Source organism: Sinohyriopsis cumingii, chromosome 2 (genome assembly GCF_028554795.1).
Source record: "Sinohyriopsis cumingii isolate HCF-2022 chromosome 2, ASM2855479v2, whole genome shotgun sequence".
Lineage (NCBI taxonomy): Eukaryota > Metazoa > Mollusca > Bivalvia > Unionida > Unionidae > Sinohyriopsis > Sinohyriopsis cumingii.
In genome coordinates, this window is record NC_142962.1 from 2,769,725 (window position 1) to 2,841,813 (window position 72,089).

The window sequence follows — 72,089 nt, forward strand, 5'->3', positions numbered from 1 at the left end:
ATGGACGAATACTCCTAATTTTCACTGTAACGAACCCCTTTTAGAATAAGGCACTTTACAGATAATACCCAATATACCTGGGAGGCCGTATACATTTATTTGTACCGATACCTATGTAAGCACAATCGGAGACTAGTAATCGGAATCTATATTGGGATGGAATACGGAAGAGATGGGAAGCTATCTCGTCTGCTTTTAACAAAGCGTGATGTTTATTCACCTACATGACGTTTGGATCACTGGCGAGATGGCCTTTAAAAAACATAGTATACGTATGATTCCGCCTTGCCATTTGTATGGTCAATACACTGATTCTAAATCCACACAATACTGCGTTGTCCGCAAACAGCAACTGACCGTTATAGAATTACTGGTGCAATAAGGGATACATTTTTGGGCATCGACGCAAAATAACCTCTAAATTACAAATGAGATTAATGACAGCAATATATATAAATAAAGTTTTAGTTGATTATGTAACATCAATAATGAAAGCCAAACGATTAGATATGTTTTAAGGTGCACAAGAGTACTTCATTTATATAGTTTTTATCATACCATGAAACAAATTGATCATCTTTGGACCGCGTGCTTTGTCTGACGAAACAGGGTTAATGGGAGCGTTAAATAAAAAAGAAAGACCTCTAATTCATACGATCATCGAAATTATATCAAGCGCATGTGAAATTGTTTGTTCTCATATACTTGTCTAAAAAGTTTTCATTTATCTTGAATAAATTTTTCTTTATTATTAAAATAAAAATCGTATGGCTATAAGCTAGATACATAGTATTATTCAGTGAAAGACAACTCCTGGACACTGCTGGAGTCCCGACAATACTTAAGTATGAAAGCCTTGAATTTGCAATGGTTGCAAGGAAGAAAAAAAGGACGTTATAAATATATGGAAGCCCGTGCATATCAATTATCTTGAACCATTTTTCAAGTTGTTTGCAGAAATGCATTTTAGATACCACATCGGTTACCATTAACGATGCCATTTGAAAATAACTATAGTCTACTTTCAATAATATTTATTGAAGGAAAATAAACATCTTCATATATAACTTAAAGACTGCGATGTTTTCGGATTTTGTACAACCAAAAAGCTTGTTAAAAGTTGTTTTGAATTTGACAAAGAGAAAGAAAGAAAGAGATTTTAGAAGTATTTTTGAAATTGAATATTAGACAGAAACATTATTTCATTGCATAGACTAGCCAGGCGATCATCTATGTTGAATCAATGATAGATGGTACATGTTACTAACAGAAATATAAGATTTAAAAGAATTTCTTTATGAAAATATTTTCTCATAAAATAAGAAAACATCGATCAATTATGTTTTTGGCAAATGACTATTCGTGATAGCACTGTAAAGAAATAAATATCAACTAAAAGCTTGTTAAACAAATTTCTTGTTTTCGTTTGTTCTAGTAATTGTTTCCACTTTATAACTGTGATATGTACTCTTCCATTCCAAGGTGTGAATCAATCATCACAGCGAGGCCAGAGGAACTTCCGTGAGTGCCTAATTAAGTGCTTACTCAGTGTCAGTAGGGGATTTATTTGAATACTGTTGAATTTTAGTCGTATCGACAGGATGACACGAGCCAATCAGGAAGCTAATTGTCATCAACCGATCACATATATAAAAGGTGCTGACATTACGGTACTTTAAACGGACTGAATATAGAGATGGATAACGATTTTAAGGACATGGAAAGCCATAATTTACGGGATGCAGAGAAAAACGCAAGTTTAAATCGTAATACACCAAGACTCCGAAAGAAGACAAAAAGGGCAGCTGATATTCCTGTTACAAAATTTCATGATTTGTACAGACCAACAGGAGAAATCTTAGGAAATGGTACTATTGATTCAGTGCAGACATTTATAAATATTTCCAACAGCAAAGAATATGCTGTAAAGATCATTAAAAACAACACGATCCGATCCAGCAGCAAAGTCTTCAAAGAAATAGAAATATACAACTTATGTCAAGGTCAGGAGAACATCTTACAGCTTTATGAATACTTTGAAGAAGAAGGTCGATTTTATTTGGTCTTTGACAAGATGTTGGGAGGAACCTTGTTTGACAATATTGAGAGAAGGGGTCATCTGACTGAGACAGAAGCCAGTTTAATAGTGAAATGCATCACACGAGCCTTGGATTTCCTCCACAATAAAGGAATAGTCCACAGGGATCTAAAGCTAGAAAACATATTGTGTGAAAAGAAAGAAATATTCCCGATACGAATATGTGATTTTGACTTGGCAAGTGGTGTGCCTGTTGAAAGTCAGAAGGATATGTGTTCCACGCCAGATCTCCTGACGCCAGTCGGCACAGCAGATTATATGGCTCCTGAAGTTGTTAAAGTTTGGCTTGGTGAATCCTTATCCTATGACAAGAAATGTGATCTCTGGAGCCTGGGAATAATCATGTACATCATGCTGTGCGGTTACCATCCATTTTATGGCGACTGTGGAGGTGGTTGTGGGTGGAACAGTGATGTGATGTGTCGGGACTGCCAGGACATGCTTTTCAGCAGCATCAAAAATGATGTTTATGAGTTTCCAGAAAACGATTGGAGTGTAATCTCAGACAGTGCCAAAGACCTCATTCGTCACTTGCTGGTGCGAGATCCACGCAAGCGTTATTCTACCGAGCAGGTCTTCAACCACCCCTGGGTATCTTGCCCACCGGCTGCTACTTCTCTTGCTACACCAACAATGCTTTCTAGGAATAGCAGTACCAAGGATTTGGAGCCATTTGCTGAGACTGCTATTTCAATCAACCGCATGCTGCAGCAGCATCTAATTATTCACAAGCCGCCAAGTTATCCTTATAATGACGAAAATGAGGGAAATGAAAACGATGAAATCAGTTCTGAAGAAATTGTAGTACCACCATTAAAATTGTCCCCATCTGCTTCCAGCTTGACAAAACATCAGTCAAGTTTGGTGCCCGGAACCAATGTTCGTTCAACAGAATTCGGTAGTGGCTGTACACTGCCGGGCATCAGTCATTCACAGGACGAATAGTTATTTAGTGATATTTTCATCTGAATAACTTTTATTTTGAAAATAATTACAAACACGTGACTAACTTTGCTACATCAAGTTTACGATAAGGACTGATTATTCAAAATATGCTGCCTTTGATGAAAAGTTTAGGATTTGTTCTGATTTTCATCAATCCAGATTGTCTTGTTTCGAAGAGTACATTTTAAGAGTGGGTGGGTGGGATTATACAACCTAAAGAGTTTTCATCTCTTATAATGTAGATGAAACAAATTGTCCGGAGTATATATGTGCATATATCACTTTCGTTGAATTGTTGCTAAAATGTAATTGACTTTTATTCTGTAAAATGCTGATTGTTGTAATAAAATACGACTGAATTTTATATGATCGTTAATACCAATTCATGGTTCTAAATGTCTTTGAAAGGAGAGATTATTCAGTATTTGTGTTAATAATCAACAAGTGCTTTGATTTTATAATTGTGCTGTTATTCATGAATGAGGTTGGTGGAATGTAAAATGTTCTCTGATGCTTAAATTGACGTGTCAAAATAGTGATATTTTATATCTAAAGTGCCAGTATATCACCAGGTGTTAATATGTAAATCTTACTCAGTTTGATTTCTAATATTTCTTCATTAACTAAATTCATACTAGCATCTTGATTTTTTTCTTCAGTGTATTTCGCAATTATATTTCATTCTCATTTATCGGACACTTGTAAGTTATAACAAATAGATATATTGGAGAATTGCATTTTTTAATAAAAAGTCCCATTTCTATGAAATATTGTTTTCCTTTGTGAAATTAAATTTTGTATTAGATGTGATTTGTAATTTTCAATAATCTCTCTCTCTGTCTATCTATCTATCAGAAAAATTATATTAGAAGAAACGAAACAACTCAGCTATGTACACATGTACAAATTTCTACCCCAAATTTCAATTTTTAGTTTTAACATACCCAATAAATCGAAACTCATTTGATACTTGGGAAATATATGTAGCTACTAAATTTCTGACTCACGCTTAAACAGATTTGTTCCGTTTAATTGGTAGTGTTGTGGTTTGAGCTGTGAAATAAGGATTCGGAAAATGTCCCCAAGGCATACGTGCTTAAAACAACACTTGACACAAGCGGCGACATGGATTAAGTCTGACAATAGGATAATCTGAAATGTTTGCACGATTCAAAGGAACTAACTGTTTTGGCTAATTACATTGAATAAATAATTACATGTTTATTGGTGAGCCATTTACTAAATACCGTGCTTATGTGCTGATTATCTACTTGTGATTGATGCTATTCTTTTGTAGACATGATGAACAGAATATTGTTTACTTGTTCTTTTAAAAACTAAACTATCAGAGCTTTATTAAACAGACATGATATCGCTTTTGATGCTTTGAGGATGCAGACCGACAAAGAAGTTTTCTAAAAATCAGATTCACTCAAATGATTTTCGGCAGATAATTATCATTGCATACACATATTTAAGTATAGTTTGTCTTTCCACACAACAATGTTTGCATGCAGTGCTACGGGTGAGATATAGAAACCACCTGTAATTGGTAATTCTCACAAGCTCCGCTGCTTTAAGGACATTACACTTTTCATAAAGGGGTCCCAAACTGAGAGTTAAGGCTCAAAGTAGAACAAAAGTTTGGAGTAAAAGTTTTGAAGGAAAGGATGACCACCGTCTGGGGCTTTCCTTCAGTATTTACACGAGTTAGGCTGCTGTACATGTCGGAGGACGCCAGGAGGGTGCCTCTTTTTACATACATTATGGGATTTGGTATCAAATCATGGTATAGATGATGCCATCAGTTTCGTAACTGTAGCAGGTGTGGTACCACGGGCCTTCCACCAACGGATTGTCCATAACCGGTACAACAACAAGAAAACATGCCTCAAAACTCAGTAATGATTGATGAAATGGCCTATGATCGTCAGAGGGTTCCAGATCCTGGGGGAGAGATGGAACAGATCTCAGGAAACCCACCCCACTGAAATGCCGCAACATCGAACCAGGTCATACTGGGTATGCAGTGCGAAATTGAGGTTGGAAGCTCAAACGGTCCTAAAACTTCTCAATCCACGTCCACATAATGGACTAGTTATACAAATACGAGTGCACGTGAGAAGAAGGGGGCAAAGGGTAAAAAAGGAAAACAACAAAGCAAACGAAACACAAAAACCTACCACCCCATATTTATTTATGGAAGAACCAAGTTTCTAGCATAAAACAAATCCGCTCATCGAGTCTAAAATAATAGTGAGCGAGAGTGAGGAGGTTGAGAGCCCTCAACACACAAATTTTCCACTGTCAATTTTATTATATGTTATTGCAATTGAAACATTATATAAGAATATTGAAAATAATAGCAATTAATTGGAAATTGGCGGGCAAATGACCCAGGAGCTCCCCCAAATTGAATCAAACAACAAGTGAAGGTTTTAGGAATATTTTATGGAAAGAATTTAGACGAACTTAATTACAACCAAATATTAAAGAAAGTTGAGGAACAGATAGAAATTTGGTCATAGGTTCTCTAAACCTAATGGAATTCTTACAAGCCTATAAGACCTACATTTATTGCCAAATTGATTATGTAACACAAAAATAGATTTGATAGAACCAATGATAAACATTCTTTTCTTTTCATGAAATCCTTATTTAATATGTACATGTTGAAATGTGAAAGTGACACAGATACCCCTATATGCATCCATATTAGACATATCCGCTCACCCGTACCCTCATATACACACACATACTTACACACACACACACACTTACTGCTCACACATACGTTGTAAAACGCTTATACTAATTTTACATAATACGTAAGTTTCTAGCTAACGTATAGGCGAGGAATTTATAATAATAAATTATTTTACGTCTACTTATCAATTAACATAATAACTTTACATAGAATTTAAAACAAATGAAATTACTATTCAAGTTTTAAATTTAGAGATATAGTATTGATTGAAATACAAAGTGTATACAAAGGTCATGTTAAAAGGATAGACAAGGTAAAGTACAGAAAAAGCTCGTGCGAAAAGAAGAGATAGTGTTAACACGTGCGGCTTGGGATATTCTTGAATTAACGTGTTGACCGGTAAACGTGGGTTGAAACATGCAGGCAAAAAGACGGTGTACTAAAGAATCAGGAGATTAGAAAAGGATACATAATTGGATATATTTAAAGAAAAAGGTAAGTAGTGAGTATTATTCTAGACTTATGCCACTTACTATTTAACAAATTTAAAGAGAACATAATAACCCAGCTAGACACCATTTGTCAATAAAGTGAAGAAGGTTAAGTCTGGAAATGTCAGCTCTGATTCTACATTTTAGGCGAGAGAGAAAGAAGAATAGCAAGGTGTTACTGGTTACCACTTCTTTATGATAATATGCATGGAAACATTTAATCCATATAGCATATTTGTATTCAGCGCATAATAAAAGCCACAAGTCCGCGATTTCAAGTTCCGGAAACAAGGCCCCATAGAAGAAACTTAGGATAAGACCACATTTAAGGAATGTAAAAAGTACCGAAGGAGTTTCGAGAGTTTTTTTCAGCCATTTAATTATGAGCTGTTGTAAAGCGAGTATTAAATTGCATTCGAAAATTAAATGATCAGTGATTTCAGTCCCACCGCAAAAAAAAGTGCATAACTTGAATTAGGGAATATTTTTAAAAAATATGTGTTTTACAGGTAAAATGTCGTGTATGATTTTAAAACACACATATCTAGTGATGGTGTATAGGAATTTATTTTGCAGGTGTTTCTTGTTGTTGAAATATTGGGGGAGTTTAAGTCATATAATTTGGTTATTTTGGGTTCAAGAAGGTGACTTTGTAGTTGTCGTTGATATAATATTTTTGTAGGGTCTTAACCAAAACTGAGACCAGGATTATTTTATGAATTGAGATTGAAATATAAATTATTCTGTTTATATGGATCCGTAGAATACGTTATATCCAACGGGATCTTCTTATATAAACCGCAAAATGAAGTGGGACTGGGACTATGCTATTTGCATCACAAACACACAATATATATTTTAAGTAGAATAAGGCACAGTTGTTCGTTACGAAGAAAACTTAGGAGTATCCGTCATTGAATCAGGGTATGAATGTTCAATCCTGTAACAATATAATACAAGAAAAAGACACGAGTTCGCACCCATCGGTAGTTCCAACCATGCTAGTTTATCTTAATTGCGTCTGCTAATTTCCACCTTCAGCCAGTGGTAATCAAGAATAGTTCAATTTTCAAAACTGCTCGACACACTACGGTCAGTATGAGACATCTTGGAGAAAATTCAATAATTGTTCGCCGATTTTGACGTTTGGACAACTAATGGCAGGCAGTGCCGTTTGCATTCGAATAGTCTTGGATTTCACCAGTGAACGAAAGGTAAGATCCGAACAACATCGAGTGCGCAGTTTTTCGGATCTTACCTTTCGGTCAATCGTGAAAAATGAACTCTTCTTGATTACGACTGGCTTACGTTGGAGATTAGCAGACGCTATTAGGATAAACTAACAGAGTCGGACCTACCGAGCGGTGGGGACTCGTGTCTTCCCTTGTGTTATATTGTTACAGGTTAGAAGCGTCATCCTTTGATTCATGGACGAATACTCCTAATTTTCACTGTAACGAACCCCTTTTAGAATAAGGCACTTTACAGATAATACCCAATATACCTGGGAGGCCGTATAAATTTATTTGTACCGATACCTATGTAAGCACAATCGGAGACTAGTAATCGGAATCTATATTGGGATGGAATACGGAAGAGATGGGAAGCTATCTCGTCTGCTTTTAACAAAGCGTGATGTTTATTCACCTACATGACGTTTGGATCACTGGCGAGATGGCCTTTAAAAAACAAAGTATACGTATGATTCCGCCTTGCCATTTGTATGGTCAATACACTGATTCTAAATCCACACAATACTGCGTTGTCCGCAAACAGCAACTGACCGTTATAGAATTACTGGTGCAATAAGGGATACATTTTTGGGCATTGACGCTAAATAACCTCTAAATTACAAATGAGATTAATGACAGCAATATATATAAATAAAGTTTTAGTTGATTATGTAACATCAATAATGAAAGCCAAACGATTAGATATGTTTTAAGGTGCACAAGAGTACTTCATTTATATAGTTTTTATCATACCATGAAACAAATTGATCATCTTTGGACCGCGTGCTTTGTCTGACGAAACAGGGTTAATGGGAGCGTTAAATAAAAAAGAAAGACCTCTAATTCATACGATCATCGAAATTATATCAAGCGCATGTGAAATTGTTTGTTCTCATATACTTGTATAAAAAGTTTCAATTTATCTTGAATAAGCTTTTGTTTATTATTAAAATAAAAATCGCATGGCTATAAGCTAGATACATAGGATTATTCAGTGAAAGACAACTCCTGGACGCTGCTGGAGTCCCGACAATACTTAAGTATGAAAGCCTTGAATTTGCAATGGTTACAAGGAAGAAAAAAAGGACGTTATAAATTTATGGAAGCCCGTGCATATCAATTATCTTGAACCATTTTTCAAGTTGTTTGCAGAAATGCATTTTAGATACCACATCGGTTACCATTAGCGATGCCATTTGAAAATAACTATAGTCTACTTTCAATAATATTTATTGAAGGAAAATAAACATCTTCATATATAACTTAAAAACTGCGATGTTTTCGGATTTTGTACAACCAAAAAGCTTGTTAAAAGTTGTTTTGAATTTGACAAAGAGAGAGAAAGAAAGAGATTTTAGAAGTATTTTTGAAATTGAATATTAGACAGAAACATTATTTCATTGCATAGACTAGCCAGGCGATCATCTATGTTGAATCAATGATAGATGGTACATGTTACTAACAGAAATATAAGATTTAAAAGAATTTCTTTATGAAAATATTTTCTCATAAAATAAGAAAACATCGATCAATTATGTTTTTGGCAAATGACTATTCGTGATAGCACTGTAAAGAAATAAATATCAACTAAAAGCTTGTTAAACAAATTTCTTGTTTTCGTTTGTTCTAGTAATTGTTTCCACTTTATAACTGTGATATGTACTCTTCCATTCCAAGGTGTGAATCAATCATCACAGCGAGGCCAGAGGAACTTCCGTGAGTGCCTAATTAAGTGCTTACTCAGTGTCAGTAGGGGATTTATCTGAATACTGTTGAATTTTAGTCGTATCGACAGGATGACACGAGCCAATCAGGAAGCTAATTGTCACCAACCGATCACATATATAAAAGGTGCTGACATTACGGTACTTTAAACAGACTGAATATGGAGATGGATAACTATTTTAGGGACATGGAAAGCCATAATTTACGGGATGCAGAAAAAAACGCAAGTTTAAATCGTAATACACCAAGACTCCGAAAGAAGACAAAAAGGGCAGCTGATATTCCTGTTACAAAATTTCATGATTTGTACAGACCAACAGGAGAAATCTTAGGAAATGGTGCTATTGATTCAGTGCAGACATTTATAAATATTTCCAACAGCAAAGAATATGCTGTAAAGATCATTAAAAACAACACGATCCGATCCAGCAGCAAAGTCTTCAAAGAAATAGAAATATACAACTTATGTCAAGGTCAGGAGAACATCTTACAGCTTTATGAATACTTTGAAGAAGAAGGTCGATTTTATTTGGTCTTTGACAAGATGTTGGGAGGAACCTTGTTTGACAATATTGAGAGAAGGGGTCATCTGACTGAGACAGAAGCCAGTTTAATAGTGAAATGCATCACACGAGCCTTGGATTTCCTCCACAATAAAGGAATAGTCCACAGGGATCTAAAGCTAGAAAACATATTGTGTGAAAAGAAAGAAATATTCCCGATACGAATATGTGATTTTGACTTGGCAAGTGGTGTGCCTGTTGAAAGTCAGAAGGATATGTGTTCCACGCCAGATCTCCTGACGCCAGTCGGCACAGCAGATTATATGGCTCCTGAAGTTGTTAAAGTTTGGCTTGGTGAATCCTTATCCTATGACAAGAAATGTGATCTCTGGAGCCTGGGAATAATCATGTACATCATGCTGTGCGGTTACCATCCATTTTATGGCGACTGTGGAGGTGGTTGTGGGTGGAACAGTGATGTGATGTGTCGGGACTGCCAGGACATGCTTTTCAGCAGCATCAAAAATGATGTTTATGAGTTTCCAGAAAACGATTGGAGTGTAATCTCAGACAGTGCCAAAGACCTCATTCGTCACTTGCTGGTGCGAGATCCACGCAAGCGTTATTCTACCGAGCAGGTCTTCAACCACCCCTGGGTATCTTGCCCACCGGCTGCTACTTCTCTTGCTACACCAACAATGCTTTCTAGGAATAGCAGTACCAAGGATTTGGAGCCATTTGCTGAGACTGCTATTTCAATCAACCGCATGCTGCAGCAGCATCTAATTATTCACAAGCCGCCAAGTTATCCTTATAATGACGAAAATGAGGGAAATGAAAACGATGAAATCAATTCTGAAGAAATTGTAGTACCACCACTGAAATTGTCCCCATCTGCATCCAGCTTGACAAAACATCGGTCAAGTTTGGTGGCCGGAACCAATGTTTGTTCAACAGAATTCGGTAGTGGCTGTACACTGCCGGGTATCAGTCATTCACAGGACGAATAGTTATTTAGTGATATTTTCATCTGAATAACTTTTACTTTGAAAATAATTACAAACACGTGACTAACTTTGCTACATCAAGTTTGCGATAAGGATTGATTGTTCAAAATATGCTGCCTTTGATGCAAAGTTTAGGATTTGTTCTGATTTTCATCAATCCAGATTGTCTTGTTTCGAAGAGTACATTTTAAGAGTGGGTGGGTGGGATTATACAACCTAAAGAGTTTTCATCTCTTATAATGTAGATAAAACAAATTGTCCGGAGTATATATGTGCATATATCACTTTCGTTGAATTGTTGCTAAAATGTAATTGACTTTTATTCTGTAAAATGCTGATTGTTGTAATAAAATACGACTGAATTTTATATGATCGTTAATACCAATTCATGGTTCTGAATGTCTTTGAAAGGAGAGATTATTCAGTATTTGTGTTAATATTCAACGAGTGCTTTGATTTTTTAATTGTGCTGTTATTCATGAATGAGGTTGGTGGAATGTAAAATGTTCTCTGATGCTTAAAATGACGTGTCAAAATAGTGATATTTTATATCTAAAGTGCCAGTATATCACCAGGTGTTAATATGTAAATCTTACTCAGTCTGATTTATAATATTTCTTCATTAACTAAATTCATACTAGCATCTTAATTTTTTTCTTCAGTGTATTTCGCAATTATATTTCATTCTCATTTATCGGACACTTGTAAGTTATATCAAATAGATATATAGGAGAATTGCATTTTTTAAATAAAAAGTCCCATTTCTATGAAATATTGTTTTCCTTTGTGAAATTAAATTTTGTATTAGATGTGATTTGTGATTTTCAATAATCTCTCTGTCTCTCTCTCTCTCTCTCTCTCTATCTATCAATCTATCTATCTATCTATCTATCTATCTATCTATCTATCTATCAGAAAAATTATATTAGAAGAAACGAAACAACTCAGCTATGTACACATGTACAAATTTCTACCCCAAATTTCAATTTTTAGTTTTAACATACCCAATAAATCGAAACTCATTTGATACTTGGGAAATATATGTAGCTACTAAATTTCTGACTCACGCTTAAACAGATTTGTTCCGTTTAATTGGTAGTGTTGTGGTTTGAGCTGTGAAATAAGGATTCGGAAAATGTCCCCAAGGCATACGTGCTTAAAACAACACTTGACACAAGCGGCGACATGGATTAAGTCTGACAATAGGATAATCTGAAATGTTTGCACGATTCAAAGGAACTAACTGTTATGGCTAATTACATTGAATAAATAATTACATGTTTATTGGTGAGCCATTTACTAAATACCGTGCTTATGTGCTGATTATCTACTTGTGATTGATGCTATTCTTTTGTAGACATGATGAACAGAATATTGTTTACTTGTTCTTTTAAAAACTAAACTATCAGAGCTTTATTAACCAGACATGATATCGCTTTTGATGCTTTGAGGATGCAGACCGACAAAGAAGTTTTCTAAAAATCAGATTCACTCAAATGATTTTCGGCAGATAATTATCATTGCATACATATATTTAAGTATAGTTTGTCTTTCCACACAACAATGTTTGCATGCAGTGCTACGAGTGAGATATAGAAACCACCTGTAATTGGTAATTCTCACAAGCTCCGCTGCTTTAAGGACATTACACTTTTCATCAAGGGGTGTTGGGGAAAACTAACTGAAATTCACTTTTCTGGTCTTCCCTTAGAGATCCCAAACTGAGAGTTAAGGATCAAAGTCGAACAAAAGTTTGGAGTAAAAGTTTTGAAGGAAAGGATGGCCACCGTCTGGGGCTTTCCTTCAGTATTTACATGAGTTAGGCTGCTGTACATGTCGGAGGACGCCAGGAGGGTGCCTCTTTTTACATACATTATGGGATTTGGTATCAAATCATGGTATAGATGATGCCATCAGTTTCGTAACTGTAGCAAGTGTGGTACCACGGGCCTCCCACCAACGGATTGTCCATAACCGGTACAACAACAAAAAAACATGCCTCAAAACTCAGTAAAATGATTGATGCAATGGCCTATGATCGTCAGAGGGTTCCAGATCCTGGGGGAGAGATGGAACAGATCTCAGGAAACCCACCCCACTGAAATGCCGCAACATCGAACCAGGTCATACTGGGTATGCAGTGCGAAATTGAGGTTGGAAGCTCAAGCGGTCTTAAAACTTCTCAATCCACGTCCACATAATGGACTAGTTATACTAATACGAGTGCACGTGAGAAGAAAGGGGCAAAGGGTAAAAAAGGAAAACAACAAAGCAAACGAAACACAAAAACCTACCACCCCATATTTATTTATGGTAGAACCAAGTTTCTAGCATAAAACAAATCCGCTCATCGAGTCTAAAATAATAGTGAGCGAGAGTGAGGAGGTTGAGAGCCCTCAACACACAAATTTTCCACTGTCTATTTTACTATATGTTATTGGAATTGAAACATTATATAAGAATATTGAAAATAATAGCAATTAATTGGAAATTGGCGGGCAAATGACCCAGGAGTTCCCCAAATTGAATCAAACAACAAGTGAAGGCTTTAGGAATATTTTATGGAAACAATTTGGACGAACTTAATTACAACAAAATATTAAAGAAAGTTGAGGAACTGATAGAAATTTGGTCATAGGTTCTCTAAACCTAATGGAATTCTTACAAGCCGATAAGACCTACATTTATTGCTAAATTGATTATGTATCACAAAAATAGATTTGATAGAACCAATGATAAACATTCTTTTCTTTTCATAAAATCCTTATTTAATATGTACATGTTGAAATGTGCAAGTGACACAGATACTCCTATATGCACCCATATTAGACATATCCGCTCACCCGTACCCGCATATACACACACATACTTACACACACACACTTACTGCTCACACATACGTTGTAAAACGCTTATACTAATTTTACATAATACGTAAGTTTCTAGCTAACGTATAGGCTAGGAATTTATAATAAATTATTTTAAGTCTAGTTATCAATTAACATAATAACTTTACATAGAATTTAAAACAAATGAAATTACTATTCAAGTTTTAAATTTAGAGATATAGTATTGCTTGAAATACAAAATGTATACAAAATTGTATAAGCGTGAAAGGTCATGTTAAAAGGATAGACAAGGTAAAGTACAGAAAAAGCTCGTGCGAAAGCTTGGGGTATTCTTGAATTAACGTGTTGACCGGTAAACGTGGGTTGAAACATGCAGGCAAAAAGACGGTGTACTAAAGGATCAAGAGATTAGAAAAGGATACATAATTGGATATATTTAAAGCAAAAGGTAAGTAGTGAGTATTATTCTAGACTTATACCACTTACTATTTAACAAATTTAAAGAGAACATAATAACCCAGCTAGACACCATTTGTCAATAAAGTGAAGAAGGTTAAGTCTGGAAATGTCAGCTCTGATTCTACATTTTAGGCGAGAGAGAAAGAAGAATAGCAAGGTGTTACTGGTTACCACTTCTTTATGATCATATGCATGGATACATTTAATCCATATAGCATATTTGTATCCAGCGCATAATAAAAGCCACAAGTCCTCGATTTCAGGTTCCGGAAACAAGGCCCCATACGAAGAAACTTAGGATAAGACCAAATTTAAGGAATGTAAAAAGTACCGATGGAGTTTCGAGAGTTTTTTCAGCCATTTAATTATGAGCTGTTGTAAAGCGAGTATTAATTTGCATTCGGAAATTAAATGGTCAGTGATTTCAGTGCCACCGCAAAAAAAGTGCATAACTTGAATTAGAGAATATTTATAAAAAATATGAGTTTAACAGGTAAAATGTCGTGTATGATTTTAAAACACACATATCTAGTGATGGTGTACAGGAATTTATTTTGCAGGTGTTTTTTGTTGTTGAAATATTGGGGGAGTTTAAGTCATATAATTTGGTTATTATGGGTTCAAGAAGGTGACTTTGTAGTTGTCGTTGATATAATATTTTTGTAGGGTCTTAACCAAAACTGAGACCGGGATTATTTTATGAATTAAGATTGAAATATAAATTATTCTGTTTATATGGATCCGTAGAATACGTTATATCCATCGGGATCTTCTTATATAAACCGCAAAAATGAAGTAGGATTCGGACTATGCTATTTGCATCACAAACACACAATATATATTTTAAGTAGAATAAGGCACAGTTGTTCGTTACGAAGAAAACTTAGGAGTATCCGTCATTGAATCAGGGTATGAATGTTCAATCCTGTAACAATATAATACAAGAAAAAGACACGAGTTCGCACCTATCGGTAGTTCCAACCATGCTAGTTTATCTTAATTGCGTCTGCTAATTTCCACCTTCAGCCAGTGGTAATCAAGAATAGTTCAATTTTCAAAACTGCTCGACACACTTCGTTCAGTATGAGATATCTTGGAGAAAATTCAATAATTGTTCGCCGATTTTGACGTTTGGACAACTAATGGCAGGCAGTGCCGTTTGCATTCGAATAGTCCTGGATTTCACCAGTGAACGAAAGGTAAGATCCGAACAACATCGAGTGCGCAGTTTTTCGGATCTTACCTTTCGGTCAATCGTGAAAAATGAACTCTTCTTGATTACGACTGGCTTACGTTGGAGATTAGCAGACACTATTAGGATAAACTAGCAGAGTCGGACCGACCGAGCGGTGGGGTGTCGTGTCTTCCCTTGTGTTATATTGTTACAGGTTAGAAGCGTCATCCTTTGATTCATGGACGAATACTCCTAATTTTCACTGTAACGAACCCCTTTAGAATAAGGCACCTTACAGATAATACCCAGTATACCTGGGAGGCCGTATACATTTATTTGTACCGATACCTATATTAGCACAATCGGAGACTAGTAATCGGAATCTATATTGGGATGGAATACAGAAGAGATGGGAAGCTATCTCGTCTGCGTTTATCAAAGCGTGATGTTTATTCACCTACATGAGGTTTGGATCACTGGCGAGATGGCCTTTAAAAAACATAGTATACGTATGATTCCGCCTTGCTATTTGTATGGTCAATACACTGATTCTAAATCCACACAATACTGCGTTGTCCGCAAACAGCAACTGACCGTTATAGAATTACTGGTGCAATAAGGGATACATTTTTGGGCATCGACGCAAAATAACCTGTTAATTACAAATGAGATTAATGACAGCAATATATATAAATAAAGTTTTAGTTGATTATGTAACATCAATAATGAAAGCCAAACGATTAGATATGTTTTAAGGTGCACAAGAGTACTTCATTTATATAGATTTATCATACCCTAAAACAAATTGATCATCTTTGGAAGCGTGCGTTGTCTTACGGAACAGGGTTAATGGGAGCGTTAAATAAAAAAGAAAGACCTCTGATTCATACGATCATCGAAATTATATCAAGCTCATGTGAAATTGTTTGTTCTCATATACTTGTATAAAAGGTTTTAATTTATCTTGAATAAGTTTTTGTTTATTATTAAAATAAAAATCGTATGGCTATAAGCTAGATACATAGTATTATTCAGTGAAAGACAACTCCTGGACACTGCTGGAGTACCGACAATACGTAAGTATGAAAGCCTTGAGTTTGCAATGGTTACAAGGAAGAAAAAAGGACGTTATAAATTTATGGAAGCCCGTGCATATCAATTATCTTGAACCATTTTTCAAGTTGTTTGCAGAAATGCATTTTAGATACCACATCGGTTACTATTAGCGATGCCATTTGAAAATAACTATAGTCTACTTTCAATAATATTTATTGAAGGAAAATAAACATCTTCATATATAACTTAAAGACTGCGATGTTTTCGGATTTTGTACGACCAAAAAGCTTGTTAAAAGTTGTTTTGAATTTGACAAAGAGAAAGAAAGAAAGAGATTTTAGAAGTATTTTTGAAATTGAATATTAGACAGAAACATTATTTCATTGCATAGACTAGCCAGGCGATCATCTATGTTGAATCAATGATAGATGGTACCTGTTACTAACAGAAATATAAGATTTAAAAGAATTTCTTTATGAAAATATTTTCTCATAAAATAAGAAAACATCGATCAATTATGTTTTTGGCAAATGACTATTCGTGATAGCACTGTAAAGAAATAAATATCAACCAAAAGCTTGTTAAACAAATTTCTTGTTTTCGTTTGTTCTAGTAATTGTTTCCACTTTATAACTGTGATATGTACTCTTCCATTCCAAGGTGTGAATCAATCATCACAGCGAGGCCAGAGGAACTTCCGTGAGTGCCTAATTAAGTGCTTACTCAGTGTCAGTAGGGGATTTATTTGAATACTGTTGAATTTTAGTCGTGTCGACAGGATGACACGAGCCAATTGGGAAGCTAATTGTCACCAACCGATCACATATATAAAAGGTGCTGACATTACGGTACTTTAAATGGACTGAATATGGAGATGGATAACGATTTTAGGGACATGGAAAGCCATAATTTACGGAGGAGAAAAAGAAAAACTGATACAATCTCATCCCAGGAAAGATCGTCATCGAAAAGGAAGCAAAACAAAGAAGAGGGAAAGCCCATAGAAACTGAGTCCTGTGAGGAAATAACAAACCTGGACAGTCAAAGTGAGGATGAAGAAAAGGGGCCAATGGAATCGGAAGTAAATGAAACAGAGGACAGTGGAGAAAAGAGAAAAGAAGATTTGGAAACGGACACGGACACAGATACAGGGACCAAAGAATCAACTCAAATGAGTAACACAGACAGCTCAATGCAACACACAATCAATAATACGGCCGAGAGTGGAAGCACTATGGACTCAGTACAGGGGTGTAGGGAGACCAGTGCCCCCTCCAGTGAATATTCACAATAAAATATGTAAATTATAATTGATAAATAACTAGTAAGAAATGAAAAGCAACACCCTGGTAAGTGACAGGAATGGAGGGAAAAGACTTACAGATCCTGTCAATAAATGTAAATGGTATAAGTAAAGAAAAATTGTTAAAATTTCCGGAAGACTTAAACTATGATGTGCTATTAATACAGGAAACTCATAATGGGTTTAAAGATAATATGAAATCATTAATGGAGGGCCGACTAAATGGAATCTTAATAACTAGCGATTATGTACACACAGATGTAAAAGGTGGGGGGGGATGGCAATGCTATTTAAAAACAAAAAGGGCCTAGCATGGGATTGAATTGAAGTAGGAGAGTTTTTCAAGGGGAGGATGATACACGTTATAATTGAAGAAACACATATAATTAACATTTACATGCCAGCGAATAGGGAACAAAAGAAAATATTTTTAGAACATTTAAATACATATATGGCGAAATTTGCCACAGAAAACATTATTATAGGGGGTGATTTTAATTGGGTGGGAGATAATATAGATAGGGAAGGTAACTTAGCACCAAACGATATTAGAATAAAACCAGATATGGATTACTTTATTAAAAAATACAAATTGATAGATGTGTATAGAATGCAGAATTTATTAAGAAAACAAAATACGTATGAATATAAAACAAACAAAGGGAGTCGTCTAGATAAATTTTATTGTAATAATAATGATAAAGATGTATATAAAGAAACTAACATTACTGATTTTAAAATATCAGATCATAAACTTATTAATATGACTGTAATAATCAAATCTAGAGAAATATGGGGAAAAGGTAGATGGATGCTAAACAACTCAATTTTAAAAGATGAAGATTTCATACAAACTACAAAAAAAGAGATAGATAAGCTTAAAAGTAGGGAAAATGCAGATATAATAATAGAGTGGGAGAAACTTAAAGGCAAAATTAAGGAAATAGCGATTGAGCACTGTAATATAAAAAGTAGGAAACTAAAAATGGAAAGGGAAGCAATTAGATATCAAATGCAAAAGCTGAATAAAACCCATAATACAGAAACTAGATTAAAAAACAGATTGGAAGAAATAAATAAATTAGAAAACAGGGGTAGAGAAATCAGGGCATGGAAATATACGGGGATCTACAAAAAAGCTGAGGGGTTATATAAAAGGGAAGAAAAAAGAATGGGGGAGATAAAACTATGAATAAAATCAAAACTAACACAACAACAACAACAACAACAATCACAGGGAAAGAGGAAGTTATGAAACACATTATGAATTATTATGCTACACTTTACGAATCTCAGAAAATAGCAGATAATGAAATTGATAACTACTTAAACCAAATACCTTGTGATAAAATTAAACTCGATTTTAAAAAATTGTGATGACTTTATCTCGCAAGAGGAAATTTTAGAGAGTATAAACTCAATGAATAAGGGGAAATCATCAGGAGGAGATGGACTCTCTGCAGAGTTCTACATGACATTCTGCGGAGAGTTGTTGCCCATTCTCGAATGGTTATATAACAACATATTTTTACGAAATAAGGAAATGACAGAAACGATGAAGGGGGGGGGGAATAATTATTTTAATATACAAGGGGAAGTGGGATAGGGAAGATTTGAAAAACTGGAGGCCCATCTCCCTCCTTAACACAGACTGCAAGATACTGAGTAGAATATTAAGTAATAGACTAAAAAAGGGAATAGGGGATATAATAAATATAAATCAAACCTGTGGGCCAAAAAATAGGGACATACAACATAATATTCCAAACATAAGCACAATAATCGAATATCTACAAAATAAGGGACAAAAAGCTGCTATGGTACTTTTTGACCACGAAAAAGCCTTTGATAGAATAGAGCATAATTATATACAAAAAGTCCTGGAAAAATTTGGATTCGGAGAACCCTTCCGAAAATGGACTAAAATACTATATAATAACATAACTTCTAGAGTACAAAATAACGGAGCAATGACAGAACAATTCGACATAAAACGATCAGTGCGGCAAGGGTGCCCACTATCCATGCTATTATACGTAATAGCAATTGAAATGCTGAGCATTAGCATAAAACTAAACAAAGAAATTAAAGGTATAAAAGTTCCAAATATTACAGATGAAGTGAAAATGCTACAACATGCAGATGATTGCACCAACTTTATAGACGATCCAAAATCCTTTGAACACCTAATAAAGGAATATGAGAAATTTGGACAAGCGTCTGGATCAAAAATAAATCAAGACAAAACGGAAATATTAGAGATAGGCAACTGGCGTGGTATGCACTCAAGCATACCTGCCCATGTATTCAAAGATACCGTTAAAGCACTCGGGGTGTGCTTTGGCAAAAACGAAGAGAAAGAAAACTGTAAAAAAATGGAAAGTGAGATTAAACGGAATGTTGATATCTGGGCACTTACGCCGTTATGCTTAATGGAACGAGCCCAAGTGGCCAAAACATATATGTACAGTAACCTTACTATATAATGAAATCAACCAACATAAATAATGTAATATTGAATAATATAGACAAACCTATAATTAAATATATATGGGATTTTAAATTACACTACGTAATAAAAGAAATTTTGTATAAAACGAGAGATTGGGGGGGGGGGGATTTAGGAATACCAAGCCCATTAATTTTAAAAACTACTAATATACTAAATAGATTTAAACGACTGAGCGACGATCCAAAATTACCATGGGAAGGGATATATATATATATATTGGTTTGGGTTCGTTTTACGGAATAGGGAGGGGATATACAAAAATAATAATGTTATGAAATTACTGGAAGCACCTAGAAAATATAAAAGTATAAAGGACTTATTAATGAAATATAGAGATAAAAAAGAATTTTGGGACTTAGACGAAAAACTCTCATATAATTGGATTAGAAATGACATGACCAAAAATATATTAACTAAAGTAGAAAGAGAAAACCTATATGTGAACTGGAAGAATGCATGGGGGCACTGGTCTAGATTAGGGTCTCTGAAAATACAAAGCCTCACCTTCAAATACATGCATGATGCGTGGTTGACAGGAGAGGTGGCAGCGACACGGCGTATGGTCAGAGTACCGCCAAAATGTCCGCTGTGTAAAATAGGGTCTTATACTAAAAGACATATAATTTTATACTGCAGAGAAACACAAAATGATAGAACAATAATGATAAATGAAATAAATAAAAATAGTATATTTAAGCCGCAAAGTCTACTGTACTTTGACGGGCATTTTAATAAAGAAACGCTATATAAAATTTCTAGTTTTATAGTAAACACCATTAAAATATGTGGCCCAATTAAATTTTAGTATACAATAGATTTCAAGAGGGAAAGTACAGATAATGAGGCCATGGGGCTATGTCACATGGCGCTACCGCGAAGTGAACAGGCCCATGTAAGAGTCTGGAAAAGAACCCTCTTGAGATCACCTACTTTACAAAAAACTAATAAAAATGAAGACCTTTTCTTCTTCCTTCTTTGCTAACTTAAAAAATTTATATTATTTTTTTCATTATTCTCTCAAATATTACTTTAAACCAAGTTAGAAATATTTATAATTAAAAGATAGACCAGCTCCATGGGGGAGAAGCATAATAATTAAAAAATATGTGAAACCTCCCTGGAGCTCAGTCTAATCTAATTAAGAAAGGTGATATAGCACATTCACAGGAATCAATAAGATTAAAAAATTAAGGGGATATCACCTTTCTCCCAAATTCAAAAAGTACAAACAGGATCTTCCGTGGTATGAGAACACGATATATAGTAGGAAAACGTATACACTACAAGAATTTGATTTAACAAGCTATCCCAACAAAAACACATTATAGCATACATAACCCATAGCACAAACATATAACAAACATGGGATGTAGGAGACCCTAGCAAGGTCACAGAGAAAACGAAATAGAGGAAGTTTAACCGAGAGGATAATTTAAATCACTCTCGGAGATACTCCTCTAAAGATACACTAGGGATTGAATAAATACCCGAACTCCTAAATTCACGTTACAAAAACGATGAAATAATACATTACACCATATCTGGGGGAAAACAAAAACACATAAATAGTTTATGTAATTAGGATGGGGGGGGGCATCTGTCTGGTGCCCCCCCCCCCCAAAAAAAAAAAATTAATTTTCGGGATGCAGAAAAAACGCAAGTTTAAATCGTAATACACCAAGACTCCGAAAGAAGACAAAAAGGGCAGCTGATATTCCTGTTACAAAATTTCATGATTTGTACAGACCAACAGGAGAAATCTTAGGAAATGGTGCTATTGATTCAGTGCAGACATTTATAAATATTTCCAACAGCAAAGAATATGCTGTAAAGATCATTAAAAACAACACGATCCGATCCAGCAGCAAAGTCTTCAAAGAAATAGAAATATACAACTTATGTCAAGGTCAGAAAAACATCTTACAGCTTTATGAATACTTTGAAGAAGAAGGTCGATTTTATTTGGTCTTTGACAAGATGTTGGGACGAACCTTGTTTGACAATATTGAGAGAAGGGGTCATCTGACTGAGACAGAAGCCAGTTTAATAGTGAAATGCATCACACGAGCCTTGGATTTCCTCCACAATAAAGGAATAGTCCACAGGGATCTAAAGCTAGAAAACATATTGTGTGAAAAGAAAGAAATATTCCCGATACGAATATGTGATTTTGACTTGGCAAGTGGTGTGTCTGTTGAAAGTCAGAAGGATATATGTTCCACGCCAGATCTCCTGACGCCAGTCGGCACAGCAGATTATATGGCTCCTGAAGTTGTTGAAGTTTGGCTTGGTGAATCCTTATCCTATGACAAGAAATGTGATCTCTGGAGCCTGGGAATAATCATGTACATCACGCTGTGCGGTTACCATCCATTTTATGGCGACTGTGGAGGTGGTTGTGGGTGGAACAGTGATGTGATGTGTCGGGACTGCCAGGACATGCTTTTCAGCAGCATCAAAAATGATGTTTATGAGTTTCCAGAAAACGATTGGAGTGTAATCTCAGACAGTGCCAAAGACCTCATTCGTCACTTGCTGGTGCGAGATCCACGCAAGCGTTATTCTACCGAGCAGGTCTTCAACCACCCCTGGGTATCTTGCCCACCGGCTGCTACTTCTCTTGCTACACCAACAATGCTTTCTAGGAATAGCAGTACCAAGGATTTGGAGCCATTTGCTGAGACTGCTATTTCAATCAACCGCATGCTGCAGCAGCATCTAATTATTCACAAGCCGCCAAGTTATCCTTATAATGACGAAAATGAAAACGATGAAATCAATTCTGAAGAAATTGTAGTACCACCATTGAAATTGTCCCCATCTGCTTCCAGCTTGACAAAACATCAGTCAAGTTTGGTGCCCGGAACCAATCTTCGTTCAACAGAATTCGATAGTGGCTGTACACTGCCGGGCATCAGTCATTCACAGGACGAATAGTTATTTAGTGATATTTTCATCTGAATAACTTTTGCTTTGAAAACAATTACAAACACGTGACTAACTTTGCTACAACAAGTTTGCGATAAGGATTGATTGCTCAAAATATGCTGCCTTTGATGCAAAGTTTAGGATTTGTTCTGATTTTCATCAAACCAGATTGTCTTGTTTCGAAGAGTACATTTTAAGAGTGGGTGGGTGGGATTATACAACCTAAATAGTTTTCATCTCTTATAATGTAGATGAAACAAATTGTCCGGAGTATATATGTGCATATATCACTTTCGTTGAATTGTTGCTAAAATGTAATTGACTTTTATTCTGTAAAATGCTGATTGTTGTAATAAAATACGACTGAATTTTATATGATCGTTAATACCAATTCATGGTTCTGAATGTCTTTGAAAGGAGAGATTATTCAGTATTTGTGTTAATAATCAACGAGTGCTTTGATTTTATAATTGTGCTGTTATTCATGAATGAGGTTGGTGGAATGTAAAATGTTCTCTGATGCTTAAAATGACGTGTCAAAATAGTGATATTTTATATCTAAAGTGCCAGTATATCATCAGGTGTTGATATGTAAATCTTACTCAGTTTGATTTCTAATATTTCTTCATTAACTAAATTCATACTAGCATCTTGATTTTTTCTTCAGTATTTTTCGCAATTATATTTCATTCTCATTTATCAGACACTTGTAAGTTATAACAAATAGATATATTGGAGAATTGCATTTTTTTAATAAAAAGTCCCATTTCTATGAAATATTGTTTTCCTTTTGTGAAATTAAATTTTGTATTAGATGTGATTTGTAATTTTCAATAATCTGTCTGTTTGTCTATCTATCTATCTATCTATCTATCTATCTATCTATCAGAAAAATTATATTAGAAGAAACGAAACAACTCAGCTATGTACACATGTACAAATTTCTACCCCAAATTTCAATTTTTAGTTTTAACATACCCAATAAATCGAAACTCATTTGATACTTGGGAAATATATGTAGCTACTAAATTTCTGACTCACGCTTAAACAGATTTGTTCCGTTTAATTGGTAGTGTTGTGGTTTGAGCTGTGAAATAAGGATTCGGAAAATGTCCCCAAGGCATACGTGCTTAAAACAACACTTGACACAAGCGGCGACATGAATTAAGTCTGACAATAGGATAATCTGAAATGTTTGCACGATTCAAAGGAACTAACTGTTATGGCTAATTACATTGAATAAATAATTACATGTTTATTGGTGAGCCATTTACTAAATACCGTGCTTATGTGCTGATTATCTACTTGTGATTGATGCTATTCTTTTGTAGACATGATGAACAGAATATTGTTTATTTGTTCTTTTAAAAACTAAACTATCAGAGCTTTATTAAACAGACATGATATCGCTTTTGATGCTTTGAGGATGCAGACCGACAAAGCAGTTTTCTAAAAATCAGATTCACTCAAATGATTTTCAGCAGATAATTATCATTGCATACATATATTTAAGTATAGTTTGTCTTTCCACACAACAATGTTTGCATGCAGTGCTACGGGTGAGATATAGAAACCACCTGTAATTGGTAATTCTCACAAGCTCCGCTGCTTTAAGGACATTATACTTTTAATCAAGGGGTCTTGGGGAAAACTAACTGAAATTCACTTTTCTGGTCTTCCCTTAGAGATCCCAAACTGAGAGTTAAGGCTCAAAGTAGAACAAAAGTTTTAGAGTAAAAGTTTTGAAGGAAATGATGGCCACCGTCTGGGGCTTTCCTTCAGTATTTACATGATTTAGGCTGCTGTACATGTCGGAGGACGCCAGGAGGGTGCCTCTTTTTACATACATTATGAGATTTGGCATCAAATCATGGTATAGATGATGCCATCAGTTTCGTAACTGTAGCAGGTGTGGTACCACGGGCCTCCCACCAACGGATTGTCCATAACCGGTACAACAACAAGAGAACATGCCTCAAAACTCAATAAAATGATTGATGAAATGGCCTATGATCGTCAGAGGGTTCCAGATCCTGGGGGAGAGATGGAACAGATCTCAGGAAACCCACCCCACTGAAATGCCGCAACATCGAACCAGGTCATACTGGGTATGCAGTGCGAAATTGAGGTTGGAAGCTCAAACGGTCTTAAAACTTTTCAATCCACGTCCACGTAATGGACTAGTTATACAAATACGAGTGCACGTGAGAAGAATGGGGCAAAGGGTAAAAAAGGAAAACAACAAAGCAAACGAAACACAAAAACCTACCACCCCATATTTATTTATGGTAGAACCAAGTTTCTAGCATAAAACAAATCCGCTCATCGAGTCTAAAATAATAGTGAGCGAGAGTGAGGAGGTTGAGAGCCCTCAACACACAAATTTTCCACTGTCAATTTTACTATATGTCATTGCAATTGAAACATTATATAAGAATATTGAAAATAATAGCAATTAATTGGAAATTGACGGGCAAATGACCCAGGAGCTCCCCCAAATTGAATCAAACAACAAGTGAAGGCTTTAGGAATATTTTATGGAAACAATTTGGACGAACTTAATTACAACAAAATATTAAAGAAAGTTGAGGAACAGATAGAAATTTGGTCATGCGTTCTCTAAACCTAATGAAATTCTTACAAGTCGATAAGACCTACATTTATTGCCAAACTGATTATGGAACACAAAAATAGATTTGACAGAACCAATGATAAATATTCTTTTCTTTCCATAAAATCCTTATTTAATATGTACATGTTGAAATGTGCAAGTGGCACAGATACTCCTATATTAGACATATCCGCTCACCCGTACCCGCATATACACACACATACTTACACACACACACACTTACTGCTCACACATACGTTGTAAAACGCTTATACTAATTTTACATAATACGTAAGTTTCTAGCTAACGTATAGGCGAGGAATTTATAATAATAAATTATTTTACGTCTACTTATCAATTAACATAATAACTTTACATAGAATTTAAAACAAATGAAATTACTATTCAAGTTTTAAATTTAGAGATATAGTATTGATTGAAATACAAAGTGTATACAAAGGTCATGTTAAAAGGATAGACAAGGTAAAGTACAGAAAAAGCTCGTGCGAAAGAAGAGATAGTGTTAACACGTGCGGCTTGGGGTATTCTCGAACTTACGTGTTGACCCGTAAACGTGGGTTGAAACATGCAGGCAAAAAGACGGTGTCCTTAGGGATCAAGAGATTAGAAAAAGATACATAATTGGATATATTTAATGCAAAATGTAAGTAGTGAGTATTATTCTAGACTTATACCACTTACTATTTAACAAATTTAAAGAGAACATAATAACCCAGCTAGACACCATTTGTCAATAAAGTGAGGTAGGTTAAGTCTGGAAATGTCAGCTCTGATTCTACATTTTAGGCGAGAGAGAAAGAAGAAGAGCAAGGTGTTACTGGTTACCACTTCTTTATGATAATATGCATGCATACGTTTAATCCATATTGAAAATTTGTATCCAATGCATAATAAAACCCACACGTCCGCGATTTCAGGTTCCGGAAACGAGACCCCATACGAAGAAACTTAGGATAAGACCAAATTTAAGGAATGTAAAAAGTACCGAAGGAGTTTCGAGAGTTTTTTTTCAGCCATTTAAATATGAGTTGTTGTAAAGCGAGTATTAATTTGCATTCGAAAATTAAATGGTCAGTGATTTGAGTTCCACCGTGCATAACTTGAATTGAGGAATATTTTAAAACAATATGCGTATAACAGGTAAAATGTCGTGTATGATTTTAAAACACACATATCTAGTGATGTTGTATAAGAATTTATTTTGCAGGTGTTTTTTGTTGTTGAAATATTGGGGGAGTTTAAGTCATATAATTTGGTTATTTTGGGTTCAAGAAGGTGACTTTGTAGTTGTCGTTGATATAATATTTTTGTAGGGTCTTAACCAAAACTGAGACCAGGATTATTTTATGAATTAAGATTGAAATATAAATTATTCTGTTAATATGGATCCGTAGAATACGTTATATCCAACAGGATCTTCTTATATGAACAGCAAAATGAAGTGGGGTTGGTTTTGTTTGCAGAAATGCATTTTAGATGCCACATCGGTTATCATTAGCGATGCCATTTGGAAATAACTATAGACTACTTTCAATAATATTTATTGAAGTAAAATAAACATCTTCATATATAACTTAAAGACTGCGATGTTTTCGGATTTTGTACAACCAAAAAGCTTGTTAAAAGTTGTTTTGAATTTGACAGATTTTAGAAGTATTTTTGAAATTAAATATTAGACAGAAACATTATTTCATTGCATAGACTAGCCAGGCGATCATCTATGTTGAATCAATGATAGATGGTACATGTTAATAACAGAAATATAAGATTTAAAAAAAATTCTTTATGAAAATATTTTCTCAAGAAATAAGAAAACATGGATCAATTATGCTTTTGGCAAATGGCTATTAAGTGCTTACTTATTGTCAGTACGGGATTTATTTGAATACTGTTAAATTTTAGTCATATATTTGGAAATTGCATTCTTTCATATAAAAAGTCCCATTTCTATGAAATATTGTTTTCAATTGTGAAATTAAAATTTTGAATTAAAATTTTGTATTAGATGTGATTTGTAATTTTCAATAATCTATCTATCTATCTATCTGTTAGAAAATTATATTAGAAGAAACGAAACACCTCAGCTATGTACACCTGTACAAATTTCTACCCCAAATTTCTATTTTTAGTTTCAACATACACAATAAATCGAAACTCATTTGATATTTAGAAATATATGTAGCTACTAAATTTCTGACCTCATTCGTCACTTGCTGGTGCGAGATCCTCGCAAGCGCTATTCTACCGAGCAGGTCTTGAACCACCCCTGGGTATCTTGCCCACCGGCTGCTACTTCTCTTGCTACACCAACAACGCTTTCTAGGAATAGCAGTACCAAGGATTTGGAGCCATTTGCTGAGACGACCGCTCCTGTGGCCTAGTTATTAAAGCATCCGTCTCGGAAGCATGAGGTTGTGGGTTCGATCCCCGGCTGAGTCATACCAAAGATTTACAAAAATGATACTAACAGCTGCATTGCTAGGCACTCAGCATTAATAGGCCAGTGTTAGGACTGGTCGGCCTGGTGTCAGGATACTGTGATTGGGTGGGAAATCATGCTACATGTCTGCGGCATGATGCCCCATTGCTAGATATCACTATAAACTGCCACACTGCAGACATCGTAGCGATATGACTAAAAAATTGTCAAAGCTACGTTACAAATCATTATCAAACACACAGATACTTATTCGTACTATCTTCTGATGTGACGATAAGACTCTACGTGCTCTTTTCTTAACCCGGTGTAGTACCTGGCCACCATAATAAAATTTCATAGCGATCTATAATTTTCGTCTAGATTATTTATTGATGACACTTAAGGTGCAGAGCATTCAATAATCGGTATTGAATGGACCTTGGTTAAAACAAAACAATTTACATTTAATTTAAGACGAGTAAATGACCATAATGACCTCTGTGACTGTTATTATATTTCACGATAAAAGATACATTATTAATTCTTTTTCCCACAGTTAATGAGTAATTTAACCCAGTTTGTAATGGTTTGTCTATTGAACATAAAGTCCTTTCATCATTTCCCGATTTATAGATGGAACGACTCTCAGATCGAAAGAGAGAGCTAAAACTGTGATTCTGGTCTCCCTTAGGCACCGGCGTCATTCTGACGATATGGGTGTTAAATCGGTAATATGCGCGAAGAAGTACTGATATCGAACTGGAAAACAGGAATTAGAGCTCACCAACGTCACACAATTATATAATTTCCGTATTTGAGAATTAAAAGCCAAATAATTGCCAATAGTGCACAATCACTCGAGTAAAATATTGGAAATTAATACCAAGGTAATTTTCAATCATTGTTTTCTTTTATTAAATGTTAATTCTAAACTAGAATGTTATTTCCTGTAATTTCGATGGTATTTTATTTCTAACTAAATTATTTGTAGCATGATTTTGGTAGCATAACTAAGCTTAATATTCTAAACGAACACAAATTCTAAATAAATTTAAACAATCCAGGACACACTTTATTTAAAATTTATATGGTATAGTAATAATAATAATGACAACATGCTACAATGTTTCCAGAGGCAGATGCAATAACCTCTAAATGTGTTACTTCTCAATACAAAGGAAAATCTCTATAACTAATTACATTCTTCTTTACTGAAAAGAGGACTTCAAGGGTCTAATTATATGGCAACAATTCTTGGCAAAGCCGTGTGAGCGTAGGGTATTTATGGTGATTTATGTTCTGGGAGACGTCGGCTTTACCATAATAGTACATGCCTTACTTAGTGTAACGTTTGCTCAGCCCCAGTTCGTAAGTCGTGTATAAACTAAGGTATTATTACAAGCCATGGTTTGATGTTTAAACATTTCCGCAGGCTAGAGTTAATCTCTTACGAAAAGTTACAGTGACCAGAGAGAAGACCCGACATCTTGGATCTGCACAGGTTTTAGACCGAGCAGCTTCCTACCTATGTGTTACAGCTTAGTCCTAAGATCAGAGGAACCCGCGATGGACCGGGGCGTGTTCTAAATCCGTCCCCACGTAGACAGACAGCGAGAAGGACATTGTCTGCAAAGTTTGATTAGATCCGGTCAAAGCCACAGTCAATCGGAATTATGATAACAATTTCGATCCCAATTATAACTTCTAACTAGCAAGCGAAAATTTTAGTCTCGCCTAGGAAGATTGCTGAGGGTTACTCCGTGGAAACCACTCGTAATTTGGCGGTAAAACTTAGAGAGGAGATTCTAATGAAAGACAGCTGTGTAAAGGTCAGTAAGTTATTCGCTAGGTTGTTGCAGAATATTACAGCATTGTAATTGTAATTATGTGTAGTATGTATACGCAATTAATAGGATAGTTTAGTGCGTATAATTACCTTTGTAGTGTTTAATTTATATGTGTATTTGAGAAATGAGCTTGAGTATTATGTAGAGAATTATGTAGATTGCTAGCTTGTGGTCAGAAGTAATTTTGTAATTCGCTGTTAGGTTACTTCGTAGTAACTAGTACATTTATGCACGTGATATGTTAGATTTTACACATGTTTGAATTGTGAATTTGGAAAACGGTTGAAGTATGTAATATGAATGTATGGATATATCAGAGCACGGGCATTTGAATATGTGTGCACTTTGTATGAGTTGTAATGTAAAGAAATGCTTCTGATTGTTGTGATATTGTTTAGTATACTGGGATTAGGAATATGTACTTATGTGAAACAATTTATTGATGTATGTATGGGAAGTAATTGATACCTTGCTTTTATTACGAAGAAGTTTTACCATACAAGAACGTATGAGTAGTTTCGATATGAATGAATGCGTGACCGAAGAAATTTAATAGCCGTTATCTGATAATAGGCTGTGTGTAGTGTGAGATGAGAGGGCTAAGGAAAATATTGTGCCGTCATTGTGTTTTCACGGGAAGCTTTTCGGTGGACAAAATATCCGGTTCAGTTAAGTCCCGAGTCTCTAAGAGGGGAAACGGAAGTGAGACTTGCAGAGCAGTTGGAGTCGACAAGTCGAAGAGGAGGAGAAAAAGGAGTCGAGGAGGAGAAAGTGGAGAAGGAGGAGGAATTTAGATAAGTCGAGGAGGAGAGGGAATCTGGAGGGAGTCTGGAGGAAGAGAAGGACTTGAAGGAATCGGAGAGAAGAATACACAGATGAGTAGAATGCAAGGACAGGTGGAAATCTAACTCACACTGCTAATCAAATGATGCAATAGGCTATCACATGGTCGAGCGGAAAGAGAGTGCTGGAGAAATTTGAAGCACTTGACTACTGAATCGTTATTAAATTGTAATTCGTTGAATTTCACTTTTTTTTAATAATCAATCATGTAGCCGTCGGCATTGCTGACTGGGGGCTTGGAGCTTTACATCTATCTTTCACTAATTTAACTTCCAACCAAAATCGAGTCTGGGTGGGACTTCTATAATAATTTAAATAGAATATTGGGAGCACCCCACCCAACCATAACACACCTACCACAGTGGCGGCATAACAACCCGTCACACCATACTTACAATCTCCAGCTTCACTTTAACTTTGGATCAAGCATGACCCTCGTGTTTTAATGATACGTCGCTTCGTCAGAAACCGCTCCCTGTACACTCAGACCCTGACTAGCTTTTGTCTACGTCAATGACTGGGAATTCGTAAATCATAGCTTCTACTGAAGGTAGTTTTATTAGAGACACATGTTATCTTGCAATGAAGCTGGCCTAGAGCCACAATATACAGTGAATAATTGCAATGGCAGTAGCTGGTACAGAAAAGTAACATTTCCATTGGTCAGAATGTTACCACGTGATCAAAATGAATTGCGTTCATTTCTTTATGAACTGTAAGGAGAACTACTTTTCCACTTCTATAAATAGAGTCACGTGTACAGCATAAGATAAACACTGGCAGTGAAGGCAGACACGAAGTAAGCATTAAAGAAAAACAACATTCTTACATTGTTTATAAAAAAAATTGAATAAATTTGGCTTCCATTGGTTAAAGGACTGGTATTATGATGACCTTATTACGATCAAGCAGGACAATCCCATGTCCTATATATAGCTACGTAACAGAAAAACCCCAAACATGTATTACTACGCTCAATTAAGATTTCTATTTTTTAATGATGCAAACAAAATAACATAACGAATAATTGAAATTTCAGTTATAAGAGTTTAACTTTGTTTTCTTTCTGAGTTTATCGTGGTATAAACTGTCCTTCGGGCGTTATTTGCTGTGTGAGTCGGCAACTAACAGTTTATATCACGATAAAGTCAGAAATAAACAAAGTTAAACTCTTACATAATAGCATCTAATTGTTTTACAATATATAGCTGTAGTACTGATGGCTTTGTTACAGGCACCATAGTTTAATCTGATATACCAAATAGTCTACCAATCATTTTCTTTCTTATATGAACTTGAATTACAATTTAAAATAATCATAATTTTATTTAAATTATATGAATTCAAATTACAACTCAAAAAATCATACTTTCTCAACATTCCTTAAAAATAAATTGCATCGTAAGATATACGCCACCACCATTTTTATTTCTATGGAGACGGAATGGTGATTAAAAATTCTCTTAAGATATTTTCATATAGAAGTGAATTACGTAAACATGTATTACTGATATTAAAGGAGACCAGAAACCAATGGAAATATAGAATAATAATTAAAGTACTATAGCAGAAAACCTTATTCTGAAGTATCATCTGCGACCGTAATGACAATATTAAAATATTGGCCTATCTTCTAGAAGCTGAATTTCCGTGACCTCGTATGCAAAATTCCGTGCCTATTCGGTTACTTTCGGGATGTGACGTCATAGTAGCGACTCCAGCAGCCCAAGTGGGAGTTGCCAGAGTAAAAGACAATACCGTTTTGCGTTGCTTACGGATGTAATAGAACATTAAGAAAAGCCTGTGGACAACATTTTTTTCTTTTCCGAAAGATAAAGGCATAATGAAAGAATGGATACATTATTACAAACGAGTCGATTTCAAAGCAACACCATACAGCACTCTGTGCTCGTTACATTTCTCAAAGGACTGTTATGAGAGGGATTCTGAAAAAATGGCAGCTCAAAGACACGCAAATGCTAGGCCTAGACTAAAAGTTGGCGCTGTTCCAGACATAACGTTGAATAATAAAAGTGTTAAACGTGCGAGTTACGAAAATAGGCAGAAGGCCGAGTAAGTGACCACAAAATGCAACAATCAATTCACAGATCTTGTATCTACACCAGCAGTGCTAAAAATAAATATGATAGCCCGACACCCTTGGCCCCTCTGGTTTTAGTTTCGGCCCATCCTGTATTCAAAGTGAGGTGCCCGTCAGGCTTGTCGAAGCAAAAATTGTTTGCCTGAGGAAACTTTGATCGCGCTGGTGAAATTAGTAAATGTATTTTCAAGATGTTGACATACATGCCTTAACACGGCACAATCTAAATCAAATCACTACTGTCCAAGGTGAAATTTAGATTTGATTTTAATCAAATGGAGGCTTTGCCAAAAATAATATTCTAAACCTGTCGTGTTTCGAGAAAACACAATTTTCAGTAATCTTATAAAAATTACAAATTTAAAAAAAAAAGTCATTACAATGAGTGTAGTATGTACAGTAGTATGCACATGTAGTATGTATAAACGGTAATCTGAAATGATTGGAACTGATATAAAACTATTCCTTGGGCAGTTTAAATAGCAGCGATTAAAAGAAAAGAGGTCAAAGTTTCACATTAAATGGCTGACAATAGAAACTGGGGGGGGGGGACTATTGACCCAACCCCCAACCCAATGTGCGAGCGCCCATGGGACGTACCTTTTCTCCATGTGATACGCCTCATTATTCCCCCAGGACAAGCCCATTTTGCATATTCTTGTCAGCTCTGGCTAAATTGCAAAATAGCAAAAGTTTTGATTTAAGTACGCAAACAATAAAGCCGATGTGACTAATGAACATAACTCCTTATCCTTGCATTGATCTTGTGAAAAGGACTGCCCTTCGGACATACTTCAAAGAAACCATGTTCGACAGTGTGTGTATGTTTAAGCACCAGCAATTGATTGCCAAAATAAACGATGCCTATTTTGTTGTTACTTACGATGCCATGGACTTCAGGTTTAAGTCTTAATGCATGTAACACTGTTTGCTGAACAATATACTGCATGGTATATTTTGTTTTATTCCTTGTAATTTAATCATGGTAATTAAACTTTACATATACGGTAGAGGAATGTCAGGTGTTAACTGGCCGAGTTTCTTTGGCGGAAATGGACATGCGATTTTGTTTGCAGAGAAAATTTCACAGTGATCATTCATTTAAGCTAATTGGTGACAATTTTATTCTTTTAATTTTTTTATACTATAGTACTGTTGTAGTTGTTTAAAAACATCTGAAATTTACTTGAATAATGTTTAATTTTCACATTCTATTTACTAAAGAAGAAAAAAAGAAAAATAATGTTGTGTGATATTAATTATTTTGTCCAGTACCGGATTTAGACGTGTGTGCATGTGATTTGAATTTTTAACGTAGCTTTAACAATTTTTCAGGCATGTCACTACGATGTCTGCAGTGTGGCAGTTTAGACTGTGGATTGCATACGTTATATCTATTTATAAATGGTTTGGGGTTGGGGTTTTTTTCTTCTTACAAATGAAAATTGACAGACATAATCGGGACTTCGCTGCGAAAAATATAGAGATATTACGAGATCGGGATGTAGATGAGGAAATACCCCCAAAATCGGGAGGTTTTTCTCCCGGCTTGAGAGTTGACAGGTATGAACTGTCCGGGCTTGTGGAATTTCAGTCAGGGCTTGAGTTTATTTAAGTCACCAGCCCGGGGCCTGTGCCTACAAAATTTCTTTTAGTACTGACAAGTACAGTACGTAAACTATTATATCAGACTGCAGATTCAAGTTTTGAATGTGCAACCCAAATGTGGTCTCCTTCCGTCTGCCTCGCTCGCCAATGTTTATGTTTGTATTCGAGGACTGGCTAGTATTGCGTCACGGTACCACGTGATCTGTCGTCGCATTAAAACTCGGAAAAACTCGGCAATTTACGGAATCGTGGTATCTTCCATGCAATAAAATCACTACCCGCTTACGATATTTAATTTATAAACATGACAGTCGAATTAAAATCTGTAGAGAATTACATACGTAGAAGGAAAATTTTGATTTCTAGTCTCCTTTAATATAATCTAGTAAGTTTAACAAGATGCTAATATGATCAGTCCTGTGATACATACTTTGACAATAAATGTGACGAAATGAGAGCCCTCAATGCGAGTTACGTATTAGTTTGAATCATGAGCAAGTAACACCAACAAACGGAAAAATAGGTACATTACCCATAATTCTCTTATTTCTTCATATGCAAAGTCGATAAGAACACTTTGTTACATTGACAATATATTGGAATAAGAGGAATCCTGAATGATAAAAGTAATACATTAGTAATATCTACATCGTTTGATAGTATCCAATCATCTTACGGTCACATTAATTATATCAAGCCCATAAGCCTAGTGGTTAGAGCGTCCGCTTCGGATGTGGTAGGTCCCGGGTTCGATCCCCGGCCGAGTCATACCAAAGACTTACAAAAATGGTACTAACACCTGCCTCGCTTGGCGCTCAGCATTAATAGGTCAGTGTTAGGACTGGTCGGCCTGGTGTCAAGATAATGTGACTGGGTGGGACATCATGCTACATGTCTGCGGCATGATGCCCCAGTGCTAGACACCACTATGAACTGTCACACTACAGACATCATAGCGATATGACTGAAATTTTTTTAAAGCTACGTTAAATATCTAGACCAGCAGCAGAGAGAGTGAACAGACCACTTAAGGGAGTGGTCACCCTTGTGTTTTACCAAAAAAAATAGTGACCACTCATAGAGGTCAATTACCACGTCTACGATTATTGTTTGTCCCAAACAGAATTGTAGACGAGCCCTCTCTGCTGCTATCAGTCTTGGGAATCATCATCTGAATCATGGGAATCTTCATCTGAATCTTCGGAATTTGTTCTATGTTTCAAGTAATATTCAAGTTCTGATGGTGGGTTTTCTATTTTTGGATTTATGTTCTTTCTTTTTCTGTAATAGTTCATCAAACTTCTGTATCGATCTCCACCGCAATTTTTACAAATCTGATATAATCCTCTAACGCCGTTGTTACATCCAACACAACCTCGTGGACCAGCATGACGGTTTTTCTTTATAAGATAATTATGTTTCTTGCAATATTCTCCACGGCATTTTTTATTACAATTGTTAGTGGTTCCTTGACGTAACCACGCACAGTTGTTCATTATATTAATGATATCTGTTTAATTCAATTTAATTTTATCATCACCCCTGTTACCCAAATATTTTATCAATACCCACACGATATCTTGTTCTTGGATCATGTAAATTTATTGTCATAAATCCATGCGGAGTAGCTTGCGCTCGTGAGAAGAAATTTTTGAATTTAATTATATCCATGTCACCACCACACCAAGTTTGATGAATATTTCGCAACGTGTGTGTGTCTACGCCATTAAACACAACTAAAATGTTGCAGTTGTCTCTGATCACCTTCGGAATTTGTGTATATCGTTGAGTAACATAGATCACGTCTGTATTTTTGTGTCTACCTCGGGAAAATATTCTGGCTGGATTTGATTGTTTATCTAGCATCACATCGTCGTATACAACTAAATTATTAATAAATCCGTCTATGGAATCTACGGATGGTGCTTCATCAATATCGGTTATAAACTCTATAACATCATTATCTTCATCCAGTAATCGCGCGTTTTCATTGAAATCTTTAAGTACATCATAACATCGTTGATCATCAACGGATGGTGCTACTAAATACAACTTATCCCATTTCAACCATCTCATTATCAGATTAAGTAATAATTGCGTCTTACCCGATCCAGATGGTCCTATGATAATCATTCTGATGGAGTTCGGTAGCGCAGGATGATGCTTAACTGGCTATCGTTGCCGAGTTGCTGAGAAATCAATTATATCCATATATATTATAACATGAATTTATATTGTTTACGCTGTAGAGTTAAAACTCCAACTACTGATTTAGCCACGGTTACAACAAAAAATAAAAAAATAGCGTACGGTGGAAAATGTTCTATATGCGGTAGAAAGAAATTTTCGTTTTTACCTAATAAGCGCGGTGGTGATATTGCTAATTTGATGTCAAAGTTTCCAGGTGCTCCATGGGCTAAATACAGCGGAGAAAAACATCTACCAGGATATAATTATTGCGGTCCTGGTACTCGACTCGATATCAGGCTCGATAATCAAGATCAACCAAAACCAGGCGAGGAACCAATAAATGCTATTGATCGAGCTTGTCATGCTCATGATGTAGCTTATAAAAGTCAAAATCTACAAGATAGGCATATTGCAGATGTAAAATTAATTCATTCATTAAATTCTATAAAAAATAAAAATATTAGAGAATCATTAGCTAATTGGTTAGTAAGATCCTCGATGAAAGGTAAATTAGCGATTGGGGCTGGTAATTAATAATGGAATCAATTTATTATTCACCAGTTGGATACTGGAGAGGCAAAGCAGTAATTGGTAAACTCGCTGATGCAGCAGCGGTTAAACATTCTACTGCTAGCGCGTGGTTGTCCAGGCAGGCAATATGGCAAATTTATCTACCACGTCCTAAACAAATTCAGTACGCGTATTTCGATGTCAGTGTTCCTAATGAAGTTCATCAAGCTGATATTCTGTTTTTACCGCATGATACTGTGCGTGGAAAAACGTACAAATACGCGCTAACCGTAGTTGATGTTGCAAGTAGATATAAAGAAGCAGAGCCGCTATCAGCGAAAACATCATCTGAAGTAGCCGATGCGTTTGAACGAATTTATCAACGAGGACTTGGACCACAAGGTGGTGGACCACAAGGTGGTCTACGATGGCCACAGCTACTACAGGTTGATCCTGGCAGGGAATTTCTTGGTCCAGTATCATCGCTGATGAAACAACATAATACCAAAATACGACGAGGTCATACTGCAATTCACCGTGATCAAGCAATTGTTGAGCGATTTAATCGAACACTTGCTGAACGGTTATTTGGATATCAATACGCGAGGGAATTTATTCAGGATAAAAGATCTCGCGAATGGGTGGCAAGATTACCAGGCGTGATAGCTGCATTAAATAATGAGATCACACGAACAACCAACATGAAACCCACTAGCGCGGTCACAAAAAAAATATACCAACACAACGAAAAGATGCTGGAAAACAAAAGATATTAGGTGATGTCACAGTCAGATATTTATATGAGCCTGGTGAACTTGAAGGTGGTAAAGCGAGAGCAACTGATCCTATTTGGAGTGTTACCACACACAAAATATCTACCGTGACAAGATCCACTGGAAGAAACGTAGGCGTTTCCAGACCTGCAATCTACAGATTAGATTCGGCCGCTCCTCAACGTGGATTTACACGTGAACAACTACAAGTAATTCCCGCGGATACACAACTACCACCGCGATCACTCCGGTGATTTCGATCACTTAGCTAGCACTAGTGCCAGCGCTAAGGGTGCCTGCACCCCGACGTCGATTACACTCAAGACAGGTTAACATGGTATTTTCTCGTGTATGACCGCGACTATTATCTTTTCTATCTACGGTAAATTGTCTTGAATCATTACTCGAATACCGCCATAACATTATACAATTACAACTGGTGCAATGATTATTCTGCTGCTGTTTTAACTTAATAATAAATTCAACATCAAGATCAAAGTCACGTTTATTTTTTTTATCAGATTGTTTGTATCCGATTAATTTTTTTCTTATTATATCATCATCGATGATGTTAAATTTATCAACGATTTCAGGAATTATAATTCTACGTAATTGAGATATATTTCTGACCCTCGATACCGCCAAATAAACTAAATTTGACCACTCGATGCGATCGTCTACAATCCAGACTCGTGTATCAGAAATAGTTAATCCCTGAGACGAGTGGATTGTCATGGCGTATCCCAACACCCATGGAGATTTGTCAGCGTGTATTGCATCTTCGACCACACTGATATCAACGGCGACAATATCATTTAATACGAGATTCTGTTTCCTTGACTCTGTCAAGGGTCCTGGAATATCAACATTAATATTCTGTTTTCGTGTATATGATGGTCTATAGCATAACGGAACGGGTAGTTCTGAGTATTGTTCTTTATGCAGCTGAAATAACTGTTGTTGTAAAGCGTCTCTGATTATTTTTCTACTTGCTACGATCAAATCGGTGGGTCTCCATGAGTTCAAAAAATCACTCATTGATGTCTCTGAGATCACTCCACGTATTATTTCACACTGAATTTTGTTTGATTGTAATCTGATTAATTTTTTAAATTCCTTCAAATTTGCATCAAGAGCTCTATGATCATCATCTATTTCTTCATAATAATCAACGAAATTTTTTAACCAGTCATGTGGAGATGGTCCAACAAAGGGCGGAGGTTGACCATGATCGCCACACATTATTATGGCGGTATTTTTCGTCAACAACCAATCAAGAAACATTTTTAATGTATCCAATGAGACCGTGCATATCTCATCCCAAATAATTATTTTAGGTATATATTTTTCTCCCATCCGTTCAGGAGTCCATGTATCCCCGCGCCACCGAAAGAAACTATGATACGTGCACGATTGTACTTGCCGCTGTTTCATCTCACGTGCAAGTCTATGTGTGGGTGTCAGCACGATTATATCTGAATTTCTAAAAACATTAATCGTTCGAGTTGTTTTGCCGCATCCACCAGGTCCATTGAGATATACTGTCTTATATCTGGTTATTGGATCACTCAACGATGGTGCCTTCGACATTTCTGATATTTTATTACCCTCACGATAAAAATCTCTCACTGGAACATCTGCTGATTCTGTATAATTGTGTAATAGTTTCTTTTTTATTCTCCACGAACCCCATCGTTCATCATTACTTGTAAATTTCATAACAGGTTCTAAATATTTACTTGAAATATAAAACGAATCTGTTGCGACTCTGACTGCGGTCTCAGGAAATCTATTAATCATCGATAATAAATTTATAGAAACATAAGCCAACATGGAAGATCTTAGATGAGTATATTGCGGGGATACGTCATTTATGTAACTAACGATCGTACCTAATTTTGTTCCGTCGGATAAATAAACACTCTCTCGATTTACAAACGTATTTTTCGCCGTTGTATCAGCGATTATAAAATCGTACTCGGCATCATCTAGAATTAATCGTGCGTGATGTCTTTTATAATCATATGCACCACCTTGAGTAAATTTTCCTATAATTTTTCTACCGAGATCTTTTGCGGTTTTGAGTTTATTAGGAATATCATCTTCGGAAATATCAGGATATTTTTCCTTAAACTCGCTGATAACTTCAGAATCTGACATGGGCAACCAAACTTTGGTCTGTGCATGATATGATATAATTGCCTCACTGACCACCAACGATGTCAGTATCATACAATCTAGCATATATCGCAACAAAACTATAGGTGCCCAACGTTTTTCACAAAAATGTCTGCCAAACCAAACATAACAAATCTTGTGAAGATTTTCGTTAAACTCGAATGATTCAATACAGGCGAATCCAGTCAGATCAAAATCAGGTAATGGTCCATTAATTGCCACTCGAGTCATCTCGTTTGTAGGGTGACCAAATCTTTCAAAGTACGTAGAACAATCTCCGTATCCCAGAAAACTTCCTGGATAACATGCAACCATATCAACCGAAATAACATCATTGTAATTGTATTTGGTATTCCATAATCCGCCATGTCCATATTCGACGCAACTTGCGCGTACGTCCTCGAGTAAATCAAATCGTGTTGGTTTCCATGAATTTCGTTCTCTGGCGAAATGAGCCGCAACAGATGGAACGGTAAAGCAATTAGTTAGTAATTTTTCAGTATTTTCCGCGTGCTTGCACTTAAAAAACGTCGCAAGATTTTTCATCTCGTCATGGAGGGATTCTGTGCGATATATTTCACCGTTCGGTTTGACAAACTGATCAAATTCACCCTCCTCATTACTTTTAAATAACCATACCGATACAGGATCGGTTTTACTTATTTCGTTGATAAAATCAAACATACTATCTGCTCCAGAATTATCTGCCCCAGAATTATCTGCCCCAAAATTATCTGGGGGGTAAAATCTAACAGTTCGATCACGTGGAAATATTGTTACCGCGTTAGTCCATGCGTGCGCGTTATGATCGATAATATTTATTGGAGCTCCCTTCGATTTATATTTCGACTGGTACAGTACTTCTCCCGTTATTGTCGCCACAGTTATTGGAAATTTTAATATTTTTCCTAACTCAGCAACATCTTTTATTGTAGCACCGGTATCCTTAACTGAATCAGCCCACGAGTTTATTTTTTCACGCCTTAAATCAGTTAATCCATTTCCACGCATCGCGTTTGTAAAGTGTTCTATTACTCGTTCGGCTACACAATTTAACCTTGAAAATTTCATCGGCGCTAGTTTATCAACGTTGGGTTTTTTATTTATCTCATAGATTCCATAAATAACCGCCGTTACAGGATACGCTCGTTCATAATACGGTCTGTCAATACCTGTCAGTAGACCCGGTCTGGAATTTTTACTTAATATGATAGTTTTATTATTACCAAGGACAGGATCATATTTGTCACGGATAATCCAACTATCTGTTTCTGTTAATACAATAAATTTTACTCTGAAGAAATATTTTTGATTGCCCTCGTATTCAGCGATATAGTTAATGATAGTTGCCGCTCGCTTGTCGTTCATTGTAGCGTCCTTGACAGTGTTGCGTATAATCTTGAACGTTGACCATGTATGAGATGCACCATCCGTGTAAAATTCTTTCTTGGCGTCGTGAATTTTCGAGATCAAACTTTTATTTTTCGGATCAACCAGATCTCGCACTGGCAAGTCAGAAGATAATCTGTCAAGGTTGAATTTATATTTAACAGGCCTAGTTTGGGATAATCTCTCAAACTCGTTCATATAATTAAAACAAATATTTAAATAAAGAAAATTATATATATATATATATATATATATATATATATATATATATATATATATATATATATATATATATATATATATATATATATATATACAATGTCCCAATGCAGATGGTTGATGATCGGCTCAGTAAATCGATGCAACAAATCCTGTAGAAGGGAATTTTGTTGGATGCACTCACAAAACATACGACGAGGAAGTCTAGGACCAATACCATGTCTACGGTGTGGTATTGGAGTGCGAGGAAAGACAGAATTATGTGGGAAAAGTGCGGCGGGAAACGGTTCAGAGAACTCAAAAGATATTATGACAAAAAAAATAATAGCGGTGAAAACGCTATAAAATCCGTGAGGGATTATATATCAAGATTTCAGACAAACAATGATTTAAACGTATAATATTATTATAATGGAGCAAAATATATTTGACCCACATCCTGTCATAACAAACTATGAATCAAATATTAATGGTATCATCAGACACTGCAAGTTGAAGAGACAAGTTGGTTATATTACTAATGTTGGTTATCTAATGTTCACATGCGGGGGGGAAAAGAAACATTATCTGTGTCATAGATTTACGTATGAATGTTTCTTCGGAGTGATCAATGACTGTCTTGTTCTTGATCATATTGACGGGGATACTCAAAACAATAATTTATCCAATTTACAAGCTATCTCTCACAGCGAGAATAATACACGCGGTAATACAGGAAGATGTAAGACAATCGGAAAGAGGGCGGTAATTTCCACAAGCATAGAAACTGGCAAAGTAATTATGTTTCGTTCGATGTGTGCTGCTGCGAAATATTTTGATATTCACTCGCATTCAGTACAAAAAGTCGCAGAAAATATATATAAAACAGCTTTTTCGAAAAAATATAAACAGAAAATTATCTTTAAGTATCAATAACTATCATCACCACATTATTAACTATCATCACCACATTATTAACTATCATCACCACATTGAATTAATTTTTTTAATTTATGTCACAGTAGGTCCTCCATACACTACTGAATTTTTGATTATATAAGGGGAGATTACTTTGTAATATATAGTTTTCTTCGTAGATGGTTCGTTTTTTATGATCGTAATTAGTCAGTTTAACTAATTACATCGTAACTAATTACATCGTAACTAATTACTCGTAGAAGTATTATTTATGTTTTTTAAATATTTCCCCATCATACAACATTACGAGAGATCATGATAATGTTATTGATCCGTAGGAAGCTGTGTGTGGAACAGAAACCGTTGTCATGGTAATCGACCTGCAGTTGTGTGTTCATGCCACTGTTATTATTGATTCTCAGTCTGCTTAGGAAAACCGCTACAAATACAGAAACTGTTGTTATTGATTCTCAGTCTGCTTAGGAAAACCGCTACAAATACAGAAACTGTTACTATTCAGAAACCGCTGTTATAAATACATAAACTGTTATTATTCAGAAACTGTTATAAATACAGAAACTGTTACTATTCAGAAACCGCTGTTATAAATACAGAAACTGTTAAATACAGAAACTGTTATTATTCAGAAACCGCTGTTTAGTGTAAATATTGGTTCCTTAGCTATATAGCTAGCTATATATTAACTTCCGAAACATATGTTCGTAACAATGTTTGATAGCTCGATCAGTATGGTATTGGACTGTGACGCTCGCGGTCCAGGATCAAACCCCCATGGCTGACAATTTGTCGGTGGTGTACGCATAATTGCGATTTTTATAATAGTGGGGGGAACCGCAAAAACCCCCCCGCTCAGCAAATTCCCAACCACAATATTGACTTGTGGTTGATACCTATTTTTCGTATCACCCACTGGATTAATTATTATGGGTGGGTTTTTGCTGAGCGTACCTTAATTAAGTTATATGTTTGTGCTGTCCTTGAAACATCCCGACGAACTCGAAGGGGTTCTGGGATATTTTTTTTTATTTTAAAGATTCATATATTATAAAATGAACCATGAAAATATCAATGATGTAATTGTCGCTATTAAAAAATTGAAAAAAGATGGAATTAATATATCTGATGAACTTAATCCTGAAAAAATAGTTTCTGACTTTGAGATTTTACAAGAACGTAAAACCATGGGGACACACACACTATCATCTGAATACAGGCTCATGAAACGGATTCAATCGGCAATGTTTCAGTCGCTAGCTACCGTAGAAGATGATCATGTGAAGGAGTTCGTTCCTCTTTCTACCGCCGTAGAAAGAATTAAGTCGTTATTATCCCACGAGTATGAGGCAAAGAAAACGATTAGTACTCGCATAAGACTATTAAGAAAAATAATGTTAGATCGTGAAACGATCCAGAGTAACCTCGTTACTGGTGAAACGATCCAAAGTAGTAATTTTGAAGATGACTGAGATCTTTGATCAGAAATATTATTTCTGAATTTGATGGGTTAGTAATTTGTTTTTTTTTACTGAAATTTAACAAATTTGTACAAATTTCTTAATTTTGACTACCATTTACCCCATCAAAAACATAAAATTGTACAAATTTCTTAATTTGACTACCATTTACCCCATCAAAAACATAAAATTGTACAAATTTCTTAATTTTGACTACCATTTACCCCATCAAAAACATAAAATTGTACAAATTTCTTAATTTTACAAATTATTTATTTCTGAATTAATTTATTTATTTACTGAATTAATTTATTTTTTTTTACTAAAATCAAGAAAAATGCACGAATTACTTGATTCTGACGGGGTAGTTGGTAGTCAAAATCAAAGAAAAATGCACGAATTACTTGATTTCTGACGGGGTAGTTGGTAGTCAAAATCAGGAAAATTGAGCAATTTCGTTGTATTTTAGTAAAAAAAAAATACAAATCTCAGTAAAAATAATATTATTAATAAATAAAATTAATTTATAATAAATAAAATTTATAATAAATAAAATTTATTAGGAACAATTTGACAAGGTTAGAACTTTCTTGATTTTGACGGGGTAGTTGGTAGTCAAAATCAAGTAATTCGTGCATTTTTATGTTTCTGACGGGGTAGTTGGTAGTCAAAATCAAGTAATTCGTGCATTTTTATGTTTCTGACGGGGTAGTTGGTAGTCAAAATCAAGTAATTTGTACAATTTCAGTAAAAATCAGGAAAATTAATAAATCCTATTTTTTTTTGTGATAGAAATTTTAATTTTACTTTCATCGACCAGCTTTTTTAGTTGCCCGGGCCGATTAATTTGTACCAAACACAAATTTGTGCCAGTAATAATAAAATATTTTTTTATTTATTTTTTTAAGTTGATCGAATTTGATTCTGATCTCTGTTACAAATGTTCTTCTAACTGTTAAGAAATCCTCGCGTGTAAAAACCCTCCATTACATGAAGATCTACGACAATAGTCCTTAGACAGAAATCCTTAGACAGAAATCCTTAAGACAAAAGTCCTTAGACAGAAATCCTTAAGATTTCACATACAGATTTATTACAAGCTCTTCTTCACGTATGTCAATCAAGCGATTAAGGTGGTCTGTGAGTTTAAAATTGATTCGCGTTAACATATTATTGTGACACCGCAAATACACGGGATTAATTGGTTCTTGCACGATTAAACTTCCAGGGGGAACTTGTGGTGTGAACGTGTACAGGATGTATCCTTGTTGAGCCTGATTTGATCTTCCGAGATCTATTTGATAGCTGCCATCGATTACGTCACAAACCAGATTGACCGCGACCGTCGGTGTTATATTAACGATTCCCGGAGATATGTGTCTTCCGCCGCCGTGTGGATCATTATCATATCTGAGAACAACTGCTAATGGTGCTAGTTTTCTCCATGCATGGAGTATTTTAGGAAAAAACTCATCAATGACATCACTGACAGATTTTCTTAACTCGGTTACACTATACCCGGGAAATTTATAATTCGGTACATCGGCTTCTGTTAATTTATATCTTTCTAACCATTTATATGCATTAAATTTTTTAAATGATTCTAAACTAAGCATCGCTTGAACTATTCGGTTATTAAAATATTCCATATCTGATATAAGCTGATTTAATATTTCCACACGCGTGATGATTTTTTCACGCGATGACGCTGATATGTCAATAATATGTTCGTTAAAATATTGATTCAGTTGATCTAGTTGTTTTTTACATTCTTGATTGATTTCCTGAAAATATTTAATAATATCACTCCGATGAAGAGCAAAAATACGTCCTGCTTCCCCCTCCCGACTTACAAAAATCCATGCCTCAATATCGTCGTGAGAGATAAAATGGCTAAGTATTAATTTATTTTTAAAAATACGTAGTTTTTCCCCGTATGATGGATTAATTTCATGATATGATTGCCTATCCGTGACATAATCAGACTTTTTCGGTTCTGGTGGTCCTTCATACACCGGGGGAATTTCAGGCCATCCTAGCACTGATCTGATTGAAGATTGATAAATATCAACGGCATAATCAGGCGAGTTTATTTCAACCGTCGAGGACAGGGTGGGTTCATGAACATTAATTGATATTTTTGATTCTTTCCCCGTTATTGATTTTATTCTACGCGCAAATTCCTCACTGATCTCTTCAATCTCATAACTGCCGGTTGGTATACCAACAACAACCCAGTCAGGTGTTCCATCGGGTTTGTTGTTGTTAGTAAATACGAGCGAATTATTTGCTGGTGTACCATTAAATGATTTTGATCTGATATTTGGCCAGCTGTAGTATACTCGTAATTGTGCTAGTGCTATTTCTTTTACTGGAATTGCAGTGGGAAAATTAACACTAAATTCAGGATTAATTGAACTTACCGAGATCATCGTTATCTTTGGCGGAGTTGTGTTGGTCACGATCTGCTGGAGTAATTCTGTCATTATTGATACTTGTATCTTTAATACCGATACCTTCGTCGTATATTTTGGTTATCATTGAAAATTCGAAATCAGATATAATTCCATCACTGAGACTCGCTGATAACAACGAGGATAATTTCGAGTATGCTACCGTCGCTGTATGTAATTTTATTTTGTAATCGGATAATTTTTCGTTCGTACAAGTACATATTTTTTTGTGATGATACCAAGCACACCTGCAATAGTTGTTGCTGCTGAAATACAGATAGTTACAGCTACTGGTGCCATCGTTGTCAACGCTGATAATATTACACCGGTTCCAGCAACAACAGCGGATACTGAATAAACAATCACATCAACGATAACCAATCGTCGTCGATATTTTTTTACTTTTACTGTATATTGATCAACTTGATCTTTTAGCGCAGCCTGCCATTCACGCGCTTGATTGTATCTGTATTGTGCACCGTCCATATATTTTTATACAGTAACCAATTGAGGTGTTTCAGCTACAAATTCCAAACACCACCAGAAGGATGTTGCGGTTAATTTCTTATCAGCTGCTTCCAGAATAAATATTTCTTCGGTTCCGTTATTTAATACAACAGATACAACCCCGGAAAACCTGTCGGTGGAATGACGCCATGGAAACGTTGTAAATATTTCAAATTTTTCAGCACTGAACACGGACAACCTGTACACGCCAGTGACTGTTGCGGTATATTTGATAGTATTATTTTGCTGCGACCATGTTGCAAATCCCGATGATACCGTGCATACGATGTTTGTGATATGCCCGGGAGTTATTGCAGCTGGAATTTTAATCAAATTTGTTTTGTTGACAATCTCAGGAATTCCCGCTACGATGTCTTGCTGTTTTTGTTTGATCGTGTCTAGGTCAGTTTTGATATCAACGAGTTTCATGTCAATGGCGCGTGGAGTACCGAAGAATTTATCTATGGCATCATCGATTTTTTGAAAATTTCTTCGAAATCTTCCAAAAGCTCCTGCGTGAACGTCATACTCAGCCCGTAACGTGGATAATTTACCGTCTACGGTGCCATAGTTGACATCGACGTATTTTTTTGTTGCTGCGTCTTCGTCAGATGTTGGATCTTTTAAAACTACTATTTTGTTCCCGTTCATGCTCAGTTCACCCATCATTGTGTCACCGGTGTTTCTCACGCGATTAGCAACACTTTTTGCAATTTCATCTCTGATGGTTTTAAGTGACATACTTGAATCTCTGATTCTACCACCGTCAGTAAACACGGGAATATTATCTGTAACTGCACCAAGTACTCGTCGAACTATATCATTCCATTTGATATTGCTGGTTTTTAGTTTACCATATCGATCCTGAAAAATAACAGCTTCATCTGGGTCAACTCCAGCCAGGTTCATGATATCAGCGAGGTCATCCTTAGTCACATACTTCGACAGATCAACGTCGCCGGGCTTTTTCTTAACGCGTGAAGAAGATCTTCCGTAAATGTCAACCATTATATAAGATCCTTCGGATCTAAGATCTGTTTAAAACGCCTTACGCGCAACAAATCGGTTGCTTGTATAATCGTGCACGACTTTATGTGGCGGCCTGGATGATTTTGATATAGCGTCGAGTACATTAATTACTTCACGGCCGCATATTGGCGGATCTGTCATTGTTTGTGTGGGTAGCGTTGAATACCAAACTTTATAACCTCTGGTTGTTGCGTGGAGTGGTGCGACATACTTGATAAATTCAACAGGTGGAGCTAACCCGTACGAATCAAAATAAACAATTCTACGCGGGTCAACCGCGTATGATACCCAATGAGTACCAGGTCCAGAACGTTCATCGAGATTAATAATACCTGTTTCTAGTTTATTCGGTTGTTTCGGTAATTGATCTCGTATAAAAACACCTCTAAAGGCGGATATTTTTAATTTTTAGCAGCATCAAGTAAATCAAAATTTGATGCTGGAACGTCTAACGAAATGACCCTGGAAGCCTTAGGCCTCTCCCCCAACGAGATCCTGGCAATCTTAAGCCGCGTCCCTTTTTTTTGTATCCTTGCCCTGTTGCTTTCTTTAGTGCCATTCCAGCAGCTGTTCCAACAGCACCTAACGCGGCCGCTTTTGCTACGGCTGGAGCAGCTGCAGCTATTAATGCCGGAATGGCCGCAAGTAGTGGGAATATACCACCCGTTTTAACCATGTCTTTGATGGCGCTCGGGGAGAGATGAAATTGAACTCCAGTTTTTGATTCTAGGGCTTTATTGAAATGTTTAATCTGATTATTTGTCAGCGATAATTTGTTTGGACCACCACTAATATGATCTCGTTTTAGTGATATTTTAGTTCCGCATTTATTGGCGGTTTTTGATTGAAGCTTTTTTACCTGACCAGGAGTCAGAGTAACATTAACATGACTATACGACATTTTTATATAAAATATATTTTTCTAAATAACACGATTAAAGATTTTCCACCGGTGCATCAACGACCCTCATTCGACCACTACCACCTTCAAGTAACATGGCCTTGTCGCTAAGTATGACCGCGATCGCTCTGTAAAAGGCACCACCAGCTGGTGGGTTAGTAACATGAGCTCGAAAGTGTATATCAACAACAGATTGTTTGGATAAATCAAGATGTTCTAGTGAAAAATAATAAATCGGATATAGACCTGTAAAATCTAGTTGTGATATTTGCAACCCGGTATCTATATTTTGATCACGTCCCATGAATGACATTAAACGATGATATGCGCGCGCTACATGATTTTGTGCATAATTTAACAATATATCCTCGGATGGTTCTTGATGTCCATTTATCCGTAAGGATACTTCACTAACTCCAAGGTTATCAAATATCATATGTGATTGTTCTTGATCATTTATCCGGTTAATATTTTGCAATGCAATAAAAATATGTCGTGGTGCAGAAACACCCTGTTGTGATGCTATATGCCATGTAAATAAACCATTAATATTGCTTTGAGCAGCATCTGTGGTTACTGTTAACCATGATAGCAATGATTTGCCGCCTTGATCCATAAAAGATAGTAATTTTTGTTCCTCAGTAATAGATGGAGTCATTACTGGCATCCATAGTGAAAGTTTTGATATATTTACTTTACCCTCGGCAACACCAGCACCTCGCCAGATTGCATCATTATCATCACCTTTTCTTACGAGCACAATTGTGTGTTTAGCTCCAAAGATGACTTTTCTAACATTTCTGCAAAATCCAAAGATGTGAGATAATGGAATTGCACACGAAAAATTTCTATCACCTCCCGACAGCGCTGATCGGCGTGTTACAAATCCCAAGTTGAAAGTCGCATTAACGGTTCCTATAATATCAAAAGCAGCAGCTGGTCTGGCTGCGTGTTCAAAGTCAACCGGTTGTGGATCAGATGCAGTATCTTGTGGTGTCCGTACTTTGGTATACTGAACATGATCAGCGTTGTCAGTAATATCCTTAGCAAACATCATTGTTGGACCAGCTGATCTTGTAAAGTCGTCAGAATATCTCGCCAGACCAATTATTGTTGTAGCAACGTCGACATCATTCTGAACTGATTCAATATTTTTTCCATCAATCATATATGTGGCGCCACTAAATAATGCCATGATCCCGTTGTTGACAAAACCAAAACGCAAATTAGCAGCATATGCCGTATTAGCTACAACATTCGTTACAAGTCTACCTTCTACTTCAATAAACGCCTCGGTGGGCAAGAAATATCTACTTGTATCATGAACCTGTAATTCGATTCTCCCTCGCTGATTTGGTAGTCTTGCGTCATAAGAATAAAATTGATAATCACGTACCGACTCGTACTTAAGGACAGGTGCCTCCATATCAAATGCTGGGTCTGATTCGCGCCTGAACATTTTTATTATAGTTACCATTTTTCCAAATGATGATCATCGTCGACGAAGACCGCTCCCTGCTATTAAATTTGCTGTTATATTTTTTTCTGCTTCTTCAGATATCGCCGCTAGTTTTTGATTTGCAGCCTGATTTATTATTTTACTTACGTCTGCGGGCATCACCTCAGTACTTGCCAGTTTCACCGGTGGTTGCTGTTTTCGTCGCAATAATCGTGCTAGTCTTTCTTTGATCGCCGAGAACGCCTTACCAGCAACATTGACAATTGCACCAGGAGCTTTATCACGAACAATATCAATAGCCTTCATCGATAATTGTTTTGCAACAGGTGCTACTTTTGGAGCTATCCTCGTGAATAATCCCCGAATGACATCACCAAGTCCATTTCCGTAAATAACACTATAGATTGGTAATCGTGAGTTTACCGCTCTGACCTGTGTGGGTTTACGATGATTATCATGCACAATCATCTTATTTTATTTACCATTTATCTAACAACTAGTCATCAACGAGCTCATCAATAAGTTCTCGGTAAACGCCAATATCCATGATACCACCTTGAAATAGTCGCCGACAAATATCAGCTGCTTCATTGGTTATTTCTGGTGAATTATTTCCAGCTCGTTTTCCTCGTATGAGAACTTCTAACCGTGATACGTCATTGATGATATTATCAGGACATAAACCACGTCCTGTTTTAGGTTCATCTTGGGGTGTTTTAAATACTGGTGGTTGCATTACCGGAGTAAGTACTTCAGTGGTGGCCGGGGGTGAGTCACCTTCTCGAAATCCATGTGGTGAACCTGTCGGTGTAAATGTTACATCCGGTGCAGAAATTTTACGTAAAGGTGAAGAAATTTTCTTCGAGGAGGGTGATTTTTTAAGTGACTCTTTAACCCTTTTAAGTTCCGACCTCAACATTTGCTGCGGCGAAGAAGATTGTTGTTGTTCTATTTGTTGCAGAGGTGGAGGAAGCTGATACTGGGAGAATTCTTCTTGTTCTAGTTGTTTCAGTCTCTCTCTATAAAGTCTTTTTACTTCTCTATCAAGACTTTTGTATTCTAGACCTCTAGCTTGTTTTTTGTTGTAATATACGCGATATATCCATTTAATGAAATTATCATCATTTGTTTTTTCATGACCGGGTTTTAAAATACTAGATTTATTAGATATATTATCTAATATCATCTCAGGTAATTTCTCTCTTTCAGTTTTTCTAATTTCCTCAACAACTCCTTCGTTAAATTTTGCAATTAATTCTAAGTTTTCTCCTGCTGATTTGGGTTTGGATGCAAGTTTTTTTCTCACATCGGCGACTTCAGTACGAAGTTCTCCAATACCTTCAAGTATTTCCTCACCAACAGGTGGAGGTTGAGCCGCAGCTATGTCAGTTGGAAGGTCTCGTAAAATCTTCTTTGCCTGTTTAGTTCTTCTTGCTATTTTTTCTGATACCGGAAGAAGATCTTCTTTGATGACAGTTGCAACTTTCTCAATAGCTGCAGTGACGGGTTTAAACAGTTTTTTAGTGTCCTCTTCATACTCAACTTTTGCTTCTTGCTGCGCTTGTAGATTTTTTCTAAATGAGTCTTTGACAGGAAGAAATTTTTTAATTGCTTCTAATCGTTCTCGAGCTGTTCTTGCAGTATGAGATTCTGGATGTATCATTTTATTATAACATAATAATTTAATTAATATCAGCAGAAGAGGAGCAGCAGAGAGGGGTGATGATAAAATTAAATTGAATTAAACAGATATCATTAATATAATGAACAACTGTGCGTGGTTACGTCAAGGAACCACTAACAATTGTAATAAAAAATGCCGTGGAGAATATTGCAAGAAACATAATTATCTTATAAAGAAAAACCGTCATGCTGGTCCACGAGGTTGTGTTGGATGTAACAACGGCGTTAGAGGATTATATCAGATTTGTAAAAATTGCGGTGGAGATCGATACAGAAGTTTGATGAACTATTACAGAAAAAGAAAGAACATAAATCCAAAAAAATAGAAAACTCACCATCAGAACTTGAATATTACTTGAAACATAGAACAAATTCCGAAGATTCAGATGAAGATTCCCATGATTCAGATGATGATTCCCAAGACTGATAGCAGCAGAGAGGGCTCGTCTACAATTCTGTTTGGGACAAACAATAATCGTAGACGTGGTAATTGACCTCTATGAGTGGTCACTATTTTTTTTGGTAAAACACAAGGGTGACCACTCCCTTAAGTGGTCTGTTCACCCTCTCTGCTGCTAGACCACACACACATTGTGCCCAGATCCTACATTCGTTTGACAGTAATGAATTTTACACTGTCAAAATCCTACATTTGTTTGTTAGTACTGAATTTTCGATTGTGCCAAAATCCTACATTTGTGTGTCAGTACTGACTTTCTCATTGTGTATAACTCCTACATTTTTTTTGTTTGTCAGTACTGAAGTGTTCGTTGTGTCCAAATCCTGTATTTGTTTGTCAGTCCTGAATTTTTCATTCTGTCTAAATCCTAAATTTTTTGGTCATTATGATGTCCCACACAGTCACGCTGTCCTTATACCAGGCCGACCAGTTCTAACACTAACTTCCTAATGCTGAATGAGGCCGCTGTTAGTACGTTTTTGTAAGTTTATTATGAATCGGCTGGGTTTCGAACCCGCGAGTGTTGGTATAAAGCAATTTGATATACCACTACTATTCCCATATCAGATTGTGAACCGCCCATGGCGAAAAAATACATATAAACATTCTTCCAATTGTAGATCAAAGCAACTGCTGTCCACTCATTAACCATTAGTGATGTAGTAACATAATAAAAACCATTAATAATCCCTGTTTTCCAAATGAATTTAATATGGTAAACCATTTAATCGCAACACTTTCTGCTTTCCGTTCCCCCTCCCCTCTTATGTCTAATGGACGAAATACGCAGAAATCTGGAGTGAGAGAGAAAAGGAATTTGGGCTGGATGCAAACCTGGAAATTTAACTTACACAGTAACCTACAAGAAAATGGTTCGTCTTAACGGTATGTGTACACTGTCCTTGGGATTTATCTACAGTGTTTATATAATAAATAATACACATTTGCAAACCCTGTCGACATTATACGGTAAATTTCTCGGTTACGAGGTACAAATACTGTGATGTATTTAATGTTTTCTTCTTGTTGTTGTTTCTCAGACATATTATGTTCTAAAATTGATTATTGTTAATTAAATATGAAAATGTCCAAAGGCTGCTCTCTCTCTCTCTCTCTCTCTCTCTCTTTTCACATCGGGACTCAAAGACTTTTTCGTATCTACAAAAATACTGGTAAACCCTTCCCCAAATGGGATCCTTATGTTTTCGGTTTTGAAGAGTTTCACTGTATATAGAAATGTTGAGACGGAATAACTTAAAATTTGAATTCTGTATTTGCTCTAATTGGACCTTTATCTTGCCTGTAGTTCCTGAGGAAAAAACCGTAATATTTTTTTTATGTATCAGTAACAATTTCTTCTGTAATCGAGTGGTCTTGGCTTGGACAAAATTTCAGAACGGTCTATTACAGATTGGCATATCATTTTATAATGCACGTGTTTTCCATAAATCATTATTTTCACTCACTTTAGGTCTTCCAAAAAACCTATTTTAATTAATGGTAGGGTCAATAATAACTTAATGATTAATGTAACGTGCAGATCTACTCAAGTCAAACCTTTTTTATAGTTTCTTGAAAACATTTAATAGTTGTCTATCAACATTTAGCCAATTTATCTTAAATGGAAACAATTTTGGATCGACTGAACATAAAGAATAATGTCCCTTATAACCGATGTCAAACAACGATCCCAGGAGTAACAGAACATATGCAAAGATTAAATTCCTTTTGCCCATTTAAGTGGTTTCGAGCAGTTTGGTGCATATGACACATCTTTTGTTTTATTTGATAATTTCTGTTTGCATTTTGTCTGCAAGGAACACTAAAAATAAATATATTTTCACACCCAACATTTAAAAAGATTTCACGTGTTCTAAAAAATTGTGTTGAATTTTGATAATGACTTTGATTTGAAACATGATTTCATGAACGCATGACTTAAGCAATGCCATGTTACTATTGTAAACTTATTTCGGTTTGCTATGATGAGTAGTGAAATATCAAACCAGGCCAAATACAGTCATGCAAAGAATCTGTTCTAATGCTTGTCTTGCAGCAAAGGGAGTGGATTCGAGGTTGAATTTGCTATTGCCTTTAGTCATTCCATACTTATTAAAAGTTTTCTGTTTTATAATTTCTTTATTAGCTTCTATATTCCCATACAGAATACATGGTCTCTGATAACAGTTTAGCAAATGCACCGCTCCAGTTGTCTTGCCAACACCAGCATCCCCTCCTTCTTCAGATGAGGATTGAAATTAAGGTAGATTATCATAGTTGTATTTCCATTAAAGCATATTTCCATAAGTGATGTGCTTGACTTTGCTTGAAATGATGGGAGTCCTTAAGTGACGCAGGAGTTGGAAAAGTTACAGCGTCTTTCAAGTAATCATGAACATAAAATGATATTTACTCATTTGTCTAGAAGTTTATAACAAAACCTATAATTAAAGTTCAGCTTGATAAGAACCAAGAATCTATTCAATCATAAAATGCAGCATTTTAATGCCTTTTATGTTCTTCTGTTTTAATTTTAGAAACGATTATCATGAAATTACAAGCCTGAGAGGCATTATCGGAACACCCGCAGAATATTTTTTTAAAAAATATTTATTGGTTTGCCAGTCAATTCATGGCAAGATTTTTGTCAGTAAGGTTTTATACCTTTCACGAAAAATGTTATCTCGATTTGAAGAAATATAATGGTGCCGTAAAAAAAAACCCAATATAAATAATTAAATATTCCGTCAAGAATAGTTTGTTAATGCAAAACAGGGCGAGAATACAGTACAGTGTTTGTTTCGACCTCCTGTAGAACCAGTTACCGAATAAAGGGTAAACATTTTTTCTTTCTTTGGCAAGGAAATAAGTTCAGACAAATCCGTCTGAAGCAAAACTACTATTTTATTGATATTTCAAATAGATATAAACATTCATTGGATTTTATATAGACCTAACTCTCTGCATGGCATAAGCATAAACCTCGAGAGGTTTTGAACTAAATTTATCCCACCTAGAACTCTAAGCTTATTCAAAGATTGTTTCTGACAAAGCAACCGCAAAGACCGCCCTGGTGGCCTTGTGGTTAGAGCCTCCGCCTCGGATGTGGAAGGTCGCGGGTTCGAATTTAAATTTAAGAAAGGCCAAAATGTAATGGATTGTACATTCTAGATTGGAAATGTGTACTAGTTTAAATTAAGAGGTATATTCGCATCCTGTATCTGTATATGGTCCTGGGGTGAAATATACTGCTAGACACTTGACTGTCTAAAATGTCATGATGTTAGACATCGTACCTTACAAGACCTCATTATGGTCCTAGAATTAACTTCAGTTATCTGGCAACCGTATATTCTCCACAGAAAATAATACGCAAATATTTCAGTTCCTGCAGAATTTCAATACTATGAAAACATTATTAAAGAAATAGGTAAAACTTGTGTTTTCTTTTTTTGTTTTCGTGTGTGTGTGTGTGTGTGTGTGCGTCTTGTTCACTTGCACAAGTAAGATTTAAACTAAAATTTGATATACACCGTTTGTGATATAAAAGTTTATCGAGCGGCAAGTAAATGCACCAATTTTTAGATAAAAGATGGCCGTATCAAGCTAAATATCAGAAATCGATTTTCAAGTACTTTCTTATGAACGTGGAGCCCCAATTTTTAAAGCATTTTTGGGAGAAAGGTCTAATTATATGCTTTGCATGTTACAAATCTAACACACGGCAACATTTTGGACAAACGTTCTGTCTTCTCCTCTAAAATATTTGTATTCACTTCATGCCACTCACATGATTCCTTTGTATCTGGTTCCATCAATTACAACAATCTCGCATTATTTTTTTTAAACCTTTCAGTAATTGATTCAGTCCCATAACTAGTTCCTCGTGGCTTTGGCTGCCATCTGGATCGTTCAAGAGGATTTGCAGTGATGCATTCAAACTAACTTGCAAGCTCTTATACAACGCATATTTTGTACATCTCAACCGGTTAATAAATTGCATAACCGGTAGGGCACAATTCATGAACAAAACCGTAACCGGTTTAATCGGAGTGGCAAACATCGCACTCAGCAGCAGAGGGGCTGTACAGACCGAAACTTTTTGCACAATAAACCCCTCCAGGAAACTATTCCTCGATAGAGGGCTTATTTCGACGAAATAAACCCTTCTATTCAGAATACAGGACAAAAAAAAATGTCCCCCGAAAACTCGAAGAGTTTCCAGGGACAAACTCGTTGAGTTTGCACTGACAACTTGGGTTACTTCAATAAATCTGAAACAGTTTCCGTGGCGGGGTCGTTATTGAAAAATCCATGGGTCGGGTCCATCCCCTCTGCTGCTCTGGGAAATGAGTTTCCAAGGAAAAACATTTTTATGTTGCAAATAGTGTATCAAGTCCAATACGGTATCTTGTTCTGGGATCGTGTAAATTTATTGTCACAAATCCGTGAGGTTTTCTTTGAGCATGACTGAAGAAATTTTTAAATTTATTTAAATCCATATCGCCACCACACCAGGTTTGATGAATATTTCTCAGTGTATGTGTATCAACTCCATTGAATATCGCAAGAAGATTACAATTATCCCTGATTACTTTAGGAATTTGTGTATAACGCTGAGTAACATAAATCACATCAGTGTTTTTGTGACGTCCCCGGGAAAATATTCTTGCGGGATTTTTTTGCTTGTCCAACATAACATCATCATACACTACTAGGTTGTTAATTGATTCATCAAGATCCTCGACGCTGGGGGCTTCTTCGATATCAGTGATAAATTCAACAACATCCTCACCGTCTTTACTCAGCGCGCTTGCACTCTCATTAAAATCTTTTATAACGTTATAGCATCGTTGATCATCTACAGATGGAGCTATCAAATACAGTTTATCCCATTTCATCCACTTCATTATCAAGTTCAGCAACAGCTGTGTTTTACCTGAACCGGATGGCCCAATTATAATCGCGCGGATAGAGTTTGGTAGCACTGAATTATGCTTAACTGGCTCTTTCTTTTTTGTCGCAGAAAAATCTGTAATTTCCATTTGTATATAAAGAATAATAATTATGGATCTATATTGTGTGAAGTGTAAGGCACGAACCCCTACGAATGATCTAACAACCATTACAACAAAAAATAACAGACAAGCACTTTCTGGTAAGTGTACGCGATGTGGCACAAAAAAATTTAGATTTCAAAAAAAAAGCGAGAATTTAGCGGAGGTGACATTGCAGCCAAACTTGGAAAGCTCCCCGGAACTCCCTGGGCAAAGTATCCCGGAGAAAAACATCTCCCAGGATACAATTACTGCGGTCCAGGGACCCGACTAGATATCAGACTTGATGAACAATCTAAACCAAAACCGGGAGAGTATCCGATAAACGCTATCGACGCAGCGTGTCACATACATGATGTTGCTTATCGAAGTAAAGGTCTACAAGACAGGCATATCGCGGATGTGAAATTAATTCATGCACTAAGCGCCATAAAAAATAAATCATTTAAGGAGTCACTCGCTAATTGGTTAGTAAGATCAGCGATGAAATCTAAATTAGTATTAGGCGCTGGATAATTAAATAAAAATGCAAGCGATTTATTATTCCCCAATCGGATACTGGAGAGGTAACTCAGCAATTAATAAACTCGCCAACGCGGCATCAGTAACACGCGAGGTTGCCAAAAATTGGCTATCAAAACAAGCAATATGGCAAATCTACTTACCACCACCTCGACAAATCAACTTTGCACATTTTGATGTTAGTGTGCCCAATGAAGTTCATCAGGCTGACATACTATTCCTGCCTCATGATACTGTCCGTAGAAAAATATACAAATACGCGCTAACAGTAGTTGATGTTGCCAGTAGATACAAAGAAGCAGAACCGTTAGCGACTAAAACAGCGTCCGAAGTCGCCTCTGCGTTTAAACGAATTTATCAACGAGGACCTCTAAACTGGCCACGATTATTACAAGTTGATCCTGGCAAGGAATTTCAGGGCGCGGTGTCATCACTGACAAAGCAGCATAACGTTACCATACGACGAGGACATACTGAAATTCATCGGGATCAGGCAATTGTTGAGCGATTTAATAGAACACTCGCTGAGAGATTATTCGGATACCAGTACGCGAGGGAATTCATTTACGATACGAGATCTCGTGAATGGGTTGCAAGACTGCCAAACGTGATAGCCGCACTGAATAATGAAATTACCAGAACAACAAACATGAGACCTGTAAATGCAATCACAAAAAAATATATACCCCGCGTCAGTGAACGCGGACAACAGCAACAAAATGTTTCAACGCAGCCAGGGACGCTAGCGTCCCCACTGCTGGGTAATGTCACCGTTAGGTATTTATACGAACCAGGCGAACTAGAAGGAGGAAAAAAAAGAGCAACCGATCCCACATGGAGTGTTACTACACATAAGATATCCAGCATAACCAGATCAACTGGGAGAAACGCAATCTACAGATTAGATTCGACTGCTCCTCAACGCGGATTTAAACGCGAGCAACTTCAGGTGATTCCCGAGGATACACAATTACCACCCCGATCACTAAAGTGATCCGCACTGAAGTGATTCAGTCATTTAAATAACTGCAGCAACACCTCTGCGTCGGTTACACTCAAGACAGGTCAACATCACATTTTCACGTGTATGACCGCGACTGCTATCTATTCTATCTACGGTGAATTGCCTTGGGTCGTTTTTCGAATACTGCCACAGCAATAAACAATTACAACTCGCACAGTGATTATTCTGCTGTTGTTGTAATTGTATTACAAATTCAACATCCAAACTTTGTTTGGGATCAAACTCTCTACCATTTTTTTTGTCGCTCTGTTTGTAACCGGCTAATTTCTTTCTTATTGTGTCATCAGCGATTGAGCTGTCGTTGACAACATCATCTAATACAATTCTTCGTAACTGACCTATCCTTCTTACTCTTGACACGGCTAAATAAACTAAATTTGACCACTCGATGCGATCATCAACAATCCAAACTGTTGTATCTGAAATAGTTAGTCCCTGCGAACTGTGGATGGTCATAGCGTATCCTAGCGTCCACGGGGATTTGCTCATTTTCAGTGCCTGTTCAACAGCATCAACATCAACTGTGACAATATCATTTAATACTAAATTCTGTTTCTCCGGACCCGACGCAGTCAGGCGCCCTGGAATATCAACATCAATATTCTGCAATCGCGTATCAGCTGGTCTATAACACAACGGCACTGGCAACATGGGAAATTTCTTCTGATGTAACTGAAATAACCGCTGCTGAAGTGTGTCCCTGACTATCTTTCTACTTGCCACAATTAAATCACCTGGTTTCCACGTTTCCCAAAAGTCGCTCAGCGAAGTCTCTGGAATTATTTCACGCATTATCTCACACTGGACTTTATTGGTTTGTAGCCTGATCAGTGCCTTAAACTCTTTCAGCGTTTCATCGAGTGCTCTAACATCGTTAGTTATTTCCTCATAATAATCTACAAAAGTTTTCAGCCACTCGTGTGGAGATTCACCTGTAAATGGGGGTGGTTGACCATGATCGCCGCACATCACCACTGCGGTATTTTTCTTTAGCAGCCAATCCAGAAACTGTTTTAATGTATCCAACGGCACAGTGTCTATCTCATCCCAGATGATTTTCTCGGGAATATATTTCGTTCCCATTCGTTCAGGTGTCCACGTGCCGCCGCTGTATTTGAAAAAACTGTGATACGTGCACGCGTTAACATCCCGTTGTCTCATCTCCCTGGCAAGTCTGTGTGTGGGTGTTAGCACAATCATGTCAGAGTTTCTAAATAATTCAATCGCTCGAGTTGTTTTACCAGAACCACCAGGACCGTTCAGATAAACTGTTTTGTGTCTTGTAACAGGATCGTGCACCGGCGGCAACAACCAAGTTGCCCCCGACGAAACCATCGAAGATATTTCTGCGCTGCGATACTCATCCTCGATTTCAACATCAGCCGATTTACAATATCCGTGTAACATTTCATTCTTTATTCTCCACGAGCCCCACGATGGATCATCCGATATAACATTATCCAACAGCGCTGAGTGTTTTTTATCAATATAAAATGAATCCGTTGCAACTCTCACTGCGGCAACAGGGAATCTATTGATCATCGACAACAAATTTATGGATACATAAGCCAGCATCGAAGATCTCAAATGTATGTACTGAGATGATTCTCCGTCAATATAACTAAAAACAGTCCCTAGTTTTTCCCCGTTTGACAGAAACACATCTTTGCGGCTACAGAACATGTTGTTCGTGGCTGCATCAGCGACAATAAGATCCAATTCAGTCTTGTCCATGATTAATCGACTGTGATGTTGTTTATGATCATACGCTCCACCTTGAGTGAATTTCCCTATTATTCTTCGTCCTAGATCTTTTGCTGTGCTTTCATCATTTCTGAGTTTGCTTTTAAGTACTTCAGGAGCTTTCTTGATGATAGCGTCGATAGAAGTTTCTGGATATTCTCGTGACCAATCTTCGATGACTTCTTCTAACGTAACCGGCGTTGGAGTTGGCAACCAAACTTCGGTTTGACGACAATAACATATAATCGCTTCGCTGACCGTCAGCGACAACAGTATTCGACTGTCAAGCATGTATCGCAATAACACTATCGGTGCCCATCGCTTCTCAACGAAATGTCTGCCAAACCAAACATAACACACAGGATGTAAATCCTTAGCGAATTTAAACGACGACACACAAGCAAATCCGGTCAAGTCAAAATCGGGTAAAACACCGTTGACAGCTACTCTTGTCATGGTATTGCCAGCGTGGCCAAACCGTTTAAAATATTCGCTGCATTCTCCACGCCCAAGGAAACTTCCTGGATAACACGCCGTCATGTCCACGGATATCATACCGCGGTGATCATACTGAGTATTCCACAAACCGCCGTGTCCGTATTCGACACAGCTCTGCTGGATATCAGCAAGAAAACTTTTCGGAGTTGGTCTCCATGAATTTCGTTCCCGGGCTACATGCGCGACAACACCCGGGACAGTAAAACAGTGTGTCAGTAACGTATCAGTGTTGCCAGCATGATATTTTTCTGCGAGTTTTTTCATTTCCTGCTGTAACGCCATTGTTCTGTATATTTCCCCGTTGGGTCTCACAAACTGATCATATTCTCCATCTTCGCTACTTCTGAATAACCACACAGACACTGGATCGGTTTTACTTATCTGATAAATAAAATCAAACATGCTCCCAGAATTGCTTTGCAATTCCGGATAATACTTCACAACACGGTCTTGCGGAAATATCCTAACCGAGTCAGTCCAGGCGTGACTGTTATGATCGATAATAGTTATTGGTGTTCCACGGGAATTGTATTTACACTCATACAATACCTCACCGGTTAACGATGAAACCGTTATAGGAAATTTTAGTAATCGCTCTAGCTCAGCAACATCATTTATTGACGCTCCTTTATCCGCTACTCGTGTCGCCCACGCTGTTATTTTAGTTTGTCTTAGCGGTGTTAGGCCGTTTCCTCGCATTGCATTTTTAAAATGTTCCATTACTCGCTCAGCTACACAATTCAACACCGACACCTTCATCGGTTTGAGTTTATCAACGCGTGGTTTCTTCATCGGATAAATTCCATAAACAACTGCGGTCACAGGATACGCTCTGGCATAATATGGTATATCAATCCCAACAAGTACTCCCGGTTTTGAGTCTTTACTTAACAGAACGGTTTTTCCACGAACGCCTCTGGCATCAAGAACAGGGTCTAGTTTGTCTCTGATAATCCACGTTTCCTCGCCGACTCCAACAATAAATTTTATCTGTACGAAATATCTTCTATCGTCGAGATACCCAGTTATGTTACGCGCGATTGTATCGTTCATGGTAGCATCAATGATACGGTCACGAGAAATGCTTTGCATTTCCCGAGAAACGCTCGCGTTTCCGAGGATAATTTTATACGAAGACCACGTGTGTGCGGCACCATCACGACGAAACTCTTCTTTGGCATTCTTGATAACACCAATTACCTCTGCTAACTCTCTTCGTCGTGGATCAGCGGTTAACCGGTCAAGATCGAATCTAGAACCTGATATGGGTTTTATTCTGGATAGTCTTTCAAAACCCATTATTATAATTAAGACAAATATTTAAATAGACAAATATATTATATGATGAACCAATGCAAGTGGATCAAACTAAATTCATCAGCGCCGTGTAGCAAACCCTGCAGAGGCGAATACTGTGGACAACATGCTCAACAGGTCCGCGGTGGGAGTCTAGGACCGATACCGTGTATCAGATGCGGCATTGGAGTACGAGGAAAAACGCAATTATGTTCAGCGTGTGGTGGAAAACGCTATCGAGAACTAAAACGGTATTATGATAAAAAAAATCCAGACTGTGATAACGCTCTCAAATGCGAGCGTGATTACATAAATAAGTTTTCAGACAAATTATGAATTAGACAATGATTTGCTTATAGTATAATGAATCAAGAATTCGTCCGACATCCAACTATTCCAAATTATGAGGCAAACCGAGATGGCATAGTGAGAAACTACAGGCTGAGGAAACAAGTTGGTACAGTTGATAATGCTGGTTATTTAAGATTTACTGTTAGGAAAGGGAGGTATTTATGTCATCGTTTCGTCTATGAGGTTTTTAACGGAGAGATCCCTAAAGGCCTTGTCATTGATCATATTAACGGGAACAGACTTGATAACAGTATTGAAAACCTTCAAGCGATCACTCAGAGCAAGAATACCATACGAGGAAGAGTTAAATGTAAAACAGCTATAAGAAGAGCAGTGAAATCTGTGAATGTTGAGACTCGTGAAGAAATAATATTTCAATCAATGAGCGCAGCCGGTAGGTATTTCGGTATTTGTCCACCTTCTGTACAGCATGTCGCAGATGGGATCTACAAAACAGCATTTTCAAAGAAGCTCAAACAGAAGATTTCATTCTGTTATATAACTCTTATCGTTGACACAAACGACGATAACTCCTCCGAGAGTGTGTAACGCTTTGCAGAGTTGTCGTTGCTGGTCAGAGGATTTGCTCCCCCTAAGAAAGCCACCTTGATAAAATATTTTATCGAGTTCATAACATGTAATCATTTATTTACCGTAGAATATATATTTTTTTACAAACAATATCCTCGTTTTACTGAATATATCCGACTGTTTTGCTCTTCTGTGCTTGTTATATGACCGCGCTTAAGAAAACATACAATTAAAATATTTTAAACAAGTCCCGCCCACTGCTAGAGCGAATTTCCAACTCGCAAGTAACAGTTGGGTTATATACGAAATCGCTCCCTAAGACCTTTGGGTCGATCGAAAGTCAGCACGCGCAAGCAAAACCATAAATTTAATCCGCCAATGGCGGGTGTCTTTTGTGCACCATCCAATGGTCGATTCAATGGATGGTTTTGCTCTGCTGCTGACCGTAGAAAATGACCCACCTGTGTATGTTTGTGTCGTCATAGGATAAGGTCTTAGGATAAGTTAGGATAAGATTACATGTTCATTGTGCCTTTACTTGCTGTCATACTCGAATCAGAGGTTAAAGGTTGTCTGTTCTGTACCGTCTCTTAGGATAAGATTACATGTTCATTGTACCTTTGCTTGCTGTGATACTCGAATCAGAGGTAAAGGTTGTCTGTTCTGTACCGTCTCTTAGGATAAGATTACATGTTCATTGTACCTTTGCTTGCTGTGATACTCGAATCAGAGGTAAAGGTTGTTTGTGTTGTCAAATAAATGTTTGCCGGGCCTGCTAGAGAACTCGATCCTAGAAGCCAGGGCTGTCTCGTCTTGTAAATAAATGTGCCTCTGAGTCACTTGGCAGTCAGAGGGGTCCGTCCTTAGGATAAGTTACGTGTTATATGTTTGTCCTTGTCAATTCACTAAACACGTCCTCTTGAGCCTATAGAACGTTATTTGACGATCTAGAGGCTCTTGCAGGGGATAAAGTGTTTCGTGTTACATGTTGTATTGTCATGTCGGAAGCAGTCCTCGTGGGGTTCTAGAACGTTATTTGACGATCTAGGCCCTTGCAGGGGATAAATGTTTCCGACTGTCTCGTTTTGTTTTGGAAAGCTAGCGTTTCTCATGCAAAGTGTTTCTATTAAAAATATAAAAATATATAATAATATGAATCACGAAAATATAAATACCATACTTGTTGAAATTAAAGAATTACAACAGCGAGGTTTTAATATTTTACTAGACACTGAAACAATTATGTCAGATTTTGAATCCTTGAATGAGCTATCACGCTTGGGGAAGAACAATCTCCCTGCTCGTTATAGGTTCATTAAGGGTTTGCAAGATCGTGTTTACAGATCACTTGCCGGGATAACTGAAAATCAGGTATCTGAATTTATTCCACTGTGCCGTGCAGTTGAGAAGATTCGTCTTGGATTGTCACAAGAGTATGAGACTCGAAAATTAATTAGCACCAGGGTGAGACGGTTAAAAGGTTATATAAAGAATCTAGACACGGAAATGCCTTGCATTTCTGACAAAAATACTAGTGTTTCTGACTACGAGGCCGACAAGGAAGTATAAACCGCATAGCGTGTGACTCACAGCACAAAGTGAAAGTAGAACCTGAGAACGCTAGCGCCCCCCCCCCCGCTTGGAGTGTAAAGCACATTTCCACGGGTAAAAAAAAAGTGTATTATTTTTTTTGCCCTTGGAAACTCAAAGAGTTTCTCAAGTGAAGGGCGCTTTCAGATTTTCAGGATTTGCTTAAGCGTTTCAACATCAATACAGGAATGAGAATAGTTCATAATCTGTTCTCGTTGACACCAAACTATGATCATATGATTTTGCTGTAGCTCTGTTAATTGTGACGGAGTTAACAAGAAGTCTTCGTCACCATACACGTCAATAACTATTTTAACGGGGAAATACTGTTCTGGGAATGTCTGTATTTGAAATGCGGTTTTTATTGCCTCGTAAAGAATTTGCTTATCATGAATATGAACTCGTGCATGAATGTACTCGGGTTGATACATTATACACAACCGTTTTTTTTTAAATGCGTGCTAGCACTTTCAACGATAACTTATGCTGGTTTTGATAGGGTATTTGCACGATAAAATGACGAAAATGGATCAGTGCAGAAAAAAAAACTATTATAAATATTATGGATCCCTTGACTTAGGACTTCACCAGTAAGTTTATACTAACAGTCTCGTCACGCAGGTCCAACAAATTCCCCCTCTGGTCGGTGAGTTTGAAATTTATCGTTGACAACCACGGGTTATGACACCGTAGATAGACCGGATTGATTGGTTCTTGCACAATCAGAAAACCAGGGGGGTCTCTTGGTGTGAACGTATACAGGATAAACCCCTGTTGTGCCGTCGTAGTATCTGATGCGCTGTAACTGCCATCGATGACGTCACATACAAGATTGACCGCAATAACATCTGTGATATTTACGATCCCGGGTGAGATGTGTCTGCCATCGGATGCTGTACTGTTGTCGTGCTTGAGAATAACAGGTTGTGGTTTTATTCGTTCGTACGCGGCAAGAATATCTTCGAAAGATTGATCGATGAGATCAGAGACTGATTTTCTCAGCTCGGGCACGTTATATCCAGGAAATTTAAAATCTGAAATATCATTCACTTGAATACCATATTTAATTGCAAAATCTGCTCTGGCTATCTGTCTATAATTATCATCGATATAGTCTTTAAGATCCAGTAAAGCCTGAATTATTCTTAGATTTATAGTTTCCATGGCCGATGCGAGTTTGTTTAGTTTTTCTATGGTTGTGATAATATTATCACGCGGACTTGTTAAATCAGAAATATAATCTTGGAAATATACTCGCAGGAGTTGTAGCTGTTGTTTATGTACTAGATTGATCGGAATAAATAATTCAGATTCTATATCATCTAGACGGTAAACACGGAGCTCCTGCCCCCCCTTAACACGTGGAGCTTCTATACTCCAAGTATCGGGCATTAAAGTACTTTTTCTTGCTAGTAATTGATCTGCAAGGAGTAAATAATAATTGTACTCGAGGTCGTGTAGTGCTTCTTTATAGGTCATAAAATCCGATTTTTCAGGTTTTGGTGGACGAGGTTTAACCTCGGGGGCCTTTGGCCATCCTAATAATGTTCGGATTGAGCTGTTATAAATATCCACGGCGTATCCTGGCGTTGAGATTTCAATGACCGCAGACAGCGTTGGTTCATGAGCTGTTATAGATATTTTGGCTTCCTTGCCGGTGATTCGTTTTATTTGGCGTTGTATCTCATTATTGATTTCTTCGATCTGATAACTCCCAGTGGGAAGTGTAATTGTATTCCAGTCAAGTTCACCCTGTTCGCCGGAGTCGGCTTTGCTTTTCCCGAACACGAATGAATTATTTGGCTGCAGACCACCAAATGATGCCGACCTAACATTGGGCCAGCTGTGATACACACTGAGCTTTGCTAACGCGATTTCACTCACTGGAATTGGAGTTCGAAAATTATTACCGAATTCTGGTGTCGTCGAGGACACTGAGATCATTGTGGTCCTTACCGGTGTTGTGTTTGTGACTATTTGTTGAAGCAGTTCTATTGACATTATTTATTTGTTTAGTTTTCAAATAGTCATTGTACGCATCTGACATTAGTTTGAATTCAGAATCTGATATCGTAGCGTCGCTACTTTGCACGTCTAACGATGATGATATCAGCGATGATAATTTCTGATATGCGGTCGTGGCTGTATTTAATTTTGTCGTGTAATCGTGTAATTTTGTGTTAGCACATGATGATATTTTTTTTGCTGTTATGCCGAAAACTCCAGCTGTTGTTGTGGCCGCGGAAACACAGATCGTGGCGGCGACTGCTGCAGTTACCGGAGTGACCGCTGATAGTATTGCTCCGGCAGATGCAACAACGGCAGATACTGAATAAACCATAATATCCAGCACTGTTATGCGGCGCTTGTATTTTTTTACTTTTTGACTAGTTACTTCGATGACAGTTTTTAACTCAGATTGCCACTCACGGACTTGATTGTATCGATATTGTTGAGCATCTGGCGTCGTTGACATTATTCAATTACGCGGTAACCAATTGAGGCGTTGCAGCGACGAATTCCAAACAAAACCAGTAAGATGTTGCTGTTAAACTATCGTCCTCGGCTTCAAGCATAAATGTTTCCTCGGTTCCGCTGTTTAGTATTACAGTGCAAACCCCGGAATACTTATCGGTGGAATGTCTCCAAGGATATGTTGTGAAGATTTCAAATTTAGCGGCTGAAAACACAGACAACCTGTAAACACCGGTGGCTGTTGCTGTATATTTGATAGTGTTATTTTGTCGTGACCATGTTGCGAATCCCGATGATACCGTGAATACGATGTTGGTGATATGCCCCGGAGTAACTCCAGTGGGAACTTTAATCAAACTGGTTTTGTTAACGATATCAGGAATACCCGATACGATATCCTGCTGTGTTTGTTTGATCGTGTTAATGTCGGTCTTTACATCAGCGAGTTTTACATCGACGACTGGAGGAGTCCCAAAGAACTTATCCACGACCTCATCAGTTTTTACGAAGTTTCTTCGAAATCTTGTAAACGCGCCCACGTGAACATCATGCTCTGCACGCAGCGTATTTAGTTTACCGTTGACGATGTCCACGTATTGTTTGTTTGACGCATCCTGGTCGGATTCGGGATTCGCTAACGCGGTTATTTTGTTGCCGCTCATGCTGAGTTCGCCTGTCATCGTGTCACCGGCTTTTTTCACACATTTATCAACACCTTTATCAATACTGTCTTTGATGCTTGCGATTGATATATTCGAGTCCTTGATCCGGCCGCCATCACTAAATGCAACGAAGTTATCCTTGGTAGCTCCAAGAACTCTGCGAATTATATCATTCCACTTAATGTTGCTCGTTCTTAGTTTTCCTTGCCTGTCTTGGAAAATAGCAACTTCATCTGGGTCAACTCCAGCTATATTCAAAAGATTATCGACTTCATCTTTGGTCGCATATTTTGAGAGATCAGCATCTGTGCTTGGTTTACCTCCTCGTGTGAAAGGTCTTCCGTAAATATCCACCATTATTTTTATTGCTGTTTTTCAAATGCTAGCATTTCTCGATGCGGTATATTCATACACTACTTTATGAGGAGGAGTTGCTGGATTTCTTGAGATTGCATCAAGAACATTTAAAACCTCCCTCCCACAAATGGGCGGATCAATTAATGTTTGTGTTGGTAACGTCGACTGCCACACTGGAACATTAGAAAATCTGCTGACATACTTGAGAAACTCAACTGGCGGTGCTAAACCGTACGAATCAAAATAGATAATTCCACGTGGATCGATCGCGTAAGCAACCCAGTGAGTTCCCGGACCATCTTTGTTGTCGAGATTGATAATGCCAGTTTCTGGATTATTCGGTCGTTGCGGTAATTGATCTCGCATAAATACGCCTCTGAAATGTTTTACACGCAATTTTTTAACAGCATCGAGTAAATCAAAATTGCTCAACGGCGTTAGAATTTTTTTGGATACCATGATGGTGGAGTTCCTGGTAGTCTTAGACCGCGTCCCTTTTTTTTCTTGTATCCTTTTCCCGTTGCCTTTTTTAGTGCCATTCCAGCTGCAGTTCCAACTGCACCGAGTGCTGCGGCTTTTGCTACGGCTGGTGCTGCCGCGGCAATCAACGCCGGTATTGCTGCGAGAAGAGGAAATATTCCACCGGTTTTAGTCATGTCCTTGATAGCTGCAGCAGAGAAATCAAGTCGGACACCGGTTTTTGCTGTTAGTGCCTTATTAAAATGTTTAAGCTGAGTATTAGTCAACGACAATTTGTTTGGACCACCAGTAATCTGATCTCGTTTTAGTGTTATTGATGTCCCGCACGTGCTTGCGTTCTTTGATTGCAATTTCTTCGTTTGACCGGAAGTCAAGGTGACATTAACATGACTGTATGACATTATATCCTAAGTTTGATTTTAATTGCGTTACATATTCTCGATTGGAGCGTCGATGACCCTCATTCGTCCGCCAACACCTTCAAGCAGCATTGCTTTATCGGAGAGTATGACAGCAATCGCTCTGTAACCACCAGCAGGAACACCTACACGAGCTCGGAAATGTAGGTCGACAACAGATTGTTTAACCAGATCAAGATGTTCCAGCGAAAAGTAATAAATCGGATATAAGCTCATAAAGTCTCGCTGTGATATTTGCAGGCCAGTGTCTACATTAAGGTCGCGCCCCATAAATGACATCAGACGATGATACGCGCGTGCGACACGATGATGTTCGAAATCTATTAATATATCCTCAGATGGCTCCTGATGCCCATTTATTCTCAACGAAACTTCAGAAACTCCAAGTGTATCAAATACCATTGGATTTCTTTCCTGGCTATCTGTTCTAGCACGGTATTGAAATGCAATGAAAATATGTCGTGGTGCTGATACTCCTTGTTGCGATGATATATGCCATGTAAACAACCCACCATTATCACCCTGAATAACGTCTGTGGTTGTTGTTTTCCAGGATAGCAGTGATTTACCGCCTGTGTCCATGAAAGACAACAGTCGTTGTTCTTCGGTGATTGACGGAGACAACACTGGCATCCACAACCACAGTTTAGTTAGTATTACCTGACCAGGGGCAACAGCAGCATCTCGCCAGATAGCGTCATTATCATCAGGTTTTCGCACAAGTACAACTGTGTGTTTGGCACCGAATATGACCTTGTGGACATCTCTGCAGAATCCAAAGATGTGAGACAATGGAATCACACCTGAGAACTCTTCATCTCCACTTAACATCGATCTACGTGTTGCAAAACCCAAATTAAAATTTTCGTTCATCGATGCAACTGCGTCACCGGCATTATTCATTGTTACATTCCTGTTCTCGGGGCTGTCGGTTATATCCTTTGCAAACATCATTGATGGTCCGGCTGATCTGGTGTAATCATCCGAGTATCTCGCCAACCCGAGAATTGTTGTGGCAACGTCGACGTTATCATGAATTGTTTCAATTTCTTTTCCATCTATCATGTAAATAGCGGATTTAAATAACGCCATGATGCCGTTGTTAACAAATCCAACTCGGTCGCCGATTCCGTAGTTAGTGTTATCATTCTTTAAAAGCCTACCTTCAACTTCGATGAAGGCCTCAGCGGGCAAGAAGTATCTACTTGTATCCTGGACCTGTAGTTCAATTCTTCCGCGTTGGTTAGGATCACGTGCTTCATAAGAATAATATTGAAAATCACGTACAGAATCATCTTTAAGTACTGGTTTGGACATATCAAACGCGTCATTGGATTTTCGTGCAAACATTATTATTATTTGTGATGATCTAATTAAAATGTTATCGTCACCGGAAACCACTACCAGCTATCAAATTAGCAGTTACACTATCTTGCAACGCTTTGGAGGTAATTCCTGCTGTTGCGATCTCAGCTAATTTCTGATTTACGGCCTTATTTACTACGCTACTAACATTTGCCGGCATAGCTTCAGTGGATGGTAGTTTTACTGGCACCAACCTCTCGACTGGGTTTTTTTTTCGTATCAGCTGTGCTAGTCGATCCTTGATTGATTGAAATGCTTTCCCGGCAAGACTACCAACAGTGCCAATGGCTTTATCCTTGACAACATCAGCGGCTTTCATCGCGAATTGTTTTGCTAACGGTCCAGCTTTCGGAGCGATTCTTGTGACTAAATCCCTAACAACATCACCGACTCCATCTCCGTAAACAACCTCGTATACTGGTAATCGTGAGTTTACTACTCTGACACTTCTTGGTCTGCGAAAAGAATCGTGTAGTATCATTTTATTTAATTATTGTTTATCTAACTGAATTTGCTAGCAAATTTAATTATTAGTCGCTGTGGTAACCGTCTGCGAGTTCATCAATGAGCCCCCGGTAGATGCTGATATCCATGATGCCACGCTGAAATAGTCTCTGACAGATATCTGCGGCTTCATTTATAATTTCCGGAGAATTGTTTCCGGCACGTCTTCCTCCGATGAGAACTTCCAACCGTGATACATCATCGATGATATTATTAGGGCAGGCAATAAAACCGGATCCTAAACCCTCCCCTGTTGATGGTACAATTCTTGGGGATAAAATGTCTTGAGGCAAACTTTCAGAAGATGTTGTTAAGCTAATTATCGGCGACCTAGTTTGTTTGAATTTTTGGCCCCGCGGACTTCCTTCAGATGCAGCCTCGTATTCACTTAACGGAGTTAGGTCAGGATCTATTGCTCTTCGCCGTGAAGGATATTGTTGTCGTTCTGTGTGTTGCAACGGTGATTTTTCTTCTTGAGGTTGCGATGGTGGAATTTCAAGTTTACGTATAGCATCTACAAGTCTATCGTATTTTGTATCGTCCCTGCTGATTTGTTTTTTATTTTCACGTATACGATACGAATATTTGATAAAATTATCATCTGTCATAGAACCGTGTTCTGGGTTTAAAGACACATCTCTTCTAATCAATCC

General features: G+C 37.0%; 3 pseudogenes; all 3 read left to right on the forward strand.

The window, feature by feature from the left end:
• The first annotated feature begins 247 nt into the window (after positions 1 to 247).
• Positions 248 to 3,043, forward strand: LOC149804227 (MAP kinase-interacting serine/threonine-protein kinase 1 pseudogene; annotated as a pseudogene).
• A 6,315-nt stretch (positions 3,044 to 9,358) lies between these two features.
• Positions 9,359 to 10,711, forward strand: LOC149804228 (MAP kinase-interacting serine/threonine-protein kinase 1 pseudogene; annotated as a pseudogene).
• An 11,327-nt stretch (positions 10,712 to 22,038) lies between these two features.
• Positions 22,039 to 22,998, forward strand: LOC149804229 (MAP kinase-interacting serine/threonine-protein kinase 1 pseudogene; annotated as a pseudogene).
• The last annotated feature ends 49,091 nt before the right edge of the window (positions 22,999 to 72,089 follow it).